This window comes from Camellia sinensis, chromosome 10, assembly GCF_055761805.1.
Source record: "Camellia sinensis isolate YWXY chromosome 10, ASM5576180v1, whole genome shotgun sequence".
In the NCBI taxonomy this organism is placed as follows: domain Eukaryota; kingdom Viridiplantae; phylum Streptophyta; class Magnoliopsida; order Ericales; family Theaceae; genus Camellia; species Camellia sinensis.
The window spans coordinates 53,099,456-53,171,544 of NC_138970.1; the positions used below are offsets into that span (position 1 = coordinate 53,099,456).

The 72,089-nt window shown below is 39.6% G+C and overlaps 1 protein-coding gene across 1 annotated transcript; it reads right to left on the minus strand.

The window, feature by feature from the left end:
• Positions 1-15,957: 15,957 nt before the first annotated feature.
• LOC114297399 (NADPH-dependent aldo-keto reductase, chloroplastic) lies at positions 15,958-22,058 on the minus strand. The gene is made up of 7 exons (XM_028241815.2): positions 21,664-22,058; positions 18,846-18,896; positions 18,070-18,146; positions 17,791-17,878; positions 17,039-17,317; positions 16,640-16,888; positions 15,958-16,349 (listed from the first exon to the last, which is right to left on the minus strand). The coding sequence occupies exons 1-7, from the start codon at positions 21,781-21,783 to the stop codon at positions 16,263-16,265; spliced, it is 951 nt and encodes a 316-aa protein (XP_028097616.2). The 5' UTR covers positions 21,784-22,058; the 3' UTR covers positions 15,958-16,262.
• Positions 22,059-72,089: the final 50,031 nt, after the last annotated feature.

Here is a 72,089-nt window from a genome sequence, read left to right on the forward strand (position 1 = left end):
TCATCTAATTTTAAATATTTTTTTCTTTTCTTTTTACAAATTCCTCCCTAATTCCCCGAACCAAACCCAACTTTAGTGATTTTCATAGTTGGGAATTGAAGTTCACTTTCATGGTTGAGTGTTGCGGTGGAGATAGTGCCGTGGACAAGTCTGGATGACCCAACTGCCCGAATTGCGAGAGGAACAATGGATGGAGTGGCAGAGGCTCTGTGAAGAATGGAAGATACAACTATTTGTAATGAGTTTAGAAAGAGAGGTGGAGACAGAGAGAGGGGGAGAACATAAGGATCAGATAAAGAATTAGGGTTTTTTGGTTATCCTTTTTTATCAAGGAGTAAAGGCTTGGGAAACAAGGAAAAAAAGATTTATGGGTAGGGTTTAGGGTTTTAGCCTTATAGACGTGAACGGGTTTAGTTCTGACTTTTTCGGAGTTTAAAGTGAATTTTTAATATGGGGCCGTCATATATATTTTTTTTAAAAGTAATTATGAATTTAATTTTTTTTAGGTATTGAAAGTACTCGTAAAAAAGTTATTTCCAGTATATATATATATATATTAAAATCTACTCAATATACATTAAAGTTTACAATAAGAAAAATGACCAAAATAATCTATATAGAAGTATCATTCTGGCATTTTTAACTGTAAAATTACTAATTTAGTTCGCATAATCCAACTTACAAGCTAAATCGTTTTTCAATGGATAAAATTGCTAGTCCATTTAATCTTTCATTTGGCATAGTTGAGTAAAAGTAAGATTTCATCAACTTTAATTTGAAAAGAGTAACTGTAAGTAGTATAATGAGTAACTGTAAGTAGTATAATTAATCATAGTTTATATATAATCCATACATTTGAAAAATAACTATTCAATAATTTCAAACAATTCACCACATTAATTAATTTGAAATCATAATTGAATTTTGTTAAGATCTTTTAAATTTCAATAAGATTTTTTTTTATAGACTAATATAATAATTAACAAAATTTTGAGACCTTTTTTTGAGTCAATTTTTTGGGACTCAAAGCCGTAGCTTTTCTGGTTTGTGCCTAAGCCAACCCTGGACGTGAACCAAAAGTTGCCTTGAGGATCACTCCATTAACTTAGAATTGTTTGAGATTTTTATAAGGGTGTGTTTATGTGATAAAGATTGAATTGATATAATGTAAATTTAATGTTCAAAATCAATGTATGGCATATAAGTTGATATTTCTAAGTACAATTTTTAGTGTGTAATACTACCCTTTTAGACAGGATTGATCTTAGAGTTCATCATAATTGATGCTGCTACTAGTCTCTAATGAACGGGTCGGGCTGATCTAGGCCTTCCACACGATTGTCCGATCATTGGGCCCACTGAGAAACCTGCACAAAAGTTCAACGGGGAACAGGAGTCTTCAGGCGAACTCTCCGACGAACAAGTTAGAGAAGAGACTTTAACAGAATATAGAGATAAGATGATGATAAAGAGCTTAACCTTCTCCTTGTCTTAGAAACCTGTTTATATCCTTTGCTCATCATTTCCTTGTCCATTCCGACCTATCATGTTGGCCGAAAGTCTATGTTCTAGCTTGCCTTGTTCATGGTTAGGCCGTTTTGTTCCGATGTGAAGGGGTTATCGTAATAAATGTTGTAGGGAACCTCATTAATGGCTGATGTGTGGTGCAATAACTCTGCAAGATCTTTGTCTGCTTATGTGGTTGGTTTATCTCTTGACAAGTGTTTAGATGTCATTGGTCCTTGGTGCAACGTTAGGCTCCAGCTATGTTGGGCTTTAGTATTTGAATTATGTATTGGGCCCTAAGTGGCGGGTCAAAAGCCCGTATAAGCCCACCTATGTCAGTAATCTCCCATTCCCAAGTACAGCTTCAGCTCAACGAAGGGAATAAGAAAGAAGACAGGGGTTGTGAGAGGTCGACGGAGAGAAGATCGACTGGGAGGTAGGCCGACCGCGAAGGGTGACTGAGTGAGAAGGGGAATTGGCGGTGCGCAGGGCTCGAGGCGCGGCGTTGCACGTGATGATGTGAAATGGAATAGACAGGGAAGGGGAAGAGAGTAGTGGTCGTACACGTGGCACAATCCCATAATAAGGGAAGTGATGTGTTAGCAAGAAATGAAGGGATAGGCTAATATAGGGCGTTGAAGAGGCGGGGTGGAAATTTTGAAATTTTCAAACTGGCGAAATTTAATCTTGATCCTTGGAATATAGGCAAATCATGGGCATTTGGAGTTATTTGCTTTACTTACCTTTTTGCAAAAAACCAACACGTCCCACAAGTAAATTCATTTGTCTCGTGTGATACGCCGCTGCAACACTTTGCGAACTTTATTGTGCCAGCGTCCGAAGCTATACGTAGACATGTAGGAGGAATGGCTCGAGATGAAGTGCCAACCATGAGACTACACTCTTTGGGGAAAGACGACGCAGTGGAGTTAACGGAATAGTATCGAGCAGAGCGGAGGCAGGAGAGGGGAGCCGCATAAGGGGCACGGGCTTGTCCGACTACGATGATCGCGGCTGCTAGGCCAATTAGCCAGGTGGAGCCGGACCACTGGTACACGAAGGCAGACAGATCCACGTTTACGGCGGTGGCGGTGGAGTTGGAGGAGGTATGCAGGAAGTACCAAATTCCTGCGAAAATAGAGTTGAGACTGCCCACGTCCAAGGAGAGGGCGTCGGATGTACAACGAGCAGAATTCAGCTTGTACGAGGAAGCACTGTGAGGGGGTCTAAGGCTACCAATCCCCAAAATAGTGGTGGACGTGTTGAACAAGCTGGAGGTGGCGCTAGGGTAGTTGATGTCGAACACCTGGAAAATACTGATGGCGTGCGTGGTTTCATGGCCGCGAGTGACCGGGGGGGCGGCTATGACGGTGGAAGAATTCTTCTTCTGCTATAAAGCCTCCGGTCAGCAAGAAACGTGGGTGACTTTGCAGACGGTGGCGGGTCGGGGTTTAGTGGTAGGCTTGCCATCCTTGGTGAAGGGGTGGAGGCCGAGATGGTTTTACGTATCAGCGAACGGTGGGGGGAGGGAGTTTGCACAACGTGAAAAGTCCCCACAAAGTCGATGGAGCCACGGTTGGATGCAGAGGCTGAGAATAAAGTGAAAAGAGTGAAGGAATGGAGGGAGAATGAGGGAGTGAGGTGGGATGACCTGATCCTACCTTCAACCCTGTTTGCCTTGAGACTAGGACCGCAGCCAACGGAAAAGGATCCGGCGAGGGAGGAGAGAGAGGCACGGAGGAGGTGGAAGAACGCAGGGTGTTCGCTAAGGCGGACAAGTATAAGGAGGCACAGTTGGGGCCTGCGTTGAAATTGGTGATGAGGGAGCGGGTCTGACCGTGTCCTAAACCGTTGGGAGAAAAAGACCTAACGGACTATGCCCCACTGCCGCCCCTAGTGGACCCACTAAAGAAGAAGGGTAAACAGGAGGTGGAGGCAGTGTTGAAGAAAACAAAGAAGAAAAGGGTGGCGGCGGAGGAGAGTAAGCACGCTCTTGTTACGAAGAAGATGAAGGGTGTGATGACGGATAAGGCTCCGGAAAGGGAGATTGCCCAAGTGGGGAGAGAAGAGATGAGTGTCCAGATGTTGAAAGAGGACATAGGCGCGAGCGCCCAAACAGTGGCAACAGTGGGGTCTGTGGTAGAAGTGGCGCCCAGTCTTGGTGAAGGGAAGTCTGGGGTTAGCCAACCGGAGACGAGCGTCATACTGAAAACTACCATGTACCATGCACGCACTTTGGCAAGCCGGTCGGCAGAACAAGGGAGGATGCCAGGGCTGCAGTCGACCGCCTCCTTGGAGTGGTGGAAGATGCGGCCGTGCGGTCGATGGCAAGGTTGACAAAGGTTGAACTCTTGAGAGGGTTTTACTCAGCTCAGATGGAGGTAGCGACCCTGGCGACTGCCTTCATAAATCAAGCAGCGCGCTCGAAGGTGGAGGTAGAGCCGCTGAGTACTCAGCTGGAAAAGGTGAAGACGCAGCTCCAGAACCTAAGGCTTAAGACAGTGGGCTGGAGGAGGACCGCTCGGAGCGCGTGTACAAAGGGGCTGGAGTATGCGCAGAAGGCGAAGAACATGGAAGTATTAGCATTGGTGCAGGGCTACTCAGTTGTAACAACCCTCATACTGTTTACCGGTTAATGACTGATTAGCTGCTAATTACTGTTAACCGAGACTGATTATGACTGATAATTGGACTGATTAAAGTACTGAACTGACTGACCAAAATTGAAACTGAATTGAATGAATACATCTGTTTGAATTGCATTTTATCTGTTGACTGTTTGTTTGATCTGTTTGTGTTTTATGTTTGAACTGCTAATTGAAGGCCTTATCGGCGGCCGAACCCAAAATTGATTGATGTTCTATGATCCTCATAATTAATGTGATTTTATGGTATAATTATCTGAAAACTGGTAGGTATGATTAAATTAGATTAAATATCGATCAATTGCATAGTTTGATTTATTTACCATTTTGCCACATGAGTGGCCCACTCAATATAATATACTTGAGCCTCATTATACACCTAGATCAAACATTTGCTCAGCCATTTTCCTTGTTCTTGCCGACTAAGAGAGGAGATAGGAGAGACTTGAGTTCATTTTGTTGAATTGGCTTGAATTGCTTGGAATTGAAGTGTAGATTGTTAATTTGAACTCCTAAATCTTGAATACAAGACTAAGGTAGGAAACTCATCTTCTTATTGTTGCCATTGAGCTAGTTCTTGCATGATTCATGTCTAATTGTAGAGCTAAGTCTTGTTCTAGCTCATACATGTTGATATAGAGCATAATTCATGCATGCATGTTTGAATTGTTGAGTTGTGAGTTGATTTCATGGTAAAATGGTGCATGCATGTCCATAATTTTGTAATGGTCCATGTTTTCAACTTGTTTTTGGAACAATTGGCTCCTTAGAGCATCAAATTAAAGCTTCAAAATGATTTGAATTCATGCATGTTTGCATGTTTGCATGTTCTTCATGCTCTTGAAATTGGTTCGAATTTGAGTTTGAATTAAACACCCTTGGGCTTTGATTTCTTAAAATTGAGCTTTGAACCATGTTATTCTATGTGTTTATAAATGTTTTCCAGAAAATGAGCCCAAGAGGATCGGTTTTGATGCATTTTAGCTTGAGTTTTAGCTTGGAGGTGCAATCTGGGTTTTCCAGATTTTGCACTCCCGCTCGAGCGGGTAACCTGGCGCTCGAGCGGAGAATCCGAGCATCCAGCATCCCTCTGCACTGTTTTATAGTTCGCTCGAGCGGAGGATTGGGCGCTCGAGCGGAGTCATGTCTCAAGCTCGAGCGGGCGTCGAGCGGAGATTTCACCCATCCAGTACTTTTACAGTACGCTCGAGCGGGAAAGTTTACGCTTGAGCATGTACCTTTGTTGCATGACCGCTCGAGCGGGGAAACCTGCGCTCGAGCGGGACTCTGTTTTCTGAAAATCCTGAAAATGCTTTTAAATGTGCATCTTTGCATCCTCATCCCATTCTAGGCATTCTTAGGCCTAGTTTAAGGTATCTTGTTGAGGATATAGATGTAGAACACACCGAGGCATTAGGGATTAAGTTGTTATCTTTCCCAACTGTGTAGCTTAGTGTGTTCAATCTGTTAACTGTGTAGGGTTGGCGACTGGGGAGACACGCTCTAGCATACTGTAGCCCGAACTCTGTGAGTAACGATTGTGTAAAGATATGTTCACAAATGATTATCTTCTGAATAACTGAACTGTACCGTTTTCTGAACTGATTACTGTTAACTGAATGAATGTATGTCCTATATTCTGAACTGTATTGTGGCATCCTTAGCACCTACTGTTACTGTTACTGTTACAGAGATCTCTGTCGGTTCCCTCGTGGAACCACTACTGTTTACTGATTGATGGCCATCATTACTGCTCGGTCTTTAAGACCTACTGTTTACTGCTATGCTAATGGATGTACCACATATGATTGAATAACTGTTCTGACTGAAAGACTGAAGTATTGTTTAATGAACTGATTTCATTACTGTAAGGACATTTCATTCATAACCCCTTTACGCATTATGTTATTCACTGGGCTTTAGCTCACTGTTTATATATATATATGTAGGTGCTCAGCCGCCAGATCGAAGCTAGGAGCGTGGGTTAGACTCCAGTTTTGTCAAGCTAGCCTTTGTGCCTCACTGCGAGGTTCCGAGTTGCCATGCTATGGCTTTGGGGTGTCTTGTTTTCCCCCATTTGTCTCCATACGGTTTGGATTACTGTATAGACTGAATGTTTACTGCACTGTTATCAAGGGATTAGGTCCCTGTACTGCGTGACTGTAAATTTTGTATAGACTGTACTATTTGTATATGTGAATGCATGAAAAATCTTTTTGGCATACAGACTGTCACAGCTCATTGGGCATTGTTTATTTACTGTATTGGCTTCCGCCAGGCCCTGTACTCTGTTTTACTGTACTACTGTTAAGTAGGCCTTCGGTAATCTCGGATTACTGGCCGGTTACGGTGCTAAACCCATAGGGCCGGGTTTAGGTCGTGACATCAGTAGACCGAGTTGGTGCCGAGCTCCTCGTAACCGAGTCAGAGCTGGACGCGGAGTGCTACAAGGCGGTATCGCTAGAGTTCGAGTTGGCGGGCGAGAAGAGAAAACTAGAGCAGGTCCAGCAAGCCTGCACCACCACTAGTGAGAGGTGGAAAGAGGCCATGACCAACAATGAAGAACTGCGTGACCAAGCGATCAAGGACAAAGAAGAGGCAGATGGTCGGATCCCGGAGTTGGAGAAGGCCTTGGCAGAGGAGAGGGCAAAATTGGCATCTGAGAGGGCGGGGTACCCCGACTTGTGTATGGTGGCCGTAGAGAAATTCAAGGGGTTCGCCGACTTCCAGATGGCCATTGATGCCGCTGTCGCCAGTAGCCTGGCGAAGAAGGAAGATGAGGGGGGGCTGGGCCGTCGGGAGCGGCCGCTGGACATAGGAGTGAAGATGAAGTGATCCAAAACTTCCAGCGGTCTGACTTCTACAAGCACGAGATGAACGAGTTCTGGGACAACGGCTGGATGACCTTCAAACATAAGGCGCAAGAGCTGTTCCCAGACTTGGACTTCAATTTCATGAAGGTAGGGGAAGATGACGTCGCCCAGACCCCCTTGGACGAAGGGATTAAAGAGGAAGATCTGGCTTCCAGTGGGGAAGAGTGATTTTTGTAACTAAGTGTGAAAATTTTGTGTTTATTTTGTTTTGTTTGTTGTGTTGTTTTTTTGTTTTGTTTTTTATTTGACATGTAAGTTCTGCAACAAATTGTATAAAAGCGTAAGTTTGTGAATAAAACGATGAGTTTTTTTTTTTGTTATTGTTGTCGTTATGCTTCTGAGTTGTAAATTTGGAATAATGAGAATGGCTGAGCAGATCTCGATAAAAAATGGGCAATCAGGCTAACTTGTAAGAAAACTGTGACGTAAAAAGCTTTAAAAATGGGCAACCATGCAAACTTGTAAGAAAACCGTGATGTAAAATGGTTTTAAAATTGGCAATCAGGCTAACTTATAAGAAAACCATGATGTAAAATGGTTTTAAAATGGGCTAACTTGTATGATTAGTGAAAATGAATGGGCATGGACCTGGATTTTGACTAAGTATAGTAACAACTGGAACCAGCTTTGATTCAGACCGGCTGATTTTTCATGCGAGTTTTGACTAAGACCCGAAGAGCTCTGTCGCGTTGAAGCTTAGGTTAACTCGGTTTGATTGAGCTTTTGGTGCTCAGTCTGGCTGAGGCTGTAGTTAACTCAGGCTGGCTGAGCTCTTGGTGCTTAGTCTGGCTGAGGCTTTAGTTGACTTTTGGCTGAGCTCTTGGTGCTCAGTCTAGCTAAGACTTTTGTATGACCATGGTAGCCCAAAACAGTCCTAGAACATCCCAAAATATGAATAAAATCATGCTGGAGCATAGTCAAAATATGCTAGAATGATGAGCCAAAACAACATGCATACAAGGCTAGTAAGCAAGATTTGCACTACAAGTACATGAGCCACTCAAGAGACAACCAAACCAGCTTTAGACAGAGTTATGACATGTCAAATGATGATAAAAAAACCCACTGAAATGGGGCCAATACATGCTAGCAAGACATGCTACTTTGATGAGCCACAAATAGGATTACACTACACTTACAAGATGCATGAACAAAGTGACCAAACCAGCCATGGACAGAGTTAAGGCAGACCCTAAAAGTCACAAAAAAAGTGCCTGAACTATGCCTCAAAAGTAAAGGGATACATGCTCCTTTGATAGGCCAATAACCCAAGCAAACAAAAACAAGAAGAGAGGGGACCACCCCCTCTGATTTAGGACCTCAAAACCACATGCCTACCACTGAAAATCCACTGGATTTCAGTAGCTAAAGGGGCAAACAAACACTAACTCAAAAGCCTTAAAGCAAGGCACAAAACAAGTCCAAACAAAGCATACAAGAGGGTAGAACACCCTAAACACCAAAGAGTCCTTAAACAATCATCAAAAGCACTTAAATACAAAACTTTTTTCAGTTGAAAGGAAGGCCTAAAAAAATATGCAAGGATGGCCAAAATGAGATACAAATAAAGGCTTAAAAGGGGAATATACTCACCCTTGAAGTTCAACTTCGAAACCAGCAACCTCAGGGGTCAAAAACCAATTTTCAGAGCTCAAATAACACTACCAAGAACCTCAGCTCAAAGGTGATAGTGTATCACTATGTGTTGTAGTGCAAAAGTGAAAGGAAAATGGACTTTAGAGCACAAAAACCAACAACAATATAGAGAGAGAGTGAAAAAATATAGAGAGAGAGATATATCTCTTCAAAATGTGCTGAACCCCTGATAGAGAGGAAGAGCCTCTTCTTATATAGAAGAGGGCAATGCAAAGCTTGTTCAAGAAGCTTGGCAAGAGCTTCATCCCTCCATATACGTGTATGGAGGAGAGATGAGTGAAAACTAGCTGGCTCAAAAGATCTGGCGTGAAACCTGCGGAGACAAGTGTTCTGATGGCCATCAGTGGTGGCCGGCAATGCCTCATTGGTGGCCGGCAATGCCTCATTGATGGCCGGCAGGCATCATCAGTAGCAGACAGGGGAAAAGAAAGCAGAAAGGACCAACACCTGGTCCAAAAATGGGGCAGAAAAGATATAGGATTTGGAAAGCTCAAACCTGTGACGTTCCGCCGCGAAAGTCGAGCACTCGACGAGCGATCGAACTTGTGGCTGGATGTACCTGTAAGCACAACCAAGTCTTGGGGACGGTCAAAATTGAGGTGTCTACAGCTAAGCTCTTGGTGCTCAGTCTAGCTGAGGCTCTAGCTAACAAGTTGTTATTGAATCACGATGTAAGTAATGGAGATATAAAGTCATTGTCATTGAAGGCACAACCTGTTGATCACAAGTTTACACCAATGGAATAGTACAAAAAGGAAAATGCAACAATGGAATGGTACAAAAACATGAAACACCATTTTACTGGAAATAACGCTTCAAGTGCTCAGCATTCCATGGATGGAGGAGGTCTCTGCCTTCCATGTCTTGGAGTTGGTAAGTGCTTGGGTGAGGTCTGGCTTTAACGATGTAAGGGTCCTTCCCATTTGGCTGCTAGCATGCCCTCGGCGGGATTTTTGGTGGCAAGAGTCATTTCGCGCAAGATTAGGTCCCCAACTGCGAACTTCCTCGGTCGGACTTTGTGATTATAGTGTGTTCTCATTTTTTGTTGATGTGAGGCCCGTCTGACAGCAGTGGTCTCTCGGAGCTCTTCGATCAGGTCTAAGTCAGCCCGACGTAATTCTTCGGTTAGTTCTGGGTCTGGGTGCAAAACCCTTGGGGTTGGCAGGCCAATTTCCACTGGGATGACCGCCTCAGTGCCATATGTTAAGCAAAAGGGGGTCTCCCCAGTCGGGGTTCGGGTGGTAGTGCGATAGGCCTAGAGTACGTTTGGTAATTCCTTAGCCCAGAATCCCTTAGCGGCTTCCAACTTAGTTTTGATGATCTTCAGGAGAGAGCGGTTAGCGACCTCGACTTGCCCATTGGCTTGGGAATGAACTGGGGAAGAGAAACATGGCTAAATGTGGAGCTCTGCACAGAATTTCCTGAACTTGGCATTGTCGAATTGCTTGCCGTTGTCTGAGACGATGGCTTGAGGGATTCCAAATCGGCATACGATCGACTGCCAGATAAATCTGGTTGTGTTCTGTTCAGTGATTGTGGCGAAGGGTTCCGCTTCCACCCATTTAGTGAAGTAATCAGTGGCGACCACAACGAACTTGGTTTGGCCCCTACCGGTGGACCAACTAAGTCGATGCCTCACTTAGCGAATGGGTAAGAACTGTTGAGTGTAATCAGTTTTGTAGGTGGAGCATGGGGATGTTGGCAAAGTGTTGGCATTTATCACACTTAAGTACGAATTCAGTGGCATCTTAGTTGAGAGTAGGCCAGAAGTAGCTGGTGCGAAGAATTTTATGGGCCAGCGACCTGGCACCTGAATGATTATCACATACACCCTCGTGGACTTCCCTCATCACATAGGTCGCTTGAGTAGGACCGAGGCACCTGAGGTATGGGTGTGAAAATCCACGTTTGTACTTTAGGCCGCTGATAAGGATGTAATTGGATGACCGGGCTCTGACTTTGGCAGCCTGTTATTTGTCGTCTGGCAACTTCCCACTTGTCAAAAACAGAAGGATGTCCGTCGCCCATGGGATAGGTTCGTTTTGGAGGAAGTGGGCCTCCTGCTAGGTTGGTGAAGTAGCCAGGTGGGCCAGGTATTCAAAACGGATGCCATCGCTGAGGTCTAACTGGTCGGCTGAGGCTAATTGGGCCATTTCATCTGCCTTGGAGTTTTCTGACCGAGGGATGTGTTTGATGTGGAAAGTGTTGAAAAGGCGAACAAGGGGGAGTGCGATATCCCTGTGTCTTCCTTTGCGTCGAATTCCCCCACAATCTGTCCGACGATTAGTTGGAAATCACTGAACACGTGGATATGGCTTACACCAATGTCTCTGGCTAGGCAAAGACCTGCTATCAAGGCCTCGTACTCGGCCTCATTATTGCTTGTGTCAAACAGAAAGCGGAGAGCACACTTGAAATAACCACCCTCGGGGCGATGAGGATGAGACCAGCCCCACTGCCTTATTTGTGGGATGATCCATCGACATTGAGGGTCCAGAAGTAGGCTTCTTTTGCCTCAGTGTTGAATTGCCTGGGCAGAGGGGGCGTGATTGGAGTGGGGTTGGTGAATTCCAGGATAAAATCGGCGACAGCCTGTCCTTTGATCGCCGTTCAAGATCAGTAAGAGATTTCAAATTGGCTGAGCTCGACAGACCATTGCATAAGTCTATCGGACAATTCTGGTTGTTGCATTACCTTCTTCAAAGGTTAGTCAATGAGGACCACTATGGAGTGATCTTGGAAATAAGGCCAGAGTCGTCTTGAGGCTATGACCAAGGCCAGGGCCATTTTTTCCAGCAAAGGATAGTTTTGTTCTGCCCCCTTGAGAGCTTGGCTAATGTAATAAACCAGACGCAGTACTGAGCCGTCCTCCTTAATGAGGGCCGCATTGACTGCGGTGTTCGATACGACTAAGTAGAGAAAGAGGGTTTCGCCCGAGAGCGCCTGAGAGAGTAGGGGGGTTGGCCATGCCCTGCTTCAATTGTTGAAAGGCCTCTTCAGATTCGATGGTCCACTCAAAGGCCTGTCGGAGGACTTTGAAAAAGGGAAGGCACTTGTCTGTTGCGCGGGAAATAAAACGGTTGAGGCCGGTGACTCTACCGGTAAGCCGTTGAACCTCTTTAACCGTTCTAGGTGACTGCATTTCTATCAGGGCCTTGATCTTTTCGGGGTTGGCCTCGATGCCTCGCTGACTGACCATAAAACCCAAAAACTTCCTAGATCCTACGCCGAAGGTACATTTCTCCAGATTTAGCTTTATTTGATACTTCTGTAGGGTTTTGAAAGTCTCTCGTAAGTCCATCAGATGATCAGATGAGAGTTTGCTTTTGACAAGCATGTCATGGAAACCTCCATGTTCCGACCTATTTGATGGTGAAAGACAGCATTGACCAACCGTTGGTAAGTTGCCCCGACATTTTTCAATTCGAATGGCATAACACGATAGTGGTAAGTTCCTTTGTTTGTGATGAAGGAGGTGTGTTCTTGATCAGCCAGGTGCATCAAAATTTGATTGTAGCCAGAGAAGGCGTCCATGAAATTGAGTATCTGATGTTCAGCCGTGGCATCGACAAACACATCAATGCGGGAAAGGAGATAACTATCTTTGGGGCAAGCCCGATTAAGGTTAAAGTAGTCGATGCAGAGTCGCCATTTACCATTATTTTTACAGACCGGGACCACATTTGACAGCCATCTGGGATAGTCCACGTTCTTGACAAACTGTGCCTCCAGCAGTTTGTTTACCTCAGAAGCAATAAGAGCATTGCGTTCCAGTGAAAGATACGTTGCTTCTGGCGGAAAGGTCAGAAATGGGGCTCGATGCTGAGACGATGAGTGATGAAGGAGGGATCGATACCCGACATGTCGGAATGGGTCCAGGCAAACACATCATTGTGCTCGGTTAGGAGGGTTGTAAGGTTGGCCTTGGCTTGGGAGGATAGTTGGCTGCTAATCTTGGTTGTTTTTGTTGGGTTGGTGGGGTCGATGGGGACTTCAACAAGTTCTTCCACTGGTTCCCCTCTGACTAACTCGTCTTCGTCTCTAACATCGAGTCCTTCGATGATCATAGCCTCTTTCAGCTTGACCTCTTTAAGTGAAGCGACGTAGCACTCTTTGGCCACAATCTGCTCTTCCCTCACGGTGCCGACTCTGAGGTCGGTAGGAAATTTCATGGCCAGATGGTACGTGGATGTGACATTTTGAAAAGCGTTGAGGGCGATGCGGCCGAGGATGATTTTATAAGCAGAGGGACAATCAACAACGAGGAAAGTGAGCAACTTGGTGGTCTGACGTGGATACTCTCCGATGGTGATGGGAAGATTGATAGAGCTTATAGAGGTCACCCGATCCCCAGTGAAGCCGACCGGTGGGGTTTAGAGAGGGGACAAACTTTCTTACCCTACCTTGAGCTAGTGATAAGCGTTTAGAAAGATGATGTCTGAAGAGCTACCGTTGTCGACAAGCACTCGTCTGACTTTGTAGTTGGATAGGAGAGCAGAGATAATGAGGGGGTCATCATGAGAGTGACGGATGCCTGTGCAATCGGCCTCCGTAAAGGTGATGGGCTCCATCCACTGTTTGGGGTGTTTCAGGGGGCAGTCCAAAGTCGCGACTTCTTTGTCGGAGCCCTGCCGGATTTTTTGAGTTCGGCTCGCTGGGCAGAACGGGATGGTCCTCCACACGCGAGTCTGCCAGCAATGACTCTGATCTCTCCAACTGGAGGAGCAGGGTTGCCTTGTACTCGAGGTTGTGGCGGGAGTCGATCATTACCCTGGTTAGGTTATACGGGTTGTCGGGGGGGGGAGTGTGTCGGCGGTTGCCCCTAGCAGGTTCAGTCCTCGGCTGTTGCTGGGGACGGGCTGTTGTGAATCGACTGAGGTGCCTCTGGCGTATCTGGCTTTCTACTTGGTCTTTAAGGTTAACACATTCCTCGGTGTTGTGGCCGTGGTCCTGATGGAAACGACAGTATTTGGATTGGTCTCGCCTGTTGGAAGGGGACTGTGAGGGCTGTGGCCATTTCAAATTATAATCTCGTTGGATCTGGTTTAAGACTTGTTCCATGAGGGAGTTGAGGGGTGTGTACCATTCGAACCGATCGGTCGACGTGAGCAGTTCGGTCGGCATACTGAGGTGGTTGCTGCATGTATTGGGTGGTTCTGGTTTTGGATTCCTTCCACTTCTCTTTGCGGGTTGGGTTTTTGGTTGTGGAATCTTGGCGGGCGGCCAGAGAGTCTTCGACATTCATGTATTTTTGGGCTTTGGAAAAGAGGGTTGCCATGGAGGTTAGAGGGTTTTTGGAGAGGGAGAAAAAGAAATCGGATGATCGTAAACCGGCCATGAAAGCCGTGAAAATGTCCTTGTCATCGTTTCCTGCCACCTACAAGGCTTCGATGTTGAAGCGGGTGACGAAGCTACGCAACGACTCCCCCTCCGTCTGACGGATGTTGAGGAGCTGGGTTGCCAGACGCCGCTGGCGCTGGGCACCAATGAAGTGGCTAAGAAATAAGTCACTTAGGTGCTGGAAAGTAGAGATAGAGTCGGTCGGCAATTGACTAAACCACAGTCGGGCTGACCCCTTAAGTGTTACAGGGAAAGCCTGACACATGATCTCATCAGCGAATGCATGGAGGACTATCAGGGTCTTGTAAGTCTCCAAGTGGTCGAATGGGTCCGTTGTACCGTCGAAAGAGTCGATCGAGGGCATTTTGAACTTAGGAGGTAGGGGTTTGTACCTGATGAAGGTGACGAATGGTGAGTTGGCTGTGGTGGAGGGTTTATTCTGCATGTTCTGCATGACTCCTTGAAGCTAGAGTTTCATGGCTCGAAGTTCCGCATCCCAAATAGGAACGTTGTCAACACCAGAATGCAATGGAGGTTGGACACTACTGGCCTCTCCCTCGAGAGCAGGTGCTTGGACTAGTGGATGTGGAGCCTAAGGTGACGGGTTCATATCTTGGGACGGAGGTCGCAAACCCTCCAAGTTGGAGGGGTGAGAGTGTTGGAAGGGATGGCTCGGGGTTCGTTCTCGGTTGGGTGGGATATCTTGAGGAGGTGGAGGAGGCACAGGAAGGTCTCGTTGAAGCAAATCATTGATCAGGGCTTGGTTTTGTTCGGCTAGGCAGTTAATGCTGTTGGTGAGTTCTGTGAAATACTGTGGTGGGTTATTTGGGTTAGGAGGATTGGCTTGGGGGTCGACCACGTTGTGTTAAGAAGCCATGGATCTAGTTGTGACCATCTACCTTGGTGGGTGGTAGGTAGGGATTATCGGGGATGGGTCTCCGGCGATAATGAGCACAGTTGCCACATAGAGTGAAAGGTTTCCCACAGACAGCGCCAACCGATGCTGCTACTAGTCTTTGATGAACAGGTTGGGTTGATCCAGGCCTCCCACACGGTTGTCCGATTGTTGGGCCCATTGAGAAACTTGCACAAAAGTTCAACGAGGAACGGGAGTTCCCCGGCGAACCCTCCGACGAGCAAGTTAGAGAAGAGCGTTTAACAAAATATAGAGATAGGATGATAATAAAGAGCTTAACCTTCTCCTTGTCTTACAAACCTGCTTATATCATTTGCTTATCATTTCCTTATCCATTCCGACCTGTCACGTTAGCCGAAAGTCTATGTTCTAGCTTGTCTTGTTCATGGTGAGGCCGTTCTGTTCCGATATGAAGGAGTTATCGTAATAAATGCTTCAGGGAACCTCATTAATGGCTGATGTATGGTGCAATAACTCTGCAGGATCTTTGTCTGTTTATGTGGCTGGTTCAGCTCTTGATGAGTGTTTAGATGTCATTAATCCTTGGTGCAACGTTGGGCTTTGATGTTTGAATTATGTATTGAGCTCTAAGTGGCGGGCCAAAAACCCCTATAGGCCCACCTATGTCAATAATGTCTATTTTATTGTTTCATTCATTAAAAATATATATTATAAATAAAATTATCTTTCATCATTGTGAATCAATAATTATTTTATAGAGAAGTGACTATTTCATTCCATTCAATTTCATTTTACTAAACCAAATACTGCATTATAATATTAATAATTTAAAAATAAGTTTCCCAATTTTTTATAATAAAAAAAAATAATAAAAGTGGTAAATTGTATAAAAATAATAGATTATTGTTTGGATTGTTTATCGAATATTATTGACTAGTTAACACATTTCCATTCTTCAAAAACTAGTGAAATACAATTATATATAGCATCAAAGCAGAACACAAACTCGCATTTATTTGTTGGATACGAATGGTCTCACAAACACTGATAACATAGTAAATTTTAACAAACGATCCAAAATCATTTGGTTTACCAATACATCTTCCATGAGAATAAAAAAACATGACAGAGAACGTCTCTTCAATTTTTTGTTGTTGCAATCTTCAGAATTTACCAAATTTAGTAACATTGTAGCCTTTAACAAGACGGAAGAAAAGATGTAAAGCAAATTCAGCAGAAACACAACCTAGGTGACTAGAACTAAAAAAGATTACGAAACCTAAACTCGCAGCATTGGTTGTCAATGATGCTGTAAATAGAAAACCGCCACCGCCATGGTGCCTCTGCCATCATTTGTCTGTCTTCTCATATCTCACCATCCCAGAGTTCCTCAACTGTCTTGTAGTGCCCAAGAGTCTCATTGACAAATGAAGTCCCTCGGATGAGTCTTGCCTGCAGAGTCATAAAAAAAAAAAAAAAAAAACTATTACTAATTGTATGAAGTATATGCATAATTGAACACAAGACTCTTGGAGCTTTTTGTTGGCCCCAAGTTAGGACTTTGAACTAATGGCCTACCCCGATGTCATATTCACTTATAATGTAAAAATACTCACATGTTAGCTTTTATTTTTGGTGAATTTAACAATCATGTAACAAATGAATATTGGTGTAACGAGAAGAGCAACGGAGTTATGAACAACAAACAATCCATGATAAGGGCAGTCATATTAGGAACTTGCCTGCTGAATTTCAGATAACTTGACAAACAAGTCTTCAGAAATAGACCAGTCAAAGACATCAAAGTTTTCCTTGATCCTTGCTTCCTTTGTACTCTTGGGGAGTACACTATGACCCATCTGTAGACCCCAACGAAGAGCAACCTGAGCAGGAGTCTTGCCTAGTTTCTCTGCAATCGCATTTAAAATTGGATGCTTAAGGACATCACTCTTGAGCCAAGTTGTACCGGGAGAACCCAGTGGCGAGTATCCCTAAAAGAATAAATAAGTCGAAGACAAAAGTAACAAAAATAAGATCAAGTTAAAATTGAATTCGTAGTCAAATTGAACTAGAAAATGAATTGAGATTTGACAGATGGGTCAGGTGTAAATATCAAAACTAATATAAAATTGTTGACTCACAGATAGATGAACTCCCTTAGCTTTACAGAATTCATGTAGCTTGGACTGTTGCCAGCAAGGATGACACTCAACTTGGTTGACGGCAGGGGGAACACGTGCTACCTCTAGCAAATCTCCCAGTTTCTTCGAAGAAAAATTGCTGACACCAATAGCACGGGCTTTACCGGAATCATATAGAGCTTCCATTGCCTTCCATGTGGCAGGTATGTCAGTAGGAATACCGAGATTTTCAGGCTTAAAGCCAATTGACCCTTTCTTCATCCGGACAGGCCAGTGGATCTTCAATAATTAAGCACTTCAGTTAGGAAAAACTAAAAATATCTACCATGAAACATTTGACGGGGTCAATATTAACTATTTATAATATCTAAATCTGATGGAGTCATTTTTAGGCCACATGTGACATCAATAAACTCCAGAAATTGATCATCAAACCATTGGTTCTATGCCCCTTCAAGGTTCAAGAAGCATTAAAATTGTCTTTTAAGGGATGCCTATTAGTCAAATATAACCTCTTCCTAGTTCCTATTAGTCAAATATAACCTCTTCCTAGTTCCCACTATGTCTTCGGCATCTAGATACAGTTTCAATCTTCCAAGACAATATAAGAGTTCTTTAACTATATTAACTTTAGCAAATAAAAGTGGAAACTAGACTTTTGAAGGAAAATAAAGAAAAAAGAAAAGAAAAACTCTTCTAGTTAACTTTTATCAGGCATGATTGCAAGCAACTTTCTATGAGGCAATACGTACAAGGTACAAATCAACATAGTCAAGCTGCAAATCTTGCAAAATTCTGTTTAGTGCCTCTGGTACATCTTCTGGAGCATGATCACTGCACCTGCATATCATTACATTTTTTAGCAGAAATTAAAATCACCTTTGTGTTTCAGAAAAGATGAGACGTGAGAGACTCTAAACAAAGAGTAAAGCAACACAGCACTATCATCTTAGCATAAGCAAATACATATATATAGCGATCTCTTTAATCTGTTAATACCAGATTTAATCAAAATAAAGATTGATTCAAACCAGAGTTTGGAGGTAATAAACAAATCCTCGCGCTTCACGATACCATCTTCAAACAGATTCTTCAAAACCAAACCAATCTACAAGGAAAGAAAACTAGATCAGTGCCTCGAAAACCTTCCAAGAAACTACGAAATTTTCTCATTCCAAACAAATTATCTTTGACCACCAAGGTGAGTAAGTCTATTTAAATCAAATCACCAATTACACCATTAATGCAGTCAGTTGCAAATATGAGTTCTAAATCATGGCAAGGATCTGAACTGATGAGACCCATCCCAAAACACATAATGGCTTGGCGTATTCACAAAGAGGTTCATTCTAATTTAAGGTTACTGTGATGTAACCAGAGTATGGACAAAATAAGAAATTTTTTTTTTTGATCGTTGGACAAGATAAGAATTATGTAAAGAGCTTTACAATAATAAGGTTTTACAGTAACCATGACTAGCATTGCATATTTGGAATATGGTGGCCTATTCTCACCATTGTTGCCTCGACCTTCAAGTCCCAAGTCCTGACCCTACTTTCACTTGTCCATGTATGAATATAGTTGTCTTTCGAAAGGTGTCAAAGCAAATGGGTCTAGCTATAACAACGATAAAATTAAATAAACTCAACATACCTCCTCATTTCCATAGGATCTAAACAAATATTTCCAATTTTAAAACAAAAAATTTCCTCAAGGTAAATGAATCTTAAAAAAAAAAAAAAAAAAAAACTAGGAATATCAACTAGCTTAGATATAACAATGATAAAATCAAATAGACTCAACATACCTCCTTCTCATTTCCATATACTTGAGCACAATCAATATGGCGGTATCCTACCTGCAATGATAAGGAAATATGCTTTATTTTGTTAGCACTAATCATTATTATATTAATGAATGAAGTCAAACTAATTAGTAAGAAAGGACTAATCCCATGGTTTTCCAAAAAAATACACGATGAAAGAGACCGCAACTCCATGATATCAGTGAGCCACATAATAAAACTAGATATGAATATAATTACTATAGAAATAGAGCAACTAAGATATGGATGCACAAACTGTGTCCTCATAGCATTCTATTGCTCGCTTAGAAAACAAGAAGAATTTAAATTTGAACTTTAAAATAACCAAAGGGTGAAGATAATGAAGGATACTGACATAAACAAAACCAAACATATGTATCATCTAGGTGAAAAAATTTAATTTTTTCCAAGGTAAATTCACTATGAACACTAATGGGTACTAACACTAAGTGTCATCCTTTTTGTTGACAATAAGGAGTAAATATTATATGATTACAAAAATCAAGAAAATTAGTATTGTTCTAATAAATCGTATATGTGAGGCATTATGCTGAGAGTTTAAAGTTTGGATTCAACCCCTCCTAAAATATCCCAAAACATAGCCTTATTTCTTAAAGTAGGCAATATAAAAATATAGCTTTATTCAAAACCTATTGACTGCATTGCAAAAGATACAGGCTATATGGACAGAACTGTCAATTGACAATAGGGGAACATGGCCTCCCCTAACTGTGCAAAAAATCCTGTTCGAATACTATCCATTAGAATATTTAGTTTTTGTATTACATATGTTGGCCCTCCTGCAATCATTTGACACAAGCGTCCACTATGAGCATTTGGTTTGTTTGTCTCACACAAGAGTCCACAAATTGAGTAAGGGAAAAGAATTAGACTGAGCGGTATAGCCAACCTTATTCTTTGGTATTATCTCCATCACTGATCAAGCGATCACCATCTAGATTTCAACCACCATCACTACCACTATTACTCTGTAATCAGATTTCTTCTTTTTGATGTGTATATTATTTAATATTTACATTGCTTGCATTATTGATATGTTTTCATTACACTAAATAAAATATGATGTTTATGATTGGTTGATTATTAAAATTTGGTATTAGGTTTGTATGTCTCTGATAGTTTATTGATTTTTTTTTTTTTTTTATTGTTTTTGAAATATGATTATTTAATGCTTTTTCCTCTTTATTTTTTGATGTACTATTTAGTATCATTGTTGAAATAAAATATGATGTTTATGACCTGTTGATTATTGAAATGTGATCATAGGTTTGTCCGTCTCTAATAGTTTATTAAAGTTTTATTTATTTTTTATTGTTTTTGAATTAGAATATTTAGACACAAGCGTCCTGCAATCATTTGACACAAGCGTCCACTATGAACATTTGGTTTGTTTGTCTCACACAAGAGTCCACAAATTGAGTAAGGGAAAAGAATTAGACTGAGCGGTATAGCCAACCTTATTCTTTGGTATTATCTCCGTCACCGATCAAGCGATCACCATCTAGATTTCAACCACCATCACTACCACTATTACTCTGTAATCAGATTTCTTCTTTTTGATGTGTATATTATTTAATATTTACATTGCTTGCATTATTGATATGTTTTCATTACACCAAATAAAATATGATGTTTATGATTGGTTGATTATTAAAATTTGATATTAGGTTTGTATGTCTCTGATAGTTTATTGATTTTTTTTTTTATTGTTTTTGAAATATGATTATTTAATGCTTTTTCCTCTTTATTTTTTGATGTACTATTTAGTATCATTGTTGAAATAAAATATGATGTTTATGACCCGTTGACTATTGAAATGTGATCATAGGTTTATCCGTCTCTAATAGTTTATTAAAGTTTTATTTATTTTTTATTGTTTTTGAATTGCAATTATTTAATGCTTTTTCCTCTTTATTTTGTGTGTACTATTTAGTATTAAATCTTAGGAAATTCTAATATACACCCTCTTAAAAAAAGGATATACTATATGTAGTCTTAATTATGCCATTTTATTTTCTAGTTAAGACCAATTTTCATATTTAGTTATGACATTATTTTAGTTATGACTCACGAGTTCTTTATTTATGTCTCGTTGTATTTAGTTATGACACATATATATATATATATATATATATATATATATATATATTTTTAGTTATAACTCAAAAAATTAGAATTATGCATTTTTTCTTTTTAGTTACGGAGTGTATCACCATAGTATTTTCCTTAAATCTTAGTATACATCTTGTTGAACTAAGGTAGTGTTTGGTTTATTAGAATGTGAAATATAATATTCATTACATTAGAATATCCATTCTTCCGTTTGATTCACTAAAAAAAAATGACGAAAAATACATTACAAACAATCGTCATTTACCATTGCTAGCAATGATCATTCCGTGGGAAAGCAAGGAATGATCATTTCAGTCCAGTGAATTAAACATAGCACAAGACAACTATGATAGTTTATCTCAACTGGTGAATTTTTTTACTCATGTTTCGGACCTCAAAAAGATGAAATTCTGATTCCGTCCCTAATTCCATTTGATTCTCCAAAAAAGAAAAAGAAAAAGAAAAAGAAAAAACTTATCCCAAATAATGCTAATTTGCATTTATCCAAGCAATTTTTCTTCACAATTTTAACACGATTTTTTCATGATTCTCGTATCGATAACATCCAAATATCTCAATTATAGAAAAATAAATAAATAAATCACCAAATACATAAACTCATATATATATATATATATAGAGAGAGAGAGAGAGAGAGAGAGAGAACCTTGATGGCGGTGGCGACAGCTTCGCCGACGAGACCGGGATCGGACTGCCAAGTGCCTAAACCGACGGAAGGAATCTGAGCTCCGGTGTTCAATTGGAAAGATCGAATACCATTCGCCATTTTGAAGCTTTGTTTTCGAGATCGAATTTACAGAGAGGAATGTGAGAAGTGCGTGAAAGAGCATTGGTGAGGCGCTTTATATATAGGAAAATGTTTGAGGTCATAATTTTTTTTTGTAGTCATAATGGTTTAAAATTGTCAAAATGATATTATTTTGACATATTTTATATTCAAAATTATATAATTTTAACAATTCTAAGTTATTGTGATCATAAAAATTGTGACCAAGTTGTTATATATAAAGCGGCAGAATTTGCATCTCCTTTTTTGTAGTTACATGAGCACATCCAATCCTGCGGTTATTATGATAACCCGTAAATCTCGTCCGTCCATCGGAAGGCCTTTTGAAATGATGACGCATCTTATTAGGCACTTAGTGGAGCCCCACAAGCCACCGACCAATTGCCGTGCCTCTCCACTTGCAAAGTACTAGTTGAGAAGTGTAGTGGTTGAATTTGAAATGAAGGCTATTCCCTTTTTTATTATTATTATTATTATTTTTTTTAAGTTTTTGAATCATTTTTTATTTTTTTTATTTTTAATAATTTTAAATATTTTTAATTTTAAAATTTACATAGAGTTATTTAGATAATCTAAATATGTATATTTTTTTAATTTTTAATAAAAAAAATATGTAAAAAAATAGAGAGGTGATCCAAAAAAATAAAAATATAAAAAGTGCACTTTTGCAACTCTACCCAAATAAGTAAAATTTATAAAATTTAATTTAAAAATAATAAAATTTATGTAAAAATCTTTCATAAATTCATTGAATACAAAAAAAATTGTACAAATTTTATACTTTTTAAGTAGATCTAAAAAAGTTTTTAAAAAATAATTAAAATGTTAAAAACAATTTTTAAAAAAAAAATTCAAATTATAATTTATAAAATTATTTTTAAAAATTCTAAACTAAATAAAGTGAATAAATTCCTCTTAACTATAATCCATTTTCAGGTTACCTTTTAATATGTAAAGCTTAACACTCAACTTTCTTAAAGGATTTATTTTATAAAACGAAACTCCTTCCATTAGCCAGTGGTTAACATTTTGGAACAACATGGTTAATGAATTTTTTTTTTTTGTTTTGTTTTGTTTTGTTTTGGACTCAAATGCCAACTCTTTTTTTTTTTTTTTTGTTCAAACAAAAAAAAAAAAAAAGGCTTTTATTTTTGGATCTTTAGCAAAATGAACAAAAATATCGTTATGTATAAACCACGCATGGCCTTATCTTGTTTATACACAAGCCAAGCTTTTGCTGGTCAACTCCAATGAGGAGGCAAATTGATTGCTCTTTTGGCAAGTCAGGCTGGGAATATATTTTTTTTTAGTAATTTTTTAATTTTTTAGTTAAAATATAATGTAAAAAATTAGTGGGCTCGTTTGGTTTGATTTTCTGAAAAAAATTTGAGAAATTTTCTCTACAAATAAGTTTTCAAAAATAACCAAACCAAACAAATTTTCCCAAAAAAATTTCCCAAAACTTGGGAAAATGTCTCGTAGCTCAAATTTTATGGCTCAAAAGTGGCTCAAATGGCCAAAACGATCGTTTTGGCCATTTTTATGTTGTTCTGCACTCAAAACGACGTCGTTTTGGCCATTTGAGCCACTTTTGAGCCACAAAATTTGAGCTACGTAGCATTGTCGCAAAACTTGTAAACCAAACAAGTTTTCCAAACAAATCTCCCTCTCACACACATCAAATCAATCACTTTTTCCAAAACTCTATCTCAAAATAATTTTCCAAAACATCTTTTAAAAAAAACCAAACCAAACATGTTTTCGTACTTTTTATCTCTAAAACACATCTCTCAAACACAAACCAAACATACCCAGTATGTTTAAAATAACTTTTTGAGTTTTTACTAAAAGATGTGTAAAAAGTAAAGAGAAAAGAAAATTTTTGACTTTTTGATATAAATTATTGTTGACTTTTTGATTTTTTTTTTAGGGACTTTTTGCGCCACTTGGTATAAAGCTATGTTTGTAGCTTGTTTGTTAAAAAAGTTAGATTGGCTTTTTTAGCAATGAGTCATTTGGTCAGTTTAAAAAAGTCACATTTATTACAATTATATCCTTTTTTTTTATTTTATTTACATGGGCAAAAATATTTTTTACATTGGGTGGGGATAGTTTAGTCATTTTATTGTGATGTGATATCATGAACAAATATTAATCAAAAAAAGCCAAAATTAACTTTTTACTAACTTCTCAAATCACTTTTCTAAAAAAGCCAAAAGCTTGATTTTTTCAAAAGTTAGCTTTTTATCATCTTCTCAAAACACCCTAGAGTATTTGAGGTATTTTGCTTATTGAGATTTGGTTGGTTTGCGATGTGAGTTGATTTTTTAATTTTTTAATAATTTTAACTTGGGACTAAAAAATCTCGTTTCAGATAGATTTTTTAACTTTTTAAACTTTTATGAAAGAAAAAATAAAATAATTATAAATTATATAAAATATTTTATCTTATTTAATCAAAATAATATATTTTATCATACCTGACTATTTTAGTTCAAACATTCATCCCAAAAGAAGCTATTGTAATTTATAACTTCCAACAAACTCTGCAAAATTATAGACATTTTGTCTTTATTTTTTTATTTATTTTTTTCACTTTCTACATGTAACTAGTGTTGGAAGCTAGAAAAAACAGTCTTCCCCGTCATATTCATTCTCCAGCCTTGCAATGATCAGTCATTCAAAGGTCAAGCCTCTCTCTCTCTCTCCAGCCTTGCAATGATCAGTCATTCAATTCTCCAGCCTTGCAATGATCAGTAATTCAAAGGTCAGGCCCCCCCCCCTCTCTCTCTCTCTCTCTCTCTCTCTCTCTCTCTCTCTCTCTCTCTCTCTCTCTCTCTCTCTCTCTGTGAATATAATCGTATAAAAATATTATTGTGGGAGATATGATCAAAACTCCCTCATAATAAAATTTTAATATACTAAGAATAAACACAAAAGGTTTTTCTTGAAAAGTCTAACACATATCATTATAAAATTTTAATATACTCCCTCCGTCCCAAAATATTAGTCTCTTATTCCATTTTTCATTATCCCAAAATATTAGTCACTCTTCAAAATCAAGTACAAAAATAATATAAATTTCCTATTTTGCCCTTCTCTTAAATTAGTAAAAAATACAAAAAGTACAATTATAACATTGATATTCTCAAAAAATGTACTATCAAAAGGATAATTTTGAAAAATCAACCTTTTTCAAATGTAATAATTGTACTACTAAAAAAAGTTGGATTCCCCAAAAGGGACCATTATTTTGGGACGGAGGGAGTACTAAGAATAAATACAAAAAGTTTTCCTTAAAAAGTCTAACACATATCACTATTACTAAAATATACATAGTTAGCAATTTAAGGGAAACTTATGCATAGAATTCTAGGGCAAATTACATATACCTCCCTCGAGGTTTAGTTAAATTACAAATACCTCCCTGAGGTTTCGGAAATTACATCCCGCCCCCTGAGGTTTGTATTTTCATAACAATTTACCCCCTGAGGTTTATATTTCATAACAAATTACCCCCTAATTTCTTATGCAAATATAGCATTCAGGGGGGAATTTGTAATTTCTCAAACCTCAGGGGTATCTGTAATTTAGCCAAACCTAGAGGGGGTATATGTAATTTGCCCTAGATTCTAATAGGTAGAATTATTGTCCAATAGATCTTCTAATAAGTAATAGTATTTTTCATCAAATACTATTAAAAAAAGTCACTAATTGTTAATTTCAGTGACAATTTGAAAATTTTGTTACAAAAAATGTTACTAATTATTAGTTTTAGTAACAGTTTAAAAAACCATCATAAAAAAATCAAATATTTTCTACTTCCAGCGATAATTTGAAAATTCATCACAGAAAAATATCACTAATTGTAAGTTTTAGTGACAATGTATAAAAATCGTGACAAAAAAATCGCTAATTATCAATTTTTAGCCACATGTAAAAAATCATCACAAATTTTTTTTTTTGCAAGGATCTAGATGTCAATTTTTAATAAAATTAATATTTTTAGAATCATCTCATCAAGGTCTATCAAACAAAATCCATGCTGACTATGAAATTATTAAAATATATATATATATATATATATATCGTCAAAATTGACGTAAATAGTACCATGTTACTCTGTTTGATAATAACAAGTTTCTCTATCTCATTACGCTGGTTTACAGTAATATGTTACTCTAATTCATACTATTACAAAAAACATAATACATATTAGATGAAACAACCAAAAATATTATATTTTTAAACTTGTATAAAATAAAATACAAGTGTTTCTCGTCAAAAGAGTTATGTGACATATATATATATATATATATATGGACAATATTGTTCAAGAAAAAAAAAGAAATTTTAATCTATCCTTAATTATACACTTCCTTTTTAAGGGATCTATAAAACAAAATAAATTTGGTTATTCTTTTCATCGAACAAAAGTCCAATTGAGGGATTTTGACTAAATTTTCTTATTATTTAACAAAATAATTTAATAATATATTTTTTAAAAATAAATATTTGCAAATGTTACGTTTGCAATCATGTCAATACTAGGTACATATATCACATGTCATAAAAAAAGATTATATATTTTTTTATTTATATGTATAGTATTTTTCTTTTAAAAATTAATTAAATTATTTTGATTGATTAATTCAAATAAAACATATTGTTAGAGTACATATTAATTAAATTAATTAGGCAAAATAAAAATAGTAATTTTGTTTTAATGTTTGCTAAACATTTTACGTAACAGAGCTAGAGTTGCTTTAAGGGAAGGAGGCATTGGCTTTATGTCTTTTGCAGAGCAATTTTCCAATAAGATAAAAAAATAAAAAAATAAATTAAAAATAATCATTTTCTCCGTATCAATCTCAAATCCCTTTTTTTAAGTTTGGCATTCTCAAAAAAATTCAAAAAGTCAAAAAGTCACTATCTTTTTTAAGTTACATCATCTTATTTAAGTCACATTACCTTACTGTCACATCACTTCAAACCCAACCCATACTCAATCCATATTTCATAAAAAGTCAAAAAGTACACTTATTTAGGACACCTCAAACAACCCCTGTCAAACTCTTTCCATCTTTGTTGCTTTGCTTATGAACTGTACAACAAAATTGAACCAACAACAATGATCTTTATGGAACATGAGATTTTCATTTCCAATATTAGGTTATGCCTTTTTGAGAGAGCGATTGGGAGTGGGTGTCAAAAATGAAGAGACAACAATGATCTCTATGGGATATAAGATTTCCATTTCCAACATTAGGTTATGCCTAAGATCGCCGCGGGTGGATTTGTCATTCTTCGCCTCTGTTCTTGCAAACAAATCTCATCCTCACTATGGGTAGAATTTTTCAATTTTATTTTTGCCCCTGTGGATACTTAACCATATTTCAAATAGCTAAAAAAATTGAAAATCATTTAAATCTTTAGCAAACTAAATAATTTTTCTTGTTTCCATATATATAAATAGTGAGACTTATAGGATTATTATTTTTTTATATTTAAACAAAATCACAGACTTTTAATTGGGTAAATTATTTGTAAGTTCTATTTGGAAGACTTATACAAAAGATGGCCCTATGACCTGATTAATGATAATACCATATATGGGAAATTCAATGTTGTTATAGATTATGATCATATCTATATGGTTAAAAATTTAAAATTTAAAACAACCTAATTAATGGCAGTGACATATATGGGAAATCCAATGTTGCCATATATTTTAATCATATATATGTATAGTTAGAAATTTAAAATTCAAAATAACTTAATTAATGACAATACTATATATGGACTAATTAATGGCAATACTATATATGGGAAATTCAATATTATCATAGATTGTGATCATATCTATATGGTTGAAAATTTGAAATTCAAAACGTAAATGTAGCATGTAACATCCCAAACCCAATGTGATATTCCCAAATCTAACGTGACATTCTCATATACTTTTGAAATTCAAAATAATCTAATTAATGGAAATACCTTATATGGAAAATCTAATGTTACCATTGTTAGAACAATCTTCTGTGTAAATAAAATAAATAGAAACAAAATCGAACAAATAAATAAATAGCGTACCGAATTTATTTATCGAACCGAATTAAAAAATTAAAAGACCAAGTCGAGTGTGTGACACTCTGTCCTTAAGATAGATTCACCCCGCTACGGTGCTTACAGTTGAGTGGCGTCTATTTCCCAAGACACGATGATCTTAACCAATTTGTAGTAGCACTCCAAAACAAATTGTACGGCGAACCAAACCTGTGTTCTAACTCTCTGAAAACTTATTCTAAAAGTAATATGAATAATTAATGCAAATAGAAAAATCTGGACATGGAGAAATAAAATTCAGACAGATTTTTTCGTATCCAAGACTGCAGCAAATGGTCTGAATTTATAGGCAAAAACCTGACCCCGAACAAGTACCAAATTGAAGTGAATAGGTGCACACACTATTCAAACAGATAAACTGTTGAATAGTGATCTGACTGTTGCAAAGATCAAATTTTCAAACTGTTTGAAAAAGATCTGTTGGTGGCACAATTTTTAAAATGTTGGAATTTTATTATTCAACTATTTGAATAGTTTAATCAATAAAGCCAATGGTGGAAAAGTTTTTTAAAACTATTATATATTAAACTATTTGAATAGTTTAATCAATAAAGGAAGAGGTACAAACTTTAAGAAACCACTTAGGAACTTAAAATTTGAATTTAGATTTAAAATAAATTCCCACAATAATTTTTATTGAAAAAATTCAAATGAATTTTATCTAAAAAATTAATATTAGACCCGAAAACGACGTCAATTTCCCATTCATTCATAAATGGTTTTGACGTTCCGTCTTCACCGTGTGACTTGCTACGCGGCAAGGAACACTTCACCTCTTTGGACCCACCCCCAAACACTTCACCTCTTCGGACCCACCCTAAAAGACATTTGGGGCCCACTCAAATTTTGGCTCAAAAATATGCCTATATTAAACCATTTTTCCAACAACCATAGATTGTGAACATATCTATATGGTTGGAAATTTGAAATTCAAAACGTAAATGTAACATGTAACATCCCAAACCCAATGTGACATTTCCAAATCCAACGTGACATTGGAAACAAATTAGGGGTATAAAAGTACACCAATATCATTCATTTACAACTCATAGGACCTTATGGAATATATTCCTATTTAAATAGGATTTCAAACTCTAAAAGAATATTTATAGAATTTCACATTAAATAAGTCTTCCAAATAGGATTTATAAATAATTTTCCCTAAACATTAACTAATCTTGAATATCTTTGTCAAAAGAGTTTAAAAGTGTTGCGGTAATCTATTGAATGAAATAATATTTTGAGTGATAAGCAAGTATTATATGGGGTGAAAAAAGGTTCAATTGTGTAACAATTAGGGATTCGTGTAAAGAGAGAATATATTTGAGAAAAAAGAGAGAGAAAAAAAAATTTAATATATTATTTTGATTTTTTATAAGATATAATAGGTTTGGACAAATCATAGAAGAGTTTCTTTTAATTTTCCTTTTGAAAAATATAAATTATAAAACAATTAGTATTTTTATAATTATTACATTAATGCGTTAGTCAAAAGCATTTTTTTAATTATTTTTTTATTCAAAAATTTGAAAATTTAGTTATAACTTTTAGAGTTGTCAAAAGGCTGCTTACGAAAATTCCTTTACTATAATATATATGTGGGTGTTAATTTCCGACCACATAATCAAACGGGGAACTCAGCTAGAGAGCACTGTCAAAATAAATTAAGCCCAATAACCTACACAAGAACATGAGAATTCGGCAGTGATTCGTCCACCTAGGGGCACTCCCATGATCAATCCAGTAATCAATATTTCTCAAAGATAACAAATTGTGCTTAAACTCACGAGAAAAAACTTACCTCAGACCCACGAAGGTTCCTTGCTTTTTATAACCAACAGTGACCTGATCCCTTTAGAAGCCTTACTTCAATGGGCTCGAGCTCAATGCTCATCCTAGACCCTTATCTAGATAGAGATAAACTCTTCTTGAACCTTATTTTTATCCATAATGAGGTCCTCTTCTACTCTAGGACTCTTATCCCTTATCTACTTATCTTGAAATCCAGCATCTCCGTAGATGACCTCGGCCTAACTGAGATTATCTCGGTAGCATGACCAGGCCACGTGGCACCTCGGTTGACACTTTGGCGTCACCTTAGCTACGTGCTGTTATCCACAACATACTTCCCCACAACTGCGCTTAGGTTCTATTACCTCGGCAACCTGAGGTGATGGAACCTACACCGTTTATCAATATAGCATGTCAGCTAAAATTCACTATTTTCTTCGACCGAGATCATGACTTGTCGGCTTCACATAACTCAGAATCAATTGCCCATTCTATCAAGAACCAAGAATCAAGGATCAATTTCTTTAAGCATCTCAGCCGAGATCATTTAACCGAGGTTATTGCCTCACTATTTCAAGAATTTCAAGAGTTCTATCTGCGCATGAACTGTCATGCACAGTCTTTTCAACCGTATCCACTGCGTATCCCTTCCTCGTTGGGGCGTACTTGACACGCGCTATCAGGGCGCATCATTTCTGCTCATGTCGCCTGATAGGCATGTCGCCCAAGGTGTATTCATTTCACTTTGCCGTCTTTTCAGTTTTTAATAAAACTCTATCTCTCTCTCCCTCTCTCATTCTCTCTTTGTCTTCTCACTTTTGTAATCTTCGATTTCCCTCGTCCCTCAGACTTTATCTCTCTAACATTCCTCTTCCAAACTTCCAGTTTCGTGCTTTCTAGCTCTTGCAACTGTTCCATCCACTTCTTTCGGTGAAACACTCGTTGGTCTGTTCCAGTGACTGTCATCGTCTGATTCCGGCGACCACTGCTCTGGCATCATTTCCTTGGCTACAATTGGTGAGTTCTTAGTTTCTTCTTCTCTAATTTCAGTCCTTCACTGTTCTTGAATGTGACATTGTCATAAATCTACCTATATGTTTCTTGCTGTGTGAAATTCTTTATTCTTCGATTCTGATTACCACATTTGGATATTGCAAATCGGTTCTTGTTTTTGAACCCATTTTAGATATACTAGTAATTTGTTTCCGCAATATCTCTTGCTTTTGGATTTTCCCTATATCATATCTATAATTACTCTTGTGTTGCGATTTAATCTGTATCCATACTTGTGCTCTATCTTTGAACACTGCCTTGGATTCGTTTGTATATTATGAATTGATGCTTGCCATTGTGTTTCTAGAGTTTCTGGCAATGTCCTTTGCAATGTTTATTTGTCTCTTTATATTTCTGCTTTAGTTGGTTCTTGAACTTTGTTTGCCTCTGACGCTTGTTGATTTTGAATCACACTCCTCTGTTCTTATTTTTCAGATCTTTGGCCCTTGATTCTTGTTTCTGTAGTTCTAGGTTTGGGATTTGTTTTAGAACCCACATCTTTTAGGAAAACTAAAACAAAATTCCTCTTGGATCTTCAAAAATCCTCATGCTAATGCTCTCTAGGGTTTAGCTGTGGCCTTCAAACCTATACCAATCACTCTTTTCTAAAATCTTGTACCAACTTCATTAAACCGACATCATGGGTATGTTTAGGTGGAGGGTAGACACCCCGGCCAAACTAGAGTACTTTCGACAAGAGTTCTCCATCCCAGTCGACATTCAACTTAGGTTGGCTGGGGAGGAGGACTTTATCATGCCTAATGGAGATACCATGCCATTCCCAGTAGTTGCCTTCATAGAGTGTGGACTTAGGTTTCCCCTAGACACCCTCTTTAGGGAAGTCCTCAACTACTACAAACTCAATCCCACGCAGCTAGCCATCAATTCCCATAGGGTTATCAATGGTATAATCGCCCTAGCACGCTGAGAAAAGGCTAAGATTACACTAGTCGACATCCAATTCTATTACATAATGTGTGGCCTTAAGTCTGATAAAGGCTATATATATTACCTCAAGCCCATATCCACTGCCTACAAACTCATAGCCGACCTCCCAGACTCCAACAAGGGTGTTGGAGATGATTACTTGATCGTCTCGGGCAACTGGGAGTTTGCGCTTGATGATGATCTTCATCACTTTCCTTTGCTTCGAGTAGTGTTTAAAGAGGGTGATGGTAAGAACTGAGTCATCTCATAACTTACCTTTACTAAGACTTGCTAGTTCATCTTATTTGTACTAATGTCTTCCTTTTGTTTCTGTTTTGTAGCTCTTTCCCAGCCATCAAAGAATTTCTGCCAAACTTTCTGCCCCAGCCCTGATTTGAAAAGGCTTCTAGGTTTGGATATTGATAAGCGCAAAGCCCTTTTGCTGCTTGATTATATCCCGACCTACAAGTTTGCCCCCAACGTTCCCCGTAAAAGTAAGACTCCCCTATCAGCATCCACCTCACTAGTTACTTCATCGCCAAGGCCAGACCAGGAATCTTTTTCAGATCTAGTTAAGCTGCCTTCTACTTCTGCCTCCCCAATTTATCTCGACATCCCAGCGCTGACGCCGACGTCATGCCCCAGCAAACGCACCAGCCGATAGAACTCGGAGTTGCAGACATCGAGAATTAGAGACATCGGTCTATGATCCAGCTAACCCTCCTGTAGCCCTTCTGCTATCCACTTCGGTACTTGAGTTACTGTTGTCACCACTGTCGACGACATGGGCCGCAGCAAAGCCGTTGTGGAAGACCTATTAGACGACTTGCCAGGAATGGTTCATGTTCAGTCCTCTCCATCATAGTCCCAACCCAAACCAAAAAGTGAAAAAGGCTAGGGCCAAGGCAATAATGACTCAGGTTGACTCTGAGAACACTGTGCCAATCTCCAAGCTGGCTGAGATCAAGAAGAACTCGACTGCCGCTGAGAAGAGGCCTGCCAAGGCCGAGCCATCCGACACTGCTCGATCAAAGAAGCTGAGGTCCAAGGCCACCGTAAACCCAAGTGCTTTCAAAGCCGATGAGCCCTGGGTCCCTGCAATCATGGTTGGGGACCGACCAATCAAGGCCAGCAATAGTGCCATCGACAGAATCGAAGTCGGCATCGTTCATTCCACCGTCGTTCTTTTGCCTACCGATCTAAATCCCATGGTCGAGATCACCGAATATAAGAATTTTGCTTTGATGATGCAACACTCTGTTCTGGTAAGTCCCAACACTTGTAATTTTTTCATTTTGGTTTTCTGCCTTTACTTAAGCAATTCAAATTTGTTCGTTTCGTTCTTTCTAGGTTATTTAGCGTGCCCACTTTTTTGCGATGAAGGCCGAGGATATTAAGAAAGAGTTGGTTCAAAAGACTAAGGAAGCTGCTGGCTTCCTCTCTTCCCTCAACAACGTTGAGGTGAAGATCAAAAGCCTGATAGATCAGGCTAAGGTTGCTAAAGCTGACCAAGACACAGCCAAAGAAAGGGCTGATGCGACGAAGGCTGTGGCCGAGGTGCTTAAAGTCAAGGCCAAGGAGGCCGAGGCCAAAACCACCGATGCCAAAACGGCCGTGGTCAAGGCAGAGCTCCAGGAGGCTCTGGCTACCAAAAAGGTTGAGATCAAAGCAGCTGACGAGAAGGCATTCTCTGAGGGGCAGGTCATCATCCGAGAGGCATACAAGGTCCAAGTCAACCAAGCTTACAACCGAGGCTTTTACCTCGGTTAGACAACAGCTCTGAACAAACTCTCAATCCCCATGGATTCCCCCTTCAGAGACATAAACCAACTCCAAGTGCCTTTTCTTCCCTCTCCAAAAGACTCCGAGGACGAAGCCAAGGACGAGGACGCCGAGGCTGACAATGCTAATGAGGAGGAGGCTGCTACTGGGGCCAAGTCCCCCACTCTGAATGAGCAAGTCCTAGACTTGACTCAAGATGAAAAGGACGAGGTGTCACAACCCAAACCCGCCTCTAAGGGTTTAGTATCGTAACCAACCAGTAATTTGTGATTACCAAGAGCCTGATTAGTAGTAGAAACAATTAAACAATAAAAGGGGTCGGTGGAAGCCTGTATTAAAACATAATGTCCAAAGAGCTGTGCGGACGTAAACGAACATATTACTTCCATATGAATATATACAAATATGCACACACATAAGTCCAAGTCCATGTCCAATATACATAGAAAAGATTATGTCATAAACGTCCAAAACATGCTAGGGAATTAAATCCCAAGCTCAAAGGAAAGTATAAAACATTTACTTGACATCAAACAATTTTCCAAAAATGGTGGAATTAGATCACCCAAAAGCCTTGGCAATAACGGCTCAGAGCCTCATAGTGAGACACAACGAGTTGGCTTGACAAAATGAATTTAGGTCGACGCTGCTAACCCCGCTCAGGTACCCGATCCCCTACATACATATATATAAATAGTGAGCTAAAGCCCAGTGAATAACAAATGCGTAAAGCGGTTAAGAATGAATGTCCTTTCAGTATTTAAAATAGTTAATTGCATTAGTAAATCATTTATTTGATCAATATCTTATATTCTATATCAAATCTATCGTATAATGATCACAGTAGTCATACGTGGTACATCCAATAGCATAACAGTACAGTAGGTCTTAAAAAATCGAACATTCCGTTGATGGCCATCAATACAGTAACAGTAGTTCCAAAGATTGGAACTGACAGAGATTTCTGTAACAGCAGCAGTAACAGTAACAATAACAGTAACAATAGCAGTAACAGTTAGTTGCCATGGATGCCACGAGTACAGTTCATAAATTAGGACAAACATTCATTCAGTAAACAATATCATTTCCAAAACCAGTATAGTTAATCAGTCAAAAAATAATTATAATTGAACATAGCTTTACAGCATTGTTACTCACAGTGGGGTCCGTGGAACACGTGCTAAAAATGCACTAAAGACGCAGCGTCCGACCTAAATAATCAAATTTAAGCACAGCAATTTGATTACATCTATGTCGGATTCAATCATTCTATTTCTATTCGCTTCGTTGTTATTAAATTTCTATCCGTTGTTAACTTGTTCGGTTCTATTTGGTTCTAACTTTCATTCATTTCACTTATGAGATGTAATGCACATGAAAAACACTTTTAAAACGATGCAAATGTAGGCCCGGAAGGTAGAAAAGAGGAGCAAAAAGCAAACCGGGGCTGCCCAAAAGGGCCGCACATGTGGAGGGCTTGGCCGCACATGCGGGACCAGTGTCACACGTGCCCCCCGCACCTGCATTTATTTCAGTGTGTAACACAAAACTGCCCTGTTTTCCGCACGTACGGGGCCCCAAGCCGCATGTGCGGTGCTGGGTTTGTTTGAGGCTGAAACCTGTCCTTTTATGGCAGTGTATTTCTTGTACAAAAACAACCCCATTTTCATGCATTACACTCCCAAAACCTCATGTAATCATGTTAGAATTTGAGCTTTAATCATCAATTACAAACCATGGCTTTGAAAGAAACTCAATCGTCCATTTAAACAAATCAAAGTTTTGAAAAGATATGAAATCTTGAACTTTAAAGTTAGAAAATTGAAATCTTGAGCTTCAAGTCTCAATTCCCATGAAATTTCCTTTCAAGTTAAAACATTCATGCAAGACAACAATGCATGCTCAAGAATTCCATATCAACAATGCCATGCATGGTGACTTTAGGAGCTAAATAAGTTAATTCTTCCCTACCAAGTCATGCATGTATGACACCCTTAAGAACATGAGCAAACCTTCCAATTAGTTACTCTAATTTCAGCCTTAATCTTTAAAGATGTTGCATGTGTAAATCTCAATTTCAAGAAATTAAAGAGAGGATGCTTACCTTACTTGTTGGATTATGAGAACTCAAGGCTATTTTCTACCTAAGTTCTTCTTTTCTTCCTCTTGGTGTTCTCTTCTTTCTTCTCTTCTACTCTCTGAACTCTCAAGCAAAATCTCTCCCTCTCTCTCTACATGTAACGCTCACCAAGGCCACCAACTCTCTCTTAAGTTCCTTTTGTTAGTATTTAGCTTAGGTTGATTATAACATACATCTTTTAGGCTTCAATTCAATTGAATAATAAATTAATTAAAATCAAACTCATTTAAATTAAATTAACCTAAAACATTTATGACTTAAATCAAACTAGTTTTAATTCACATAATGTGAATTAGGCTCTAATTTCATATCCTATTATTAAATTCTAACTTATTAATATTAGCAATTCAGACAGGTTTAATCTGCACCTATACGGATATGTTCACAATAATACATGGCACAAATCAATATGATACATAAATACATGGCTCCTAATTCACAATTAGCACATAATCACATGATCAACATTAAACACATAACTAATTTAATTAATTTACCTAATCAAGGAGGCGATCGTCACACGAGGTCTCCAAGAGTGCCTCGCCCAAGAAGACCACTTTTAAAGTAGAGATCTAGACCACCGAGAAGAGTCTTGACTTGACCCTTCTCGACATCGATGCCGAGATCGAGGCTGAGAAGACTGTCGAGAAGCTTTCCCAATTGTCCGCCGAGGCCAAAACATCGTCAACCGTCGAAGCAGAACAGTCTACTTAGAAAATTTTCTTGCTTTGTACTTTTTCTTTCGCTTTTGAACACTTGTAATAGTTTGTTTGTTTGGCCGAAGTGCCATCTCTTATACTTGGACAAGTAGTCTTTTATTGCCAGGCTGACGTGCCTTTTGTATCTGAACAAGTTTCTTTTTTGAATGCATGCTTCTATTTCTCTAAGTGTTGAATACTTCTTTTCATGTATACTTACTGCTTTCCTTCTATGCTTTTGCATGTTTCCCCACTTAGAATATTTTTGCAATTTTCCAACTACACCTGAACTATGTAATTACTTCGGGTTAGAATACATCTGATTAAGGCCGAATTGTACAACATTAAGGCCGTTAATTAGGATCTCTTAACTTTACTTGCTTGTCAAACTGTATATTTTATGTGTATTTAATGCCAATCAGGTTGTATATAGTCGGAGCATAAAATGGGCAAAAATATAGAATTTGGAGAGAAAACAGTTTCCTGCACGTGCGTTGACTTTTCTTGGAAAATGGGCCTGATGTTTTAAACCTGTTTGAAAGGCAGCAGAAGTATAAATAGACAAGAAGGATGCTGGATTAGGGTTCGTAAATTGATTTGCAAGGAAAGAGAGGCTAGGTTTTTCAAGAGGTGATATTTTCCAAAAGCTTCAAGAAGACTTCCATAGGGGCTTCTTCTTCATCCTCTTCTCCTTCCCACTCCTCCATGAGTGGCTAGGTTATCCTTTTCTAGGGTTTTGATGAAACCCTAGCTATGTAATTAGGTTTTCTTTTTGATTTTTAATTATGTAAAGGTTTAAACAATTGTATAGAGTTTTAGAAGTTTCGTATATTTGTTTTCCATTATTTCTTTAAGTATTCGGCTTTCTGTGATTGTTGAATGTTTTCCATACAATAGTTTTCTATTCTTTCACATTCAAGGTATGAGACGAACCATATTACAAGGGACGAGTTGTGTCGCTACCCTAGTTTAGAGTGAACAATTCATATTACTTGAGATGGTTCGTGCCCGTACATTGAACGTGATGATTTTCTTGTTAAATGCTTTGAACTTGTAGTTGCAAAGCATTATTCCGTTCGAACCGTAACATAATTGATTTCAATTTGAAACCCTATTTGCATAACTAGTGGTGAACTCATTGCCCTAGATTTATCCCCAAATCAATAAATCCAATTTTATTTATAATTGCTAGTTTAATCACTTCATTTATTCTATTTGTTATTAAATTAGGTTATGAACAATCAATCTTTTTAATCAAAATTAATATAGGAATTTAGCAATTAAATTAGTTTAATTTCACAATTGTCTCTGTGGATTGATACCTAGACTTGCCATTTTTCTAAAGAATTTGGTATAGTTTAGTGTTTAATTTGGTGTGTGTAACGACCCATCAACATCTAACATGTATCATCTCGGATCCACTTCATCTCGGGTGCAGCATTAGTTGGCCATTTCAGACCAACTTACCTCGGAGTTTACCTATTACTGTAATCTCAGCCAAACAACGCTTACAAATATTTTATGCTAACATTTTTACAAGTGTTCTTCCTTCACTTGTACTAGCTGTGCTTTAGCAAGACCTCACCCTTTCAAAGATAGACTAACTTGGTTGGTGATCTTAGGTAACAAGCAATTCGAGTATCTTTTATCTGGATACCTCGGTTGACTCTAATTTGTAAATTTTTTCAAAAATTTCAATAAGTGTCAAGCTTATTCCTCATTCCTGCCTCGTAATGCGAACCTAAGTACCACTTATGTTCACATTAATTATGTAACTCCAATTCTTACCGAGGTCTGATTCAAACAAAGATTAGTCGAGTTTTACGACCTCGGTTTCTCTGTTAATCTAACTAGATCAAACTTAGGTCAACTTTGCCATAGTGGCAAGTCTAAGTTACCCGTCATGTTTCAATCGGAAACATTGCAAACTTAGTTTAACTCTATCATATGGCAAGTATAATTCAACTTGACCATATGATAAGTGTAAGTTATTCGTCATGTTTCAATCAGAAATATCACAAACTTAGTTCAACTCCATCATATGGCAAGTATGATTCAACTCTACCGTATGATAAGTGTAAGTTATTTGTCATGTTTCAATCGGAAACATCACAAACTTAGTTCAACTCTATCATATGGCAAGTATAATTCAACTCTACCATATGATAAGTCTAAGTTATTTATCATGTTTTAATCAGAAACATCGCCATAAGACTACTTCGGTCCTATCGCACATATATCAACAATAATAAAAATAAAATCATGCAAGTGTTTTATTAAAACTTTGGCTAATAAAATCAGTACATAAATCTAAAAATAAAAACTAATGATAGAAAAACTTCAGATTGCAAGTGTTCTAGGGTTGTGGCAACTCCTTGCTATCACTGTCTTCTAGCCGATATGCTCCGTTGCTAGCAACCGAGATAATTTTGTAAGGCCCTTCCCAGTTTGGGCCAAGCTTGCCCTCCATAGGATCCTTCTTGCTGTCGACAACTTTACTTAGGACGAGGTCCTTAACCTTGAACTCTCTTGGGTTGACCTTCTTGTTGCAAGCCCTGGTAAGCTGCTGCTTGTATGCCCCCAGCCGAATTGTTACTTTCTTCATTCTTTCCTCCAACAGGTGAAGATCTCGGGCCAAGAATGCCTCGTTGGTCCAATTCTTTACTCCCTGGGTTCTGATTCTAGGGATGCCGACCTCCAATGGGATAACTGCTTCAGTGCCATAAGCCATGGTAGTTGATCTCCTCGACGTAGTCCGATATGCCCAAAGCACATTGGGTAACTCTTCCACCCATTTTCCTTTTGCTACTTCCAACATTTTCTTGATCCCATCCAAGATGGTTTTGTTGGATGCTTCTGCCTGACCATTACTCTAGAGGAAACTAGAAGTAGAGTAATAGCTCTTAATTTTGTATTTGGTACAAAAGCTTTTGAACAATTCATTGTCAAATTGGGTACCATTGTCTGCCACAATGGCTCTTGGAATCCCAAACTTGGTGATTATGTTCTTACAGATGAAATTCTTTACATCCACATCTCTGATTTTGGCCAAGGGTTCTACCTCTACCCATTTTGTGAAGTAATCAGTAGCTACCAGCAAGAACTTTCTTTGCCCAGTTGCTTGGGAAAATTGCCCAACAAGATCCATGCCCCACTAGCAAATGACCAGGGGTTGGATACTGGATTCAAATTTGCAACTGACTGGTGTATCAAAGGTGCAGACCTTTGACACTTTTCACACTTCCTTACGTAGGCTTCAGCATCCTTCTGCATGTAGGGCCACCAGTACCCTAAGTTATGGCCCTATGAACAAGTGATTTGCCCCCAGCATAGCTTCTGCATACACCTTCATGGATTTCATACAGGAAGTCCTCTATCTGGGATGGGTGCACACATCTCAAAAAGGGCCCAGTAAAGGACCTTCTGTAGAGATGGCCTTTTGTTGTCAGGCTGAACTTGGTCGACTTTAATCTAGTCTTGTGTGCCTTTTTTCGGTTATCTGGCAACTTGTCATCCCTGAGGAACCTCACTATTACATCCATCTAGCTTGGACCCATCTCTACACACATTGCTTCGTATTCTATGATCAGTGGTTCTACACTTAGGCCTGACAAATAATCAACCATTATTGTCCTTACTCCCCTGATTTCATCGCACTAGCCGGGTTAGCCAAGGCATCGACATGACTATTATCATCTTGGCTAACCTACTGTAACCGGTAATCCTGGAACAATACTAGAACTCTGACAACCTCTTTGACATAAGCTATCATTCTTTTATCTCGGGCTACATATTCACCCGTTGTTTGATTCACAATAAGCTGGGAGTTACAGAAGATTACCACCTCATCGGCTTCCATGTCTGCTGCTAGCCTTAGTCCTACAATCAGTGCCTCATACTCTACTTCATTGTTTGAGGCCTTGAATCCCAAACGAATAGATTGCTCAATCATTCGCTCCTCTAGAGATACCAAAACCACTCCTGCCCTCACTCCTTGATGATTTGAACTTCCATCAACAAACAGGCAGAATGAGTCGTCGATATAGATGTCGCAGGGCTTTGGTTTCTCTTTCTTCTTCTGTTTTGCTGGAGTGGGGTTCTTGGGCCCTAGTTGGGTTTCCTTTGGCTCGCCTGGACAACCGAGGCCACGACACACCGGAGCTCGACGTGGGATGGCACGAGGGGTAAATTTGGCCACAAAGTTAGCCCGAACCTAACCCTTGATCATTGTTCTAGGTTTGAATTCCAAGTCGTATTGGCCCAGTACCACTGCTCATCTGGCTATTCCACCTATCAGATCACCATGCTACAATAGAGACTTCAGGGGATGCTCAGTCAGCACCATAATCCTGTGGGCTTGGAAGTAGTGATTCAGTTTTTTTGAAGCCATCACCAGGGCTAGTGTCAATTTCATCCTCCCATGCCCTGAAGTGGCATCCACTAGCTAATCAATTTTAGGCAAAGGGAAGCTGTCTTTGGGACAAGCCTTATTCAGGTTGGTGAAGTCCACGCAGACCTTCCACTTCCTATTCTTCTTTTTCACAACTACTGTGTTGGGCAGCCAAGTTGGGTAGTTCACCTCCCGAATGGCCTTGGCTTCCAACAGCTTGTCCACTTCGTCCTCTATTGCCTCCACATGAATTAATGTCGGCCTCCGTACCCGCTGAATGACAGGTTTTGCTAACCTGTCTACATTGAGCCTGTGATAGGTGACCTCAGGATCAATGCTTGGCATCTCATAGGACATCCAGGCAAACACTTTCGTGTTTGCTCGCAAGAAAGCTTCCAACTCCTTTTCTTCCTCTTCGGCTAAACCTGAACTGAGAAGAAAGAAGCACTCATCATCACCTTCTTGAACCAGAATTTTCTTCAAAGCCTGTTCACTCTTGTCGGCTTGTTCTTTGTCGATATTATCTAGGACCTTCATGTCATCATCTTCAATTTCCACTATCTCTACTTCTCACACATTACAGGTGGACTTTATTATTGCCATAGAGCAATTTTTTCCTGCACCTGATCCCCTTTGACCTTCTCAATCCCATGTTTAGTTGGGAATCGCAACAGCTGGTGCAATATTAAGAGAACAACTCTCATTGCGTGCAACCATGGTCTGCCCAAGATAACATTATAAGGGGAGGGGGTGTCAATTACCGTGAACTCCATGCTTACCTTATTCGTGCCTACATGTACCTCTAAATTCATGGCTCCTAGAGGCCACGTTGGTGTTCCATTGAACCCAACCATCTGGCTGTTGGACTGTTCCAAATCATCTGGGTGAAGGCTAAGTTCCTTATAACATCTAACATACATGAAGTCGCAAAAACTTCCTTGATCAACCAATATGCACCTTACCTGGCACTCTCCAATATTCAGTGTTATCACCAAGGCATCATTGTGTGGATGCTGCACCCTATCCAGGTCTGCCTCGGTAAATGAGACCATTGGTCCCTAGTACTCATTGGCCCTAGGTTTCTTTTGCTAGACCTGATACACATGCTGCAAGTGCCTCACTTTCTGAGTCTCCCCACGCACCTCATTCTCATTGACCTTCAAATGAATCATATTGATCACCCGAGGTCCATCTGCTTGCTGTGGTGGTGGTGGTGGTGGTGGTGGTGGAGGTGGTGCTGCTGGTGCTTAGAACAGCCTTGCTTGCTCTTCCCTTGTTCTAGCCTCATCTACTAGGTCTCTCAGGTGACCTTGTCTGACCAAATCCTCTAAATGTGTCTTCAGAGCCCTACATCCCTGTGTCAAGTGCCCATCCTCATTATGGTAAGCACAATGCTTTCCAAGGCTTCTTCCCATAAACTTGCTAAGGACCTTCTCTGGCGCTCTGTAATACGGTTGGTTTCTAATCCTTTCTAGAAATATATAGATCGGGATCCTGAATACAGTGGTGATTGTCTGTGTAGCCCTTAACCCTATTTCCTGCTTGCTGAAACCAGTGTTACCTCGGCCTTAATTCGGCGAGCCGTTTCTCTTCTCTTGCTTTAGTGCCTTTGCTCCGTGCGTGTCTTCCTTCACTCTAGCATATTTCTCAATTCGTGCCATGAGCTCCTCTATACTCTTTAGTAGAGTTTTTGCAAGTGACTTTCGAAGCTGGAATTTATTCTCCAGGCCGTTATTGAAAGATACAATTGCCAGCTCCTGGTTACATGTCGGTATTTGGTTGAACACCTCATAATACCGTTTGGCATAAGCCCTGAGGCTTCCACCCTTGCTAATGTTCAAAACTAGCAAGGAGTCTACCCTTAGTGGCTGCAACTTATTTGTTATAAACCTGGTCACAAGCATCTCAGCCAGGCCTTCCTAACTCTTCACAGTTCCTTTCGGCAACTTGTGAAACCAATCCGACGCAATTTACCCAAAGGATGAAGGGAACATCTTGCACAGCAACTGCTCGTTCCCACTATACAAAACCGTTGAATTCAAATATAAGCTGACATAAAAGTTCGGATCAGACTTACCGTCATAAACCTGGAACCTCGGCATATGAAACCTTTTCGGGGTCTCAAACCTATCCAACTCCACTGAGAACGGCGTTCTCGGTTTGACGGGGTATGTGACCTCGGCGTTGAGTTGCTTCCTCTGAAAGTAGTCTCTTAGATCCTCCTTCGTTTGACTGGGAGCTCAGCTATCAACCGATTCCAGCCTTTTTGGTGCGCTGCACCCGGCGTCGTGGTGTGTCCTCTTGGATTTTTCTTCATTCACTGTATAAAAGCAAAGTCCCTTACCCTGGAGATGCCGATGTTTTTTGACATAGGTTCCCTTGGTATGAGGCGTCCTCTATGACTCACCTCTCACTGACTTTGCTCGCCCGACGTCCCGTGAAGGCCAATGTGAATGTTTCTTTTTCTTCATGTTAAGGGACTACTGGGATTGCTTTCTGTCCTTCTTTATGGGCATCGGTCTTGGCCATTGGTATCGGCGTGTCCTGTAACGAGTACGGTGGTTGCATTACGTTGTTCTGCATCATGAAGTTGACAACTGATTATAAGTTTGCCAACTTGTTTGCCATCCCTTTCATCTCGCCGTCCCTCCTCAGGCATCTATCCTTCCATACCTAGAGGTCGCTTTCGTTGTAAAACTCATCTTGGCATATTTTTTTTCGGGGCGTCTCCCTTTTTGCCGACATCCTTCTCCCCAGGATTTTAATCCCGTGCTCCTTCATTATGGTTTTCTTCCTCAATGTTAGGATCCGCATGTTCATCACTCTCACCTGGGACGTCGTCCTCAATCTTTTCTCTTTGCCTGTTGTTGGCCATCTATTCTCCTTAAGTTCCCATAGACGGCGCCAAATTGTGGGTGTTGATTTCCAACCACATAACCAAACGGGAAACTCCGTTGGAGAGAACCGATAGAATAGATTAAGCCCAATAACCTGCACAAGAAGATGAGAATCCGGTGATGGTTTATCCACCCGAGGGCACTACGACAATCAAGTCAGTAATCAATATCTTTCAAAGATAGCAAATTGTGCTTAAACTCACAAGAAATAACTTACCTCAGACCCATGAGGGTGCCTTGCTTTTATAACCAGCTGTGGCTTAATCCCTTTAAAAGCCTTGCTTCAATGGACTCGGACTCAATACTTGTCCTGGATAGAGATAAACTCTTTTTAAGCCTTATCTTTATCCCTAATGAGGTCCTCATCTGTTCTAGGACTCTTGTCCCTTATTTACTTATCTCGAAATCTGACATCTCCACAGATGACCTCTGCCTAGCCGAGATTATCTCGGCAGCATGACTAGGCCACGTGGCACCTTGGCTGACACCTCAGCATGACCAGGCCACGTGTTACCTTAGCCACATGTTGTTATCCACAAAATACTTCTCCACAATATAATATGGATTTGGGTTGAGCTTTTTGTTTAGGTCAACCTATTTGATCTCTCTTGATAACATCAAAAAAAAAAAAAAGTAATGTTTTTCATAAAAGTTACAAGAATAATAACTCCAAGGAATCAAAAAAATTATATAAAAGAAAATGAAAAAAATATATATTTGTAAGTCCTATTTGGAAGACTTATTTAATGTGAAATCCTATAAATATTCTTTTAGAGTTTGAAGTCTTATTTAAATAGAAATGTATTCTATAAGGTCCTATGAGTTGTAAATGAATGATATTGGTGTACCATTATACCCCTAATTTGTTTCCATATTGTACTTTATTTTTTTTATTTATCATATCACGTTTGGGAATGCATTTAGGAAAAACAAGTCTATAGGTAATGATCGTGCGAGTTTTTTTATCCTTGATCACGGGATTCCAATACATTTTCAAAATGTTGTTTAAATAGATATGGATATGGTCGATGATATGATGAAGTTTGAGCGTTATATATTGATTCCTTCAACATATTTCGACTCCAATGGGTTGAGGGGAAAATGTATTTTATTTTTATTTTTTTTAAAGTCTATCGTTGTTTGTTAAAGTGTGGATTGTTCATCTTTAATAAGGCATTGACAATCTATTACACTCATTGATAGGCACACTTTGGCTAATGTTATGATTGAATGTGTGTATTTGACATTGTGATGGTTGATGCATTTTGATATGTTCGATGTGTGGGGTGGTGTGTATGGGTTCAAGGGTTGGGTTGGGGGTATTTGGTTTTGGTTGTTAATTGGATATCGAATGTGAGTCACGTTGTAGGATAACAATTGTACATTGGGACCTGGATGATTGTGTTACAATGCATGTTATATTTTGTGTGTAATGTTAATCCACATACACCATGTAGTAGATGACATTTGTGTGTTTGTTCGGTTGTATATATGTTTGAATGTGTATTGTGTCTTTGTTGTAATCAGTGTTTATATATATGTCACAGTACATTGTGCAAAATTATTGGGAAATTGGGTTTGTAATTGAATGTGGATCAAATCCCATTGCTCGATGTTGAAATTACGTTGGGTTGGGGGTGATGGTGGTTCAATACATGGGTTGGGTTAGGATGTTACATGTTACATTTAGGAGGTTACATTATTCATAATTCAATGGTGGAGTATTAGAATGTCACGTTGGGTTTGAGATGAGAAGCATATGAGAATGTCACAGTGGGTTTAGGATATTACATGTTACATTTACGTTGAGTTTGGAATAAGAAGCATATGAGAATGTCATGCTGGGTTTGGGAATGTCACATTGGGTTTGTGATGTTACATGGGTGGGGATATATTTTCTGAGTACCAACACGTGGCTAAGGTGACGCCGACGTGTCAGCCGAGGTGCCACGTGTCCTGGTCATGATGCCGAGGTGATCTCGGCGAGGCCGAGGTTACCTCCGAAGATATTGGAATCCGAGATAAGGAGATAAGGCACAAGAGTCCTAGAAATGGGGAAGACTATAGTTGGGAAAGGATAAGACTCTTAGGGAATTTATCCCAATCCTACTGGGAGTCCAAGATTAATAGTAATCCTAAGTCCATTAGAGCTAGGCTCCTGTTGGGACAAGGATTGAGTTAGCTATAAAAGAGAGGCACCCTCGTGTGTCTAAGGTACGCAATTTGTATTCTGAATAGTAAGATTGACATTATTGATTATCTTTGAGAGATATACTGACTTGATCGTCGGAGTGCCCCCGGGTGGACGAACCACCGCTGGAATCTTCTCTTTCTGTTGCAAGTCAGCCAGGTGTTAACTATTCTGCCAGTGTTCTCCAGCTGAATACTAAGTTGGCAGTGTGGTCGGAATATCACCCACACAATTTGGCGCCGTCTGTGGGAAAGAAAGGAGAATAGATGGCCAGTAACGGACAGAAGGAAAAGATTGGGGATGACACTCCTGCTGGGAGTGGGAGAGCTATTGACCTTGATATCACAGGAGACGAATGCAACGCAGAAACTCGTGACCAGAATCACGGAGTGAAAGACGTTGGCCAGACTGGCGACGCACCAAAGAAACCAGATCAAAGTGGATACTACAACGAGGACGACCTCCAGGTATGGAAGGATAGGTGCCTGCGGAGGGACGAAGAGGTAAAAGAGATGGCAAGCAAATTGGCAGACCTGCAGTCGGTCGTTAATTTCATGATACAAAATAACATCATGCAGCCACCGTTCCCACTGCAGGACACGCCGATTCCAGCGGCCAATGCCTAGAAGGGAGGGTAGAAAACAATCCCCGTAGCCCCTCAGCATAACGGGAGCGAAAGATACTCTCACTGACCTTCTAGGGAAATCGGACGAAGAGAGTCAAGAAGAGAAGAATCACGGAGGACGCATCGCACAAAGGAGGCAGACCCCAAAGGACATCGGCATGTTCTGGGGCAGGCACTGTGCTTTGACACAACTCATGGAGAGGGTTTGAAAAGGACTCACCACGAAGCTGAAAGTAGTGCACCAAAAAGACTGAAAGCAGGAGATAGCCGAGCTCCTGGGCGGACGAAGGAGGACTTAAGAGATTACCTCAAGAGGAAGCAACAGAACGTCTACGCTGAGGTAACCTCCCCAGATAAGCCGATGACACCATTCTCGGTGAAATTGGACAGGTTTGAGGCGTCGAAGAGATTCAGTATGCCGAGGTTCCAAATATACGATGGTAAGTCAGACCCCAACTTCCACGTTGGATTATATTTGAACTTAATGGCATTGTATAGTGGGAACGAGTCGTTGCTCTGCAAAGTGTTCCCCTCATCCTTCGGGGAGATTGCATCAGATTGGTTCCACAAACTACCAAAGGGAAGCGTGAAGACTTGGGAAGGCCTGGCCGAGATGTTTGTGGCCAGGTTCGTGACAAACAAGCTGCAGCCATTAAGGGTGGACGCATTGATGGCTCTGAAGATCAGCAAGGATGAAGGCCTTAGGGCCTATGCAAAAAGATACTATGAGGTGTTCAACTGAATACCCGAATGTAATTAAGAGGTGGCGGTCGTATCTTTCAAGAACGGCCTGAAAGACAACTGTCCACTACGAAAGTCTTTGGCAGAAACATTGCCAAAAAGTATGTAAGAGCTCATGGCGAGAATCGAGAAATATGCCAGAGCCGAAGAAGACACGTCGGGGACTAAGGAGATAAAGCAAGAGAAAGGAAACGGCTCGCCGAAGCGAAGCCGGGGTAACAATGGATCGAGCAAACAAGAAACAGAACTAAGGGCTGCACAGGCAGTGACAACTGTGTTCCGAATCCCAATTCACAAAGTCCTGGAACAAATTTGGAATCAACCCTATTTCAGAGCACCAGCAAGGGCTCCAGGAGAATTTATGGGAAGAAACCTTGGTAGGCGTTGTGCTTACCACAATGAAGATGGGCATATGACTTAGGGCTGCAGAGCCCTGAAAACACACTTGGAAGACCTGGTGAGACAAGGCCATCTGAGAGACCTTGTTGATGAGGCCAGGACGAGGGAAAAATAGGCAAGATTGCCTCAGGCGCCAGCAGCTCCGCCTCCCCCAGCACCACAACCTCAGGTAGGAGGACCTCGGGTAGTTAATGTAATTCACTCGAAGGTCAACGAGAACGAAATTAGGAGGGAGACCCAGAAGGTGAAGCACCTGCAACATGTCTACCAAGTTGGGGAGAAGTGACATCGGGTAGAGGAGTGCTAAGGACCAGTAGTGTCCTTTTCGGAAGCTGACCTTGAGATGGTGCAGCATCCGCATAATGACGCCTTGGTAGTATCCCTCCAGGTTGGGGAGTGCCAAGTAAAACGCATCCTGATTGACCAAGGCAGCTCTTGCAACATCATGTACGTTCGATGTTACAAGGAGCTCAGCCTTCACCCAGACGATATGGAGCAATCCAATAGCCTAATGATCGGGTTTAATGGAACGCCGACATGGCCACTGGAAACAACCAGCTTAGAGGTGCAGGCAGGCACCAGGAAGATAACAACAGAGTTCACTGTAATCGACACACCCTCTCCTTACAACATCATCCTGGGAAGGCCATGGTTGCATGCAATGTGGGCTGTTCCCTTAACACTGCATCAACTATTGTGGTTCCCAACAGAGCATGGGATTGAAGAGGTCAGAGGAGATCAGCTGCAGACAAAAAATTGCTCCATGGCAGCAATGAAATCCACCTGCCGCATTCGAGAACCAGAAAAGGCAAAGATCGAAGACGAGGACGTGGAGGTCCTAGAAGATGTCGGCAAGGAGCCAGTCGAGAAGAGTGAAGAAGGACTGAAGAAAATCCTCATCTAGGAAGGGAATGAAGAACGCTTCTTTCTTCTCGGCTCGGGCTTAGCTGAAGAAGAGGAAAAAGAATTGGAAACTTTTTTGAGAGCGAACATTGAGGTGTTCACGTGGACGCCTTACGAAATGCCAGGCATTGACCCCGAGGTCACTTGCCATAAGCTGAACGTTGACAGGTCGGCCAAACCTGTAATTCAACGAGCAAGAAGACCGACGTTGGTACACGTTGAAGTAGTGAAAAAAGAAGTAGACAGACTTCTCGAGGCCAGGTCCATTCGAGAGGTAAATTACCCGACATGGCTATTGAACACAGTAATGGTGAAGAAGAAGAACGGTAAATGGAAGGTTTGTGTAGACTTTACCAGTTTAAACAAAGCCTGTCCCAAAGACAACTTTCCTCTACCCAAGATTGACCAACTGGTAGACGCCACTTCGGGGCATGGGAGGATGAGCTTTCTGGATACATACATGGGGTACCATCAGATAGCCATGTACCCCCCAGATGATGAAAAGACTGCGTTTATCACCCCCAAAGGACTGTACTGCTACAGAGTGATGCCTTTCGGGCTGAAAAACGCAGGAGCAACTTACCAAAGATTGGTAACCAAGATGGTCAAACACCTGATTGGCGGAACGGTAGAAGTGTACATTGACGACATGGTCGTGAAGACCAAGGAACCTGAAGGTCATCTGCTGACCTGAAAGCAGTCTTTGACATCCTTAAGACATATCGGCTCTGACTTAATGCAGCAAAGTGTGCATTTGGAGTAGGATCTGGTAAGTTTTTGGGATACCTGGTGACTAGAAGGGGCATAGAGGCTAGCCCAGATCAAATCAAGGCCATCCTGGATTTGAAGAGCTCGACGTCGGCAAAACAGGTGCAAATGCTAACTGGAAGGGCCGCAGCCCTGAATAGGTTCATTAGCAGAAGTTCAGACAAATGCAAACCTTTCTTCAACTTAGTGAAGAAAGCCACGGACTTCCTATGGACCGAGGAGTGCGAAGCCGCTTTGGCCGACCTAAAGAAGTACTTGACCACAGCTCAAGTTCTTTCAAATCTAGAACCTGTGGAGGAACTGTTCTTGTACTTAGCGGTTTTAGAACACGCAGTGAGCGCAGTGGTAATCCGAGAAGAAAAAGGGGAGCAAAGAGCTGTTTACTATGTAAGCAAAACCTTGGCCGATGCAGAAATAAGGTATCTACCGTTAGAGAAATTGGCAATGGCTTTGGTAATGGCTTCAAAGAAGCTGAACCATTACTTCCAGGTCCATAAAATTGTGGTGCTAACTGAACACCCCTTGAAGTCCTTGCTGCAACAAGGAGACTTGACAGGAAGAATAGCCAGATGGGCAGTCGCCCTGGACCAGTATGACCTGGAGTACAGACCCAGAATAGCAATCAAAGGCCAAGTTCTGGCCGACTTCGTGGCCGAGTTCATGCCAGAATCCATCGTACATCGGGCTCCGTTGAACTAAGATGAACGATGTCTAAACAAGCAAGGAGAAGCCCAGGTAAAGGCGAAAGAACAAAAGAAAGAAGAAAAACTCAGACCTTGCAGCATTTACATCGGTAACTCCTTTTGACTGTTCCTTGATGGGAGTTCCAACCGACAGGGAGCGACGGCAGGAGTAGTTTTGATATCTCCAGATGGGCAGATAATAGAACAATCGATTCGTTTGGGGTTCAAGGCCTCAAACAATGAAGCAGAATACGAAGCACTCATTGCTGGGCTGAAGCTGGCAGCAGCAGTGCAAGCAGATGAGATAATAATTTTTTGTGATTCACAACTGATAGTTAACCAGACAACAGGCGACTTTACAGCCCGAGATGAGTGAATGTCGGCCTACGCAAAGGAGGTCATCAGGTTGTCAGCCTTGTTTTAGAACTGCTGACTACTTTAAGTAAGCCGAGATGATAACAGCCACGTCGATGCGTTGGCCAACCTAGCTAGTGCGGTACAACCTGGAAAAGCAAGGACCATAATTATTGATTACTTGTCGGGCTCGAGCATCGAACGACTGATCATAGAGCGCGAAACGATGTGTGTGGATATGGGACCAAGTTGGATGGATACAATTGTTACATTCCTGAAAGAAGGAAAGCTGCCAGACGACCACAAGGAGGCACACAAGATCAGATTGAAGTCGGCAAGATTCAGTCTGACAGCAGAGGGACACCTCTACAGAAGATCCTTCACTGGACCCCTTTTGAGGTATGTACATCCTTCACAAGTTCAAGATTTTTTATAAGAAATTCATGAAGGAATTTGTGGAAGCCACTTTGGAGGTAGATCACTTGCCCATAGGGTCATTACCCAAGGGTATTGGTGGACTTACATGCAGAAAGACGCAGAAGCCTATGTGAAGAAGTATGAAAAATGTCAAAGATTTGCACCTCTGATACACCAGCCAGCAGCAGACCTGAACCCAGTATCCAGTCCTTGGCCGTTTGCCTAATGGGGCATAGATCTCGTTGGGAAACTGCCCCAAGCAACTGGACAGAGAAAATACCTGCTGGTGGCGACAGACTACTTCACCAAGTGGATAGAAGCTGAACCCCTTGCCAAAATCCGAGATGTTGATGTAAAGAGCTTCATATGGAAGAACATCATCACCAGATTTGGAATTCCAAGAGCAATAATTGCCGACGACGGAACATAATTCGACAGCAAACTAATTAAGAACTTCTGTGCAAAATTCAAGATCAAGAACTACTTTTCAACCCCAAGCTTTTCCCAAAGCAATGGATAGGCAGAAGCATCCAACAAAGTTATCTTGGATGGGATAAAGAAGAGGCTACAGGAAGCGAAGGGAAAGTGGGTGGATGAACTACCAAGTGTGCTCTAGGCATATCGAACTACGCCGAGAAGATCAACGGGGGAATCCCCATTTGCCATGGCCTATGGCACAGAAGCTGTCATTTCACTGGAGGTCGGCATCCCTGGGATCAGAACCTAGGGAGTAGAGAACGGGACTAATAATGTACTCTTAGCCCGAGATCTGGACCTACTAAAAGAAAGAAGAGAGAGAGCGGCAATTTAGTTGGCAGCATACCAGCAGCAACTTGCCAGAGCTTACAATAAAAAAGTTAACCCAAGGGAGTTCCAAGTTGGCGACCTAGTCTTGAGAAAAGTCGTCGGCAACAAGAAGGATCCTAGGAAGGGCAAGCTTGGCCCAAACTGGGAAGGACCTTACAGAATCACTTCAGTATTGGGCAATGGGGCATATCGGCTTAAAGATAATGAGGGCAAACAATTGCCAAGGCCTTGGAACACTTGTAATATGAAATTCTTTTATCATTAGATTTTCCTTGTTTCTTGCCAACATAATGAATAAAATTTCAGCAGAATTCTTCTACATTTCTTAGATACTTGCCGATATTTCTTGAATACATGGATAATGAGAACCCAAGTGGAATTGAGGTTCACATTGGGGGGCAGAGAGACGATATGATGTTTAATACTTGTTAAAACTTGAGAAAAGTTTACAAGTTGAAATTAAACCGATATGATGTTTAACACTTGTTGAAACTTGAGAAAAGTTTACAAGTTGAAGTTAAACCGATGTGATGTTTAACACTTGTTGAAACTTGAGAAAAGTTTACAAGTTGACGTTAAACTGATATGATGTTTAACACTTGTTGAAACTTGAGAAAAGTTTACAAGTTGACGTTAAACCGATATGATGTTTAACACTTGTTGAAACTTGAGAAAAGTTTACAAGTTGAAGTTAAGCCGCTATGATGTTTAACACTTGTTGAAACTTTGAGAAAAGTTTACAAGTTAGAGTTAAACCGAGATGATGATACTTGTTGAAACTTGAGAAAAGTTTATAAGTTAAAATTAAACCAAGTCTGTATGACCGAGGTGTGTCGCCCCGAAAAGGTTACACAAAGATTGAAGTACATATTAAAGATACGAAAAATATTCTAAGTATAGAATCATGCAAAAGCAGTAAAGAGAAGACAAAGATACAAAGCATTCAGAAAAGGAAAGTTGTATTAATATTCAAAAAAGGCACATCGGCCAAAAGCTTACAATTGTTCCCAAAAGAAGAAAAGCAAAAGTTCAAAAGATGGAAGAAAATAACATCAAAATTAAAAGTCTTCAGTAGCAGGCTGGGTTTGGACCTCAGAGGACTGCTGAGAAGACATCTCGGCAACCTTCTCAGCCGCAAGTTCAGCATCAATTTCTTGAAGGGTTTCATCTAGGCTCTTATCGGTAGGGGGCATGTCCTATGACGCCTTCTCTGGAATAGCATCCTTGGCGACTTCCTCATCCTCCTCATCTTGAGTTAAGTTCAGGACTTGCTCATTTTGAGGAGGAGACTTGGCCCCAGCAACGTCTTTGGACTTCCTTACCAAAACCTCATCCTCCTCGGACTCAGAATCGTCGTCGGCGGATTGGCTTGGAGTTGGAGGGAATGGAAGAGGAATGGCATCGGCGTTCCTGAGGGGCGAGTCCTCGAGGACATCAAGCTTTTTTAGAAGAGACATCCAACCAAGGGTGAAACCCTTGTTGCATGCCTGCTTTACTTGCTTTTTGTAGTCTGCCGTGACATCGGCCACCCCTTCGTTATAGCCCTTCTCGTCAGCGGCCTTGACTTCGGCCTCTTTGGTGACCAGGGCGTCTTGAAGCTCCTTTTGGGCCTCGGCCATCTTGTCCTCGGCCTCTTTCAGTTGGTCTTGAAGAACTTTGTTTATCGCCTCAGCAGCACCTGTTTTTTCTTTGGCATCTTGCTGAGCCTTGATAGCATCCTCAGCTTGATCTTCAAGGGTCTTCATCTTTGACTGCAAGTTCTTATTAGTCTTCTGAAGAGTGGAGACCTCCCTCTTCTTCTCGGCCAGCTTCTCACGGTTCTCGAAAGATTGAAATTGAGAAGGAATGAGCATGCTGGATGGCCTGAAAGTGAACAAAACAAAAGGTATTAGGAATTTTTCTAAGTGCTAGAAAGAAAGAAAAAGAACCAAATAAAGGCACTTACTTGAACAGAGCGCTGAAGCATCAGAGCATAGTTCTCATACTCACTCAACTCGGCGTTTCGATTGAGATCGCCGGGAAGAAGCAGAGTGGTGCTGAGGGCAACGTCGACATTGATGTCATCGGCGCTATCGCTGGCCATAACGGGCTTGTCTTCCAGAGTGATTTGGGGGCCCAGGGGGCCTCGTGCTTTGAGGACCCCGAGGTGGTTGCAGCAGACGACCTCAGCCTCTTTGATCTGGCGAATTCGGCAGGATGTGTTTCAGCAGACCTCTTCTTAGGGATGGAGGTGGTTTTCTCACTTGGAGCCAATTTTGAAATTGGCAAAGTATCCTCAGTGTCAACTTGAGTCACCTTTGCCTTTGGTTGAGCCTTCTTCACTCTTTTTTGCTTTGACTTTGGAGGTTGAGTTGGCGCAGATTGGGCATCAACTGAATAAGGGATAATTGCCAAAAAATCCTTAGCAACTGCCTTTTGGCGGCCCATCTCGGCGGGAAAAACTATTCGATGTCGGCGACGGTGCTGGGATATCGGAATCAGGTATGGAGCTGAGGTTGAAGGTTGCTCTGCTGGATCAGATGTTGATTCTTGGTCTGTCCGAGATGTGGATGCAACTTGTGGAGTTGTGGCAGAAGGTGGAGAAAGGCTTTCTTCTTCTTTTTTGGGACGTCGGGGAGAGCTGACTCGTAAGTGGGGATAAAGTTGAGAAACAAAGGGGCCTTCCGCTTGTGAACTGGTAAATTCAGTAGTTCTTTAAGTCTTTACTGGGAAAAAAAGACTGACGGAAGCCCTTTGATGGCTGAGGAAGAACTGCAAAGAAGAAAAAAGCATAGACATTAGAACAGAATGTTGAAAACTTTATACAAAAAAAGCAAGAAAATTTATGAAGGGTGGCCTTTACCAGCTCCTTCCCCGAAAACTGTTCGACTAAGGACCCGAAAACTGTTCGACTAAGGAGATAAAGATGGAGGTCATCGTTTGGCTGAAACTCCCAATTTCCCGAGACGATGAAGTAATCATCCCCCGCTCCCTTGTTGGAGTCAGAGAGGTTGGCAATGATTTTGTATTTAGTGGACCTCGGCTTGAGGTAATAGATGTGGCCTTTTTCTGATTTCAGGCGACACATGGTATAACAGTACTGGAAATCGGCAAGAGTAATCCTAGCACTCTCTTGTTTGGCTAAAGCTTTGGTACCGTTAATAACACGGTAAGAGTTGATGGCAAGTTGCATTGGGTTCAACTTATAGAAATGAAGGATTTGACGGAAAAAAGGGTCAAGTGAAAACCTAAGTCCACACTCAATAAACGCAACCACTGGGAAAGGCATGAGGTTTTCATCGATCATGATAGAGTCATCCTCCCCAACCAACCTCAGATGAACGTCGGCCGGGATTTCGAACTCCTGCCTAAAGTACTCTAATTTTTCCGGGGTGTTTCCCTATGTTTCCACATACCCATGACGTCAGCTTAAATAGAGGTATCGGATTTTAGGAAGAAGTATTTTTGAGGGTTTAAATGACCTTGGCTAAAAACCTAAAAGTGCACTATGGAAAGGGTTTGTAAGGATCTAGAAGGAGTTCGTTTCAGTTTTTTCTAGCAATTTGTGGGTTTTACAAACAAGTCCTAAACCTAAAACTATGGAGATGAAGATTGAAGGGACGAATCTGGAAAACATAAAAACAGGGATTCGTTTCAGAAACAAGAATGGCGATGAAGTCATCAAGAAATCAAGACAAAAAGTTTGCACAAATGTATCAGGCCAAGAACAGTGGCAGAAACTAACAGGTATGTGAACAGTGCGAGTGTTCAAGACATGGACTAAGAGCAAAAGTATGAAATAAACATGCTCAGATACATGATCCGCGAATCAAATATTCAAGTAAAATAACAATTACAACTAATGATGAAGCAAAATTTCATGAAACACAACGAGAACTGAAAACCAGGAGGAATGGTGACTTATCAGAGAAAAGAAGCCGATGCTTGAGATCGCCAAAGTCAGAAGAACGGCGACAGCGTAACAGATTGGTAAGAACTTTGACGGAAGAAATGGATGGAGCAAGTTGCAGAGCTTCAGAGCTTGGAAAAATGGAGGATTAGAGGAAGCTAGAGAGAGAAAGAGTTCTGAATAAAGACAATGTAAAGTGAGAAAAACGAAAGGGGGAAACAAGTTTTGTCAAAAAATTGAAACGGCGGCAAAAACAGGGCAATTAATGCGCCTGGAACAGCTAATACGTCAGACGGTGCATGTAGGCGCGAGACGACTTACGAACGCGTAACAAGTATGATCCAGTAAAGGGAAGGCACGTGGCCTAAAATGGTTGAGTTGTTATGTATAACAGCTCATACGCGTGAAGAAGCTCTTGGAATTCTTGATCTCTAAAAAGACATATCGGCCTATGATGATGATCTCGACTAAGCCGATGAATTGGCAGGAATGAATGATATAGGTTCCATCACCTTAGAATGCCGACGTAATAGAACCTAGGGGGCAGTTGTGGGGATATATTTTTTGAGTACCAACACGTAGCTAAGGTGACGCCGAGGTGCCACGTGTCCTGGTTATGACGCCAAGGTGATCTCGGCGAGGCCGAGGTTACCTCCGAAGATATCGGAATCCGAGATAAGCGGATAAGGCACAAGAGTCCTAAAAAGGGGGAAGACTCCAGTTGGGAAAGGATAAGACTCTTAGGGAATTTATCCCAATCCTACTAGGAGTCCAAGACTAATAGTAATCCTAAGTCCATTAGAGCTAGGCTCCTGTTGGGACAAGGATTGAGTTAGCTATAAAAGAGAGGCACCCCCGTGGATCTATGGTACGCAATTTGTATTCTGAATAGTAAGATTGACATTATTGATTATCTTTGAGAGATATACTGACTTGATCGTCGGAGTACCCCCGGGTGGACGAACCACCGCCAGAATCTTCTCTTTCTGTTGCAGGTTAGCCAGGTGTCATCTATTCTGCCAGTGTTCCTCAGCTGAATACTAAGTTAGCAGTGTGGTCAGAAAATCACCCACACAACATGTTACATTTATGTTTTGAATTTCAAATTTCAACCATATAGATATAATCATAATCTATGATAACATTGGATTTTCCGTATATGGTATTTCCATTAATTAAGTTATTTTGAATTTCAGAAGCATATGAGAATGTCATGTTGGATTTGGGAATGTCACATTGAGTTTGAGATGTTACATGTCACATTTACAATATGAATTTCAAATTTCTAACCATATAAATATGATCACAATTTATGGTAAGATTGGATTTTCCATATATAGTATTTCCATTAATTAAGTTATTTTGAATTTCAGAAGCATATGGGAATGTCACGTTGGATTTGAGAATGTCACATTGGGTTTGGGAGATTACATGTTACATTTACGTTTTAAATTTCAAATTTCCAACCATATAGATATGATCACAATCTATGATAAGATTGGATTTTCCATATATAGTATTTCCATTAATTAAGTCATTTTGAATTTCAGAAGCATATGGAAATGTCACGTTGGATTTGGGAATGTCACGTTGGGTTTGGGAGGTTACATGTTACATTTACGTTTTGAATTTTAAATTTCCAACCATATAGATATGATCACAATCTATGGTAACATTGGATTTCCCATGTATAGTATTACCATTAATTAGGTTATTTTGAAATTCAAATTTTTAACCATATAGATATGATCACAATCTATGGTAATGTTAGATTCTCATATATGGCACTACCATTAATTAGGTTATTTTAAATTTCAAATTTTTAACCATGTAGATATGATCACAATCTATGGTAATACTGAATTTTCCATATATAGTATTATCATTAATCAGGTTATTAATTAATTAAGATTGGGGGTAGAAGTGTCCATAAAAAAATACATGACCTATTGGGTTATAAGTTTTTTCATCGGACCATATTTTGTATAAGTCTTCCAAATAGGATTCTACAAATAATTTTTCATATTTTTTATTGATTATGTCCCAATTTTTTCTTCAAAATTAAGGGCTGCGTGATAGCTGGGGGGGGGGGAAGAGGGAATGCGTTATCAATGAATTAATTTAAAATGTAAATCGGCTCTATTAAAAAAATTGATGTTTTGGGGTTTTTCTAAATTTTTTTTAGAGAAATATGATGGAGTGTTTGTGTCGATTCAGTATGTAAAAAAGATACCTCCATGTTCATATTTAAAATATTAAAAGAAAAAAAATTGTGTGTTTATATTTTTGGGCAAATTACATATACCCTCTCGAGGTTTGGCTAAATTACAAATACCCCCCTGAGATTTGAGAAATTACAAATTCTCCCCTAAATGATATATTTGCATAACAAATTAGGGGGTAATTTGTTATGAAATTTAAACCTCATGGGACAAATTGTTATGAAAATACAAACCTTGGGGGGCGGGATGTAATTTCCGAAACCTCAGGGGTATCTGTAATTTAGCCAAACCTCAAGGGAGGTATATGTAATTTACCCTATATTTTTTTAACAATGCATACTTTAATTGTTTTCACTATAACATGTTATTTTATTTTATTTTTTTAGAAGTTTTAATCCTGTTCATAAATAGTTTTAAATGCTTTCAATTTGTTTACTAATAGCAAGTTATACATGACTCTGGTAGATTTTAAAAATCAGTCATGATTAACTTTAAGTATAGTACAATTGTGCAAAATTAGTAAATCAAAGTAATTTTTTTATATTTAGGATTACGTAACATAGTTTCCAATCATTTTTTTTTTAAAAAAAATAGTTTAATTTTGCATGTGTTGAATATAGTCCGAATTCGATGTGATTTATTCAGTTATATTTATATATTTTAAGAATTTGTGTCAAAGTATTTGGTTTAACATATATTTTATAAGGCATAATTATTTTAAATAAATTAAAAATTAAGAGATGAATATTTTTACATTTTATTTTCTGATATAATTTTTGACAAGAATTGCAAAAGAGATGAATATTTTTACTATTACTTTCTGATATATATATTTTGTAAATTTTATAACCATTAAATATTCCACATATCATTATGTCTTGCAATTATTGTCCAAAATTAAATTTATATAAATTTAAGTTTAATGTAATATTATTTGAAAATAATTCCTTTTGTATTATTTGAAAATAATTCTCAATTTGAAAAAGGAAACCTTAGGCCTACAAAAGTCAATTAGTCCATTAATAATGACTTTACATATTTTCTTTAATTATATTGTTTCAAAGACTAATATGGAATGATTTTTAAAATATAGAAAGATTTAGGTGTAGGGTTTCCTTTTCCAAATTGAGAATTATTTGCAAATATTACAAAATAAATTATTTTCAAATAATATTCTATTGTAATTATGATAACATAATTTTAAAAAAATGATATGAAAAAACTAATATGAAAGATTTTTAAAATTGTATTTTAAATTCTTACATAGAAAGTACATATGTAACAAAAATTAGGGTGAAGCACCAATAAATTCCAAAATGTGATATTGTGAACTATTTAGTCCTTCATTTTTTCTTATGAACCAAAAAGTCTCATTAAAGTGAAAATTATGCAAAAGAGTAGTCACTTACATGATTGAGGTTAATTTTTCAGAGATAAAAGCGGGTTTCTTCAAATGTAAAATTACATATTTGGGCAATCTGCACTATAGAAGTTTTGAATTTTCTCTCCTTCTGGAACAAATCTCACATTACGAACAAAAACGTAATACTCTAATGTAACACTCTAATAGCGTAACAATTCAATATAATACACTAAAAAACTCCTTAGTTTACTTTTCTTAAACGTAATAACGTAACACAAAAAAAAAATTCTTTAGTGTACTTTTTTCCAAACGTACCACTCCAATGTAATACACAAAAAAAAAAAAAAAAAAAATCCTTCGTGTACTTTTCCCAAACATAACACCCAATCAATGTAATCCCAAACATAACAGTTCAATGTAACATATTCTAATGTAACACACACAAAAATACTAAAAACTCTTTAGTGTATTTTTTTCTAAACATAACACTCATAGTTTAAAATTATACATTTGCTCAAAACTTACCAAGGAATTTTTGTATTCTTTTTTGAATGGTTTGAAAAATCTCACATCCTTTTTTTGGAGTATTACATTAGAGTATTGCGTTTGAAAAAAGTTCACTAAGGAGTTTTTTTGGGTGTTACATTAGAGTGTTACATTAAGGAGTTTTTTGGAGTATTATGTTAGAGTGTTACGTTTGAAAAAAATATACTAAGGAGTTTTTTTGTGTGTTACATTAGAGTGTTGCACTAAGGAGTTTTATTGGAGTGTTATATTTGGAAAAAATACACTAAGAAATTTTTGTGAGTGTTACATTGGAGTGTTATATTTGGAAAAAGTACACTAAGGAGTTTTTTTGTTTTTTACATTAGAGTGTTACACTAAGAAGTTTTTTTGGAGTGTTATATTTGAGTATTACGTTTAGGAAAAATGCATTAAGAAGTTTTTGTGTGTGTTACATTAGAAGTGTTACACTAAGGCATTTTTTTGGAGTGCTATGTTTGAGAAAAATACACTAAGGATTTTTTTTTTTTGAAGTGTTATGGGGCTGTTTGGTGTGAATCACAGGGGGTGATTATAGCTTATTTTAATTTGGGAATCTGTGTCAGACTGTTTGGTGCAGCTTCTGCTTACAGCTTTTTAGGTAGAAATAGCTTAAATAAGCTGAGAAAAACTGATTATTTAGAAGTTGGGAAGGAGTGCTTCTGCTTACAGCTTTATGATTATCAGCTTTTAGCTTGCAATAATCCACACCAAACACCCCCTATATTAAAGTGTTATGTTTGGAAAAAAAATACTCTATGGAGTTTTTTTTGAAAGTTTTACGTTAGAGTGTTACAGTTTAAAATTATACATTTGTCTAAAACTTACTAAGGAGTTTTTTTTGTATTCCTTTTGAAACGTTTAAAAAAATCTCACATTCTTTTGAAATGTTTGAAGAATCCCATATTTTTGTACTCATTTTGAAATGTTTTCCAAATAAAAATGATTCTCATACAAAAATTCATTCCAAATTTGATTCTTATAAATTGTGTACCTTATCTTTCTAGCACAAAAGAGAGAAAAAAAAAATTTTTAAAAAAAAGAGAGAGAAGGAAACATAATAGAAATAGGGTATAATCGTAAATCTAATTTTCAAATAATATATTAAATCCACATTTTCAAAATCGATGGGATTAATTAGTTTGTAAGAAAATCCTTAGGACTAAATGGATTACCATCTTTCAAAATGGGATTTATAGGTAAATTTTTCCAAAAGTTATTAAAAATTAATTAATTATTTTTTATTAGAAATACACTTATCAGATTTGTTTGGTTTAATTATTTTAATTTTTTTTTTGAGTTTTTGTTTTTGTTTTTTTTAATCTTCAATTTTTTTTTTCATGTTTCAATCAAATACATCAAACTAAGATATTTATGAAAAAATAAATAAAAAAATTACTAAAAACGAAACACTACAGAAAATGTATCATTTGTTTGTTTGTTTGTCCTTTTTTTTTTTTTTTGTTTTTTGTTTGTTTTGTTTTGTTTTGTGTTTTGTTTTTTTGTTTTTGTTTTTTGTGTGTAGTTTTCTTCAGTTGGACTTCGTAACGGAATGGATCAAAGTGAAATACCTCAATAATTTATGAAGTTCATTTATACAGTTTTATAGTTTATGGGGTAAAGTGGTACTTCTCAATAACTAGAAATCTTTTTAGAGTTAGGTTTAGGATGACTATATTAATCATAATGTTTAGGATTGACTTGACACATAATCTTTCTATGTAGTTTAACTCAATCTAACCCTGGTCCGATTGATGCCCCCTATACCAAATATACTTAGTAGACAATTCACTTAACCAATATATAATATAATAGATCTTAACGAAATTTGGCATACTTTTAACAATTAAATTTTAATAATTAGTTTAAAATTATTGAATTATTTTTAATTTAATAGAAATTGCTTTATAGAATTTAAATAAATGCAATGAATTGTTTTTATTTTATAATATTTTGTATTTAAAAAATTCATTATAGAATATAATAGGTAATGTATTTTTCAAAATATTAACAAAAGATACCTAGAAGGCATATCAATACAAAAGGAAAACACCCAACAAGATAAATTATTTTGCATACTAATAGGTAACATATTGTGGTTGGGGGGTGCCGCTTTGGTGCGGCATTGGCTTGTTTTCTGCTTTTTGTTTTTGGGTTGGTTTTTTTTGTTTTTGGGTTGGTTTTAGTTAAAACAATGTGGTTTTGCGATGATTAATACCATTCTAAAAAACAACATAGTTTTGGAGTGGTTGGTTGCCAAAAAAAAAAAATAATAAATTAATTATAATGTGCTATAAAAAATTTTTCTTTACATTATTATTTCATTTATTAAAAAAATCAAACAAGAACTCACACAAAGTGAAATGTGTAACTATTGTTTATTACATTTTTTGAATTCACATTAGCTGAATTTAACATGTATCTATTTATTATTGTATTTTTTTTGGCATTTTAAAAAAATCAAATGCAGTTAGTTATATTTTATTTACATTACATTTATTAGAAAATAACCATTTATTTCTTATTCTTCCTATGTAAATGAATATAAATCCATAAAATCTAATGGCATAACAATGTCTTTGAATTTTTTTTATAACCCACCACTCCCCACTACATCATTTTAAACACAAATGACGTATTGAAGCGGTACCTTTTTTACTTGTAATACTAACAATATTTTTATGGGCCAGATCGTCTGCCATCCCTTCTTGAGGTGCTTCTTGTGACATCCAAAATGACGTCGTTTTGGAATTTTTTTTCCTTTTCTTATTTTGCTTTTTAGATAGCTCAATCTCCCTCAAAAGTCCAATTACAAACACGTACATGCATATATATATATATATATATACATACATAGGATCAATCGGTTATATGAAGCTCAACTTTCTCACTCAATCAATTATTTAACACCCTGAAATAATTCAACATGAATTAACCACATCAATTAAGATTCACTAAATAATGACAATAATCCTTTCATCTTTACATAGTTAATAAATGAGTTTATACAAAAGTTTCGCATGCGGATATACATTCAATGATAAGAAGAACACATGAATCTATAGCATGTGAAGCATCTAGTCTCAAAACAAATAAAATGCCCTTAAGGGCTTACATCTTCCAAGGCAATAGTCCGGTTACACAAAATGGTCTCCCGGACCCACACACGCTTAACCCTTGGCTTACAAAAATTCACAACAAAATAAGAGCAATCTACTCTTTTACCAAAACATATCCACGCCATTAGTTTGGTGGAATCACCACATCTTTACCTGCACCAAAGTCCCATTGGGGTGAGCATAAAGCCTAGTACAGAAATCTCACAAAGAATATACAGTTATACAACTCTCAGTGTAAAATGCAAATGTCATTGCCATGTAATACTACTTTAAAGAAAATGTCGTTTCATGTTCTTCGTTATGATCATCATTTCTCAATAGCAGTTTGCAATTCAACAATTTCCAAAAATTCCAATGTTAAAATCAATGGGGGCGGTAAATATGACTCAGGTAATCCCTAAGTTGGTGTCTGCAAGTAGGCTCAACAAGCACTACAATAACCCCACTTTACCAGTTGCTAACCGGAAAGGAAGTGGTACCTCCTCCGAGCGTGTTTTCGGTCTTTCACCCTAGACACTCAGGCCAACTTATCAATTCATCTATACCTCCTAACTGGATTTACCAAACATATTTACCCTATACACATTTCCATTGTTCTTATCACAAAACCTTTTTCATTCATGAAATAAATATCTTCAAATCCAAATTTACAATGCATAACATTAAATTAAAGAAGTATGCAATGCAATGATTTCTCCATGCCTCATAGCATTTTCCATTTTAAATATCCCTATCCCAACATGAATTTATTAAGTTCTCATTTCCTTCTTTTCAATGTTATTTCACAAAATAACCACATGCCATCAATTCATAGCAACATCAATCTCTCACCCTACACAATTCTTAACAAGTTAGCCTCCTTATGACCACATGTAATATTCTCAATGTCAATCTCCAAGATTTTACAATTTTCACATTTCATGGTACACAACCATTCCCCACTTCCCAACAATACATGTTCAAGTGTTTAACAAATATGTTATACTACAATTTTATTTCTCATACATCAAATAGTTTGCTATTTTGCTAAACATGTAATGAAATTTACTCTCTTTCATCCTCTTGACACAAGACAATTGTAGACACCCCATTTTTGACCGTCCTTAAGACTTGGGCATTACTGATGGTTTACTTGGTGGTAAAAGGTGTACAGGGCAAGGGTTCAATTTCTTCGGTAATGAGAGAGTCAAATCCCAACTTCATACCCCTTTTGGACCAAAACAATCTTGATCAAAAGATTTTAGATCTTAAAACCCTCTCTTTCAAAATGTTTTGAAAATAAAGTTCCTACGATGTTCCGATGCTTGCATTTCGTTAAATGTTGCGCTTTTCGATAAACCGAGCAAGGACAAAGCGGAGATGAATGAAAGAGAGATGAAATCTTTGAAAAATCTTTCAAAAAACTTTGTTTAGGGGTTTGGAGTTGAAGAAAAGAGGAAAGGAGAGAAGAAAACTAGTTTGGGAGAAGTTCGGCATGAATCCGGGTAGGAGAGAGTCGAGCAGCCCTCGCTGAATCAGGCTTATCCATTTTCATACTTGGATTTTAGATATGAGGCCACCACCGTTGGAAAGATTACTTCCGGGGCTTCATTTTTCACTCAAGAATCTCATAAAGCCAAGTCCGGGTGGGGGAGATATGGTTAGTTGAAGTAGGGGATCAATCTGGTTGGATCGAAACTGCGCGGCTTCACCAAAACGGGCATAACTTTTTTCACAGGAGGAATTTTGATGCAAGGTTGGCTCCATTGGAAAGCTAACTTCTGGGGCTTCAATCTGGGCACCCACTGACCACTTTTTGGCCTTGGCAGCCATCTACCGGCCACCAATTTAGCCGGCCGGGCATCAAAAATAGCCGGCCGACCAAATAAGTAGCAGGCCGACCAGAAGAAGTAGCCGGCTGACCATTTAACTGGTTGGTGGCCTTCTTGTGTGTTCTACAGGCTGAGTGCATGCCAGCTGTGCCAGCTGGTGAGCACAAACTCTGCCCTCCATACACATGTATGGAGGGATTTGCTCCTTGAGTTAGCTTCCCTTGGAAGCTTTGCATTGCATTTTCCTATAAAAAGGGAGCCTCTCCTCCCTTTCCAGAGGTTGATCAATCTGAGATATAGCATATATATCATTCTCTCTCTATATCTCCCTCTTTATATTTGTGTGTGTTAGAGTGCCCCAAAGTGATTATTTGTCCACTTTCTCACACTAGAACACCTTGTAGCACACCACCTTTGAGTTGTTGAAGTGTTAGGAAGTTATTTGAGGAGTCTTGGAGCTGGTTTTGATCCAAAAGGGCTGCTGGTTTGGTGTTTTGAAAGAGGTCTCCAAGGGTGAGACACTTACCCTCTTATTCCTTCTTTTTTTGTATAAGCTTTTAGGCTATCTTTCATATTGATTAGAGCTTAGCTATAAACTGAAAAAGGTTTTGTATTTGCATTATTAACATGTTTGTTTAAGGTCATTTTGGTGTTGGGGGTCGTCTACCCCCTCTCAGGCCTTGTTTGGCCTCATTTTGAGCCTTATCGGTTGAGCTTTGGAAATTTCGTGTATTGGCCTTTTCACCACTGAAATCCCTCTGGATTTCAGTGGTGATGAAGTGATTTTGAGGTCTTTCATAGGGGAGGGACACCCCTCTCCCCTTATTGTCTCATTTGCTTGTGTTTTGGCTCATAAGGGTAGCATGCATGCCTAGCTTTGTTTGGCTTTATTTCAGAGGTTATTTGGTGTTTATTTAGTATGTTTTACCTCTGTCCCATGTTGGTTTGTTGATCCCTTACATGCATAAAACACTTGCCTTGTATTCCTCTATTTTGCCTAGAAATACATCTTGCCTTTGGACCATCATGCTTGCATGTTTTGGCTTAGCTTTGTGAAGTTTTTGGTCATGTTTTAACATGCTTAAGGTCTGTCTTGAGTCTTTGGAGTCATGCTTTCTATGCTTTATATAGCCTCTTTGTATTCTAGCTTGTTGGCTTCGGGTGCGTGAGTCGTTAGCATGCCTCGTTTGGTCTATTTCAGTGATTTGGAATCACTTGCCATGCCATTTCAGTTCATGTTTTATGCTTACATGCTTGCATTCGTTACCCTTTTAATGCCTTGAAGAGTTGTGGTCTTATGCTCCATGTTTGGGCTTTGGTGTATGCCTCTTTGTTTAAGTCATTTGGGATGCCATTTATGTGGGTTTTGGGACTTATTCTAACATATCAAAGCTCTGATTTTTGTTGGTCTAATGCCCATGTTTGTCTCTTTTATGGATGCTTAGAGTTGCCTCTTTTATGCCTTAGGTGATGAGCCTCGGGGCATGCATGCTTGCATATGTGATTTGTGCTCTTGTTGCATCGTCTTGGCCACTGTTATGGACAAGGCTGAGGTCTGTCCACCTATAGTGTAAGACCATGGGTCATGCATTTGCATTTTGTTATATGCTCATTACATTGCATGGTTGTTGCATCCTTGTAGTTAGTGCATTGTTGCATGCCTATCACTTTGCATAATTGCCTATCTAGGTTGCATTGTAGTGTTGCATACTTGTCATATTGCCATGGTGTTTGCATGATATGCTACATTGCTCATGTTGCATTGCATTAATTACATGTTTTCGCATTGCATTTTGCATACATGCATTGCATTATGTTTGGTTTGGGGTGTCAAACCAAACATGAGGAATGAGGTGTGTTTGTACTTAAAGTGACGAAACACGTCTCACTCCTCGGTCCCCGACGCCCTTGATCTCAACATAATAGGGTGTGAGGCATCTATTTGTTTTGTTGCATGTATTTACATTGATTTGTAAACTTGGTGCCTTTGGCCATCATGCATCGAAATGCGTGATTGGTGGCCCGAGGACCAAGGACCATACTCTCTTGAGTTCATAACATGATAGGGAGAGTGGCCATGCACACATTGCTTTGAAATTTCCTCGCCATGCACTGCTTGTCCTCTGCTGTTGTAAAAACAAGTTTCTGCTGGAAGAATTGGCCGGCCGGCCACTTTCAGTGCCGACCAATCATCAGTGACCAGCCGGTGGCCCAATATTTGGCCGATTAGCCTATTCTCATGGCCGGTGGATTTAAATTGTGGCCGGTGGCACTCCACAACACTCAGGGAATGATTCAAAAGGATTCTGGAAACTTTCATAAATTTCAGAGGGGCAAGGCAGTGTAAACAGAGGCAGCTTTTGACATGGCAGTGAATTTCCGAGCAAGACGAGTCAAGCATGCATCATTCACGCATCCCGAGGCGGGGCTGCGACCACTTCCTTTTTGTAATTAACTTGTTAATTAATTCAGGGTTTGTAATAATTAATTGGCTAGGATAGTTGATTTATTATTCGGCCTGTATTATTCTTTCGAACCCTCCGAGCGAGGGCAATTGTGTAATAAGTGTGCGTGAGTGTGTGTATGTCTTCCAACCCCACGTCTTTCTCCCTTTTATTTACTAGCTTATGATGGTTAGATTAGGGCATGTTTTATTTAGCATACTAATGCTTCGCATGTTTGCATCATTCATCTGTATTGCATGTACCAGGCTCGACGCATCATACTAACTGCATTTTATTTCAATTCTAAGTTGAATACGTGTTAGCTGTAGCATCATCATATGCCATTTTAGAATAGCCGAGCCGATTGTAGTTGCATCTTACATGTGTTGCATTAGCCATCTTTACATGAACTAGGATCATGCATATGATTTCTAACTAGTTTATGTTTTGGCTTGGAGTACTTGGTAAGTGTTTATGCTTTAGCATCCTTGCATGCGTGTGAGTGACTGCCATGATAGCATGCTTACCATGAGGCTATGTGCTTATGTGATATATCTGCCTGAATGCTTGTGGGTGAAGGTCAGATCATCTGAATTGGAATAATGCATTGACTGTGGGTTTTAAGTCCACTAGATAGTGGCAAAATCATGTTTTCTAAGCCCACCTGAAGGTGGCAAAATCTACATTTTAAGCCTACTTGCGGGTAGCAAACAGTTTTCAAAACAAACATGAAATGTTTTGTTCCAATTCAGGCGACCCAGTTTATACTTGTATGCTGTGCGCATCACATAGTAAATCTAGGCTAATAACGGGAATAAGAACACGTAACGTTTTCAAAACTCAATATCATGGTTAGTAGAGGCCGATCTTTGATCGGGCGAGCGGGGGTGCTCATAGCTTACCTTCCCCAATTGTACCCAAGTTCCCGAGCCGAGGCAACTTTGGTGATGACGGACACGTGGCCTTAGGCAAACGAGTCAGGGTTTCCTAAATTCCCTCCAAAATAAAATATTTAGGTGGCGACTCTGTATCTGGCAAAGCAGTCCATGTTTGACACTTCTTTCTAAAAATTTGTTTTCTTAAAACGATTTGCCGGATTTGGACTCTTTGGTGATTTATCGTCCTCACATTGCACATTGTGAGGTCAGATTAAGAACCGACACAAATCGAGTCCGAACTGTGGTAGCATGGGTCCTCAGGGCCTGTCCACAGTTTCTAGCGACTTTGCTGGGGATGTTAGAGAACTTGACTCGAACTCATGATATCTTGTTTTGATTACACTTATGTGTTTCTTTGCATTGCATGTGCATTGGTGCGCCTAGGACACTGTGTTTGCCATATGCTATTCCTGAACGGTTTGCCGGAGGCTCACTTCGAGAAGCGTGCCATAAGGCTAATCGGTTGCGGGCTCTGCCACGACGGGAACACAAACCCCGATTTTACCGGGGCACCCTTTTTGACCATTTGACCTAATACATATTCGGAATCCATAGTGACCATTCCAAGCTAGGACAGGCTGCTTACCTGAGTTTAGGTTGTTTGAAACCGCTGTGTGCGTAGTAAAACCCTAGCTCCTGAAAAAATAGGATAGGGAAACCCTACCCCACCATAGGGGTGTTTTGGCTCTCATTTTCTTGCTATGTGCTTTTAGAGTGCGTCTCTACAGGAATGCATGTATCAGTTTGCGAGTCCGGGCATCAGGCCTGCGGACATCATTATTTGGGGAATCAGTTTTACCCGAGGGTATCAGATTTGAGGTAGAATTTTGGGGCATAAATCAGTAACGAGTGCAGTCATTCAGCTATGCTCAAATCTATTCTGGTGAAATTGGGCTGAGATGCTGTCTGTTTTCTCTTTTGCTAGGGGTAGTCTTGGAACCATAGCTTCAGAAGGCTCTAAGATCCCCCAGATTCATTGGACTTGTATTGATAGACTTTGTTGGGTCAGAGATTCAATTCAAGGGCAATCGGTGTTCCTTTGCCAGAGGCAGGGTAAAAGGGCCAGTCAGGCACAGATCACTAGTTCAACAGCTACCAGATCAGTGGCCCTTATCCACCCCACCAGTGAACAGTCAGGCTGAGGCCTCAGTTTTTATCACAGAGATAGATATACCAGTCAGTCAGCCGGAATAGCAGAACATGGCAGGGATGGAGGAAATGATGCGTCAACTCCAAGAAAGTATGAAACTCATGCAGCAAGACGCTGCTTGCCCGACGGAATTTGCCAAACAGCAGGTGGCGATCATGGCCCAGCAGGCTGAGCTAATCACCAGGCTGAAACAGCAAAACGGAGCATCTGCTTCGCATCAAGCTCCTCCCCCACCATGAGCTCCAGCACCTGGGGAGACACCAAATGTCCAGGAAGGCACGGACATTCCGACGGGGCCGGCTTTGCCCACAATCTTACCCCAGCTGTCTAAAGCATCAATCTACCTACCGGACTCTCCCTTTGAGTTCGAGATAGACCATATAGCGTTGAAGTTGAGCAAGCTTGAAAAGATGTTCAAGAAATCTCAAGGAGTAAAGTCCATCCCGGACATCGAGGATGGGTATATCGATGCAGCTGTGACGCTGCCGGACAGATTCAAAATGCTGCATATCGATCATTTTGACGGCTCTGGAGACCCAAGGGTGCACCTCCACCTGTTTTCTGATATCTTGAGGCCAATGGGTTTGACCACAGCTCAGAAGTTGTCTCTCTTTGGCCGAACCATGTCTGGGATAACCGCAATCTGGTATGCAAAATTAGAGGACTCTGTGAAACGGAACTGGGAAGAGCTGGCTGAGACCTTTATTGCTCAATACTCCTACAACACACAGATCGAGGTCACAACTCGTGATCTCGAAGTCACCCGCTAAGAACCAAATGAGGGTTTCTCAGAGTTCGTGATAAGATGAAGAGCATAGGCCTCAATGATGACTACAAGGCCTTCCGACAAAGATCAGATCATAATGATTGTTTGGAATTTACATGGCATGTTGTTGCAGAAAATGATCGTATTACCACTGTTTACCTTTCCAGACCTTCATGGAATGGGGGTTCAAATCGAGGATGCCATCCGACAAGGGATCTTTGCAGAAGATAATGAGCCGTTGAAGAGAAATGTTGCTCGCAGTTCCAATGCTACTACTGATGGTAGTGCAGCTGTGAAATGCTCAGAAGTAGACTCTATCACCACTTCCCTCAATGGCCAAAAACCGCCACTTCAAATCAGCCCCAAGCCCGAAAATTCCATCCTCTTTACATGAGTCTCTCTCAAGCTTTGAAAAAGCTGCGAGAAGAAGGGCACCTAGAACTCCTAGAACCCCAACCCCTTCCAAATCCTCTTCCACCAAGATATGACCCAGCTAAATATTGTGCCTATCATCAACAACACGGTCATGATACGAACCGTTGCATCCGCCTTTGTCATAAGATTCAGGATCTTATTGATGAAGAGACCCTAGCTCTACCCAAAGGGCCTCAAGTTAGTACTGACTCGTCACCTCCCCATCTCAACCTCATCCATACACTACCATTCACGTTCGACCCCAGCATATACATCACCCCGGCCCATCTACCCAAGCCTAAGGTGTTCATTCCAGAAAGCATGGACTTATGCATGATGGATGCATTTGAACCCCAATTATCTCGAACCCATGAACCCACTACTTCTGAGCTGATGAGGATGATCGAAGATCTTCAGAGAACTGTGGCAGATTTGGCCTTTGGAGTTTTGGCCCCGTCATCAACTGCATCACACACTAAGGAGTTCATGTCAAAGGGCTCCCTAACCTTGGGACGGGCTGCATTGGGAGAAGGCCAATCTCTTAGCAAAATGGAGGCCAGTGATAAGAACAAGGCAGGGGCAAGCATTAGTCCCCATGAACATCTTCAGTGGGCTGTTGAGGCTTTGAAAGCCGAAGGGCTGAACAAACAGCAAGTGATTGCAGTTGTTGCAAAGACTGTGGATGACACTTTCGCCACTCAAGTTGGGGGCAGTTTGAATCAAGCGGCAAGCCGGGAGAAGGACCGTTGTACCAGGAATGTTCCTTTCAACCCTAATCCCGTGCTCGGAAGAGATCAGCAAACCCAGTCAGCGCCTGTCAATCCCTTTGCTAATGCATCCAGCAAAACTCCACAAACCTCAAAACACCCATCTCTGGGCTAGAGGGTGCTCACCCCACTGTACATGTCTCTATCAACGGCCTTGAGGGTTCTGATTAGAAAGGGGGATCTGAAACCCCTGGAGCTGCGACCGCTGCCAGATAAACTTCCCCCCTCCCATGATCCGGCCAAGTACTGTGTCTTCCATCAACAAGTCGGCCACGACACTGATAGTTGTTACCGTCTTCGCCATGAAATACAAGATCTGATTGACAACAAGGTCATCGTCGCGCCGGGTCCTGCAAAGTCTATCGGCACTGGATCAGTGAACTTGTGGGGGATAATGTGACTATTTGATCGGGGGATGAATCACCTGCAGATGGCGCTCAGATTACTCCAGCTATGGTGGATGGCATGCACTGTTTTGAGCAATGTACAAATGCTGTTATTTTTGCTTTCTGACTTGGGTGTTGGGTCAGTCTTGTTGTGTTGTATAGAGTCAGTCTTTTTGTGCTAAGTCAGTCGGGTCTGTCTTGGTTGTATCGAGTCAGTCCTGTGGTGTTAAAGTCGTGTGATTTCGGGGGTGTTACCTCGGACATCGCTCACTCGTTTTGTGTTTGTCTTTTCGCTTTGTTTTGAGTCTGTCTCTGCTGTGGAGCCAGTTGCAACCAGGAAATCTGAATGAAACGGCTGTGGCTGTCATGTTTTTGTGCCTATCGCTACTTTGACCTTGTTGTGCTAACAAGTCTAGAATGAAATGACGGAGCATCTCACCTGCTCTTCTGCGCCTTTAAATTATTGCATTGACCTAAGTTTTTCAAAACTTTTTGAACATTGTGGTGAAAACGAAGAGAAAGGAATTCCATGGGTTTTGCAAGAATTTGATCATTTGAGAGAAAGAAAGGCATGTTAAGCCCTTAATGAATGAAATCATGTTTGTTAACGTGAGTACTGAGAAGAATCCTGGCTTGATCCAGATTGGTTCTACATTGTCTTCAGCGCGAGGAATTTGTCGCTTTCTTAAAAATTTTCAAAAAATGTTTTTGCGCAGTCTTGTGAAGACCTGTGTGGAATCGCTCTTGAGATCGTGTAGCTTAGGATTGCTCTCAGCCTCAA

Excerpts from the sequence above, each read along its gene's own strand:
- LOC114297399 (XM_028241815.2), bottom strand. The coding sequence starts at position 21,783 with ATGGCGAATGGTATTCGATCTTTCCAATTGAACACCGGAGCTCAGATT. Across the intron at positions 18,147-18,845 it reads TATATGGAAATGAGAAGGAG|ATTGGTTTGGTTTTGAAGAA; the intron begins GTATGTTGAGTC and ends CTTTCCTTGTAG. Across the intron at positions 17,879-18,069 it reads TTTATTACCTCCAAACTCTG|GTGCAGTGATCATGCTCCAG; the intron begins GTTTGAATCAAT and ends AATGATATGCAG.